The sequence below is a fragment of the Triticum urartu genome, chromosome 5A, assembly GCF_056163025.1.
Source record: "Triticum urartu cultivar PI428250 chromosome 5A, HENAU_Tu73, whole genome shotgun sequence".
In the NCBI taxonomy this organism is placed as follows: Eukaryota; Viridiplantae; Streptophyta; class Magnoliopsida; order Poales; family Poaceae; genus Triticum; species Triticum urartu.
In genome coordinates this window covers 170,626,801-170,698,889 of record NC_141877.1, presented here as the reverse complement: position 1 = coordinate 170,698,889, position 72,089 = coordinate 170,626,801, and the positions used below count along the sequence as shown (strand labels likewise).

General features: G+C 45.3%; 1 protein-coding gene across 5 annotated transcripts; it reads left to right on the top strand.

Moving 5' to 3' along the window:
- Positions 1-22,232: 22,232 nt before the first annotated feature.
- On the top strand, positions 22,233-27,895 carry LOC125508537 (uncharacterized). 5 transcript variants are annotated; one of them, XM_048673264.2, is made up of 6 exons: positions 22,234-22,689; positions 24,132-24,215; positions 24,927-25,114; positions 25,242-25,388; positions 25,803-27,037; positions 27,119-27,895. In XM_048673264.2, exons 5-6 carry the CDS (start codon positions 26,646-26,648, stop codon positions 27,456-27,458), a joined length of 732 nt encoding a protein of 243 aa, XP_048529221.1. In that variant the 5' UTR covers positions 22,234-22,689; positions 24,132-24,215; positions 24,927-25,114; positions 25,242-25,388; positions 25,803-26,645; the 3' UTR covers positions 27,459-27,895. The 5 variants fall into 5 exon arrangements, with proteins under 5 accessions (XP_048529222.1, XP_048529221.1, XP_048529220.1 ...); XM_048673265.2 differs by lacking the exon at positions 24,132-24,215 and having other exon boundaries at positions 22,233-22,689; XM_048673263.2 differs by lacking the exon at positions 24,927-25,114 and having other exon boundaries at positions 22,235-22,689.
- Positions 27,896-72,089: the final 44,194 nt, after the last annotated feature.

The following is a 72,089-nucleotide window of genomic DNA, read 5'->3' as shown; positions in this document are numbered from 1 at the left end:
CTCGACCAGTGCTTGCCTAAGGGTCGCCACCTCAGACGTGGCCCCTACAATAGCCATGATAATCCTGTCATTTTTCACAATTGCACCTTTTTATATATATTTAAACAAGGTATTTCTTACCTTCATTGTCCTCGAGCTGCTTCTTGGCATGCCCGAGCTCTTGCTCGGACTGCTCGAGGTTCTGCTTTAGCGTGTCCACCTTCGCAGTCAGTGCGGCGGACGCCAGCAGGGAAGCCTGCACACGCATATTGACTCCTTTTTGTTAGACTCCTGCGAATTTTATTTGATCCTCTATTCGGCTTTTCTTCCCGAACGCCAAACAGAGCATCAGGGGCTACTGTCTATGCGGTAATATTATTTACACATTCTTTACTTACCTCAAAGCCTGTTAAAAGGCTATTACAAGCTTTTGTCAGTCCGCTCTTGGCGGACTGAACCTTCTGGACCACTCTCGTCGATGGAGGCGCCTTGGAGCGCCTCCAACAGATTGTCCGGCACCTCGGGTTAGACGGAGGTCACCGGCACGGTGGGCTTGCTCCTCTTGGAAGGAGGTCCCCCGCCGGACTCTGGAACCTTTGAAGGTTCTGGAGCGGTGTCCGGCCTAGGGCCGGACTTGGAGCCCTGGGGGGTTTCATCCCCTTTACTCCTGGAGTCCGGGAGGTCGCCTCGCGGCGCCTCCAGGACCACCTCCTCCCGGATTGGAACCTGTTGGGACAACACTTCGGTGTCGTCCATAGGGCGGGGGGAGGAAGCCGTCGGAAGCGAGTTCACCTCCGACGAGTCCAGTGAGCCGCTCGACGACGCGTCGAGCCGGTCTTTGGGGGGGCTGCATAAACATATTCGACATAAGGGAAAGCTGTGCAATAAACGAATACTATGAATTACTCTGGTATCCGGATACTTACGATTTGGCCAGGGGCTTGTCCCTGGGCGCCCACTCCTCTCCGCCGTCGTCGGCGTTGGTGGAGTAGTCCGGAGGAAGGGTTTTCCCCTTCTTGGACCCTTCGGCCTCCCCAGTTGGGGCGGCCTTCCTTTTCTTCCCTTCCCCCGCTGGAGGGGGAGGGGTCTCTTCTTCCTCTTCCTCGTCTTCATGGGAGGAGTGCGTCTTGGATTCGTCGGATGGTGAATCCGACACCTCCAGGCGCCGGGCACTCTTTCGAGTCCGCGTGGCCTTCTTCTTAGCCCTCTTCTTCGGCACCACATGGGGTGCCGGAACCAGCAGCTTTGCCAAGTGAGCGTCCACTGGGCCTTCGGGCAAAGGAGCCGGACAGTTGATCTGTCCGGACGTCTCCTGCCAATCCTGTCAAAGGTAAGGGAGTTTAGATCCCGCATAGAGTCAAACTATGAAAAACCGATACACTGTAAAAGGAAAAAACAGCTTACCGCATGACCGTGACGTTGTGTACTGAATCCGCGATCCTCGGTAGCGGATGCAGGGGCCTCGGCGCCCTTGAAAAGCACCTTCCAGGCATCTTCGTACGTCGTGTCGAAGAGCCTGCTCAGAGTTTGGTGCCGCGCCGGGTCGAACTCCCACAGGTTGAAAGCCCGTTGTTGACACGGGAGGATCCGGCGGATGAGCATAACCTGGACTACGTTCACAAGTTTGAGCTTCTTGTCCACCAGGGTTTGGACGCATGTTTGGAGTCCGGTCAGCTCTCCTTTTTTACCCCACGACAGGCCGGTCTCCTTCCAGGAGGTGAGCCGCGTAGGGGGTCCGGACCGAAACTCGGGGGCTGCGACCCATTTGGGGTCGCGCGGCTCGGTGATGTAAAACCACCCCGATTGCCACCCTTTCAGGGTCTCCACAAAGGAGCCCTCAAGCCATAGGACGTTGGCCATCTTGGCCACCATGGCGCCTCCGCACTCCGCCTGGTTGCCGCGCACCACCTTCGGCTTGACGTTGAAAGTCTTGAGCCATAGGCCGAAATGGGGGTGGATGCGGAGGAAAGCCTCGCACACGACGATAAACGCTGAGATGTTGAGGACAAAATTCGGGGCCAGATCGTGGAAATCCAGGCCGTAGTAGAACATGAGCCCCCGGACAAATGGGTGGAGAGGGAAACCTAGTCCGCGGAGGAAATGGGGGAGGAACACTACCCTCTCATGGGGCCTAGGGGTGGGGATGAGCTGCCCCTTTTCGGGAAGCCAGTGCGCAATGTCGTTAGACAAGTATCCGGCCTTCCTTAGTCTTTTGATGTGCCCCTCCGTGATGGAGGAGACCATCCACTTGCCTCCCGCTCCGGACATGGCTGGAGAAGGTTGAGGTGGGGAGTGCGGACTTGGGCGCTGGAGCTCGAGTGCGCGAGAATGGATAAGCAAGGGAGGAAGAAGGCGTAGGTGAAAAGGTGGATCCTTATCCCCTTATATAGGTGGACGCAACTACGTGTCCCCACCAGCCTGGTAAAACTCGCTTATCTCCCAAGCGCCGTAATCAATGGCGCGGTTGGGTTACCCACGCCCGTATTGATGAGAATCCCGGAATAAGGGGACACGATCTCTGCTTTAACAAGACGTGCCAAGGAAACCGCCTCGCATGACGCGCTGAGGTGGGATAATGAAACGACTCGGATAAAGGCTTGGTCGTGGTGTGTCGCACTACGGAATACATCAGCAGATTAGATTTGTGTAAATATTATTCTCTCTATGGCAATATGTGGAAACTTATTTTGCATAGCCGGACACTATCTTTGTGTTCAAAATCTTCTATGAAGTACTTGGAGGAGGAACCGCCTTGCAATGCCGAAGACAATCTGCGCGCCGGAATCGTCGTCATTGAAGCCTGGTTTAGGGGCTACTGAGGGAGTCCTGGATTAGGGGGTGTCCGGATGGCCGGACTATACCTTCAGCCGGACTCCTGGACTATGAAGATACAAGATTGAAGACTCTGTCCCGTGTCCGGAAGGGACTTTCCTTGGCATGGAAGGCAAGCTTGGAGATGCGGATATGTAGATCTCCTACCATTGTAACCGACTCTATGTAACCCTAACCCTATCCGGTGTCTATATAAACCGGAGGGTTTTAGTCCGTAGGACAACATACACAACAACAATCATACCATAGGCTAGCTTCTAGGGTTTAGCCTCCTCGATCTCGTGGTAGATCTACTCTTGTACTACCCATATCATCAATATTAATCAAGTAGGACGTAGGGTTTTACCTCCATCGAGAGGGCCCGAACCTGGGTAAAACTTCGTGTCCCTTGTCTCCTGTTACCATCCGGCCTAGACGCACAGTTCGGGACCCCCTACCCGAGATCCGCCGGTTTTGACACCGACAATAGGCTTGTTGGACGGTGATGGTTTGGATGAGATCTATCATGTAATCGAGTTAGTTTTGTTAGGGTTTGATCCCTAGTATCCATTATGTTCTGAGATTGATGTTGCTATAACTTTGCTATGCTTAATGCTTGTCACCAGGGCCCGAGTGCCATGATTTCAGATCTGAACCTATTATGTTTTCATCAATATATGAGAGTTCTTGATCCTATCTTGCATGTCTATAGTCACCTATTATGTGTTATGATCCGTTAACCCCGAAGTGACAATAATCGGGATACTTACCGGCGATGACCATAGTTTGAGGAGTTCATGTATTCACTATGTGCTAATGCTTTGTTCCGGTACTCTATTAAAAGGAGGCCTTAATATCCCTTAGTTTCCATTAGGACCCCGCTGCCACGGGAGGGTAGGACAAAAGATGGCATGCAAGTTCTTATCCATAAGCACGTATGACTATATTCCGAATACATGCCTACATTACATTGATGAATTGGAGCTAGTTCTGTGTCACCCTAGGTTATGATTGTTACATGATGAACCGCATCCGGCATAATTCTCCATCACCGATCCATTGCCTACGAGCTTTCCATATATTGTTCTTCGCTTATTTACTTTTCCGTTGCTATTGCTATCATCATTACAAAATACCAAAACCATTACTTTTGCTACTATTATCTTTTGCTACCGTTGCCACTACTATCATATTACTTTGCTACTAAATACTTTGCTGCATATATTAAGTTTCCAGGTGTGGTTGAATTGACAACTCAGCTGCTAATACTTGAGAATATTCTTTGGCTCCCCTTGTGTTGAATCAATAAATTTGGGTTGAATACTCTACCCTCGAAAATTGTTGTGATCCCCTATGTGGGTCATCATGCATTGAACACAGAATCTGTCAAAAACAGAATAGTCTGTAGTAATCTGTACTCCAACCATACTTATACTACTCCACAAATTCTGAAAAAGTAGGAAAACCTAGGTAATTTTTCTATTAATCTACTGCAAAATGAATCATCATTTTATCACGCTTCTGTTAAAAATTAGAATTGTCTGCCTGAGGGCAAAATTTTCTTTTTTTCAGCAAGATCAAATCAACTATCACCGTAAGCCATCCCAAAGGTCTTACTTGGCACTTTATTGAAACAAAATCAATAAAACATGATTACTACAGTAGCCTAATCATGTGAACACACAAAAACAGTAGGTAAAAGTGTTAGGTTTTCTCCCAACAAGCAATTTTCTTTAATGCCTTTTAGCTAGGCATGATGATTTCAATGATGCTCACATAAAAGATAAGAATTGAAACATAACAAGAGCATCATGAAACACATGGCAAGCACATTTAATCCTAACCCACTTCCTGTGCATAGGGATTTTGTGAGCAAATAATCCATGGGTGCAAGAATCAACTAGCATAGGGAGGCAAAGCAAGTGCGACTTCAAGATTTTCAACACAAAGAGAGGAAACTTGATATTATTGCAATATGTAAAAGCATATGATCCTCTCTCATTATAATTTTCAGTAGAATCATGAATGAATTCCACAATATAACTATCACATAAAGCATTCTTTTCATGATGCACATGCATAAAAAAATTATTACTGTCCACATAAGAAAATTTCTTCTCATCCACAATAGTGGTGGGAGGAAACTCAACAAAATAACTATCATGAGATTGAAAACTAAAACCGTGATGAAAAGTTTCATGGTTATCATTATTCAATATAGCATACATATCATCACCATAATCATCATAGATAGCAACTTTGTTTTCATATTCAATTGAAACCTCTTCCAAAATAATGGATTCATCACTAAATAAAGTCATGACCTCTCCAAATCCACTTTTATCATTATAATAATCATAAATAGGAGGCATGCAATCATTATAACAAATTTGCACATCAAATCTTGGGGGACTAAAATATCATCTTCATCAAACATAGCATCCCCAAGCTTATGGCTTTGCATATCATTAGCATCATGGATATTCAAATAATTCACACTAATAACATTACAATCATGCTCATCATTTATGCCAAACATTTTGTTGAATTCTTCCTCTAACAATTGAGCAAAATTTTCCTTTCCATCATTTTCATGGAAGACATTATAAAGATGAATAATATGATGCAACCTCAATTCCATTTTTTCTAGTTTTCTTTTATAAACCAAACTACTGATAAACAAGAAACTAAAAAGATTCGATTGCAAGATATAAAGATATACATTCAAGCACTCACCTCCCCGGCAACGGCGCCAGAAAAGAGCTTGATGTCTACTATGCAACTTTATTCTTGTAGACTCGTGTTAGGCCTCCAAGCGCAGAGTTTTGTAGGACAATAGCAATATTCCCTCAAGTGGATGACCTATGGTTTATCAATCTGTGAGAGGCACAGGATGAAGATGGTCTCTCTCAAACAACCCTGTAACCATATACAAGAAATCTCTTGTGTCCCCAGCACACCTAATACAATGGCAAATTGTATCGGTGCACTAATTCGGCGAAGAGATAGTGATAAAAGTGTAATATGGATGGTAGAAATATATTTTTATAATCTAAGTAAATAAAAATGTCAAGGTAGAAAATAGTAAACGGGCACAAAAATGGTATTGCAGTGCTTGAAAATGAGGCCTAGGGTCCGTACTTTCGCTAGTGCAATCTCTCAACAGTGCTAATATAATTGGATCATATAACCATCCCTCAACGTGCAACGAAGAATCACTCCAAAGTTCCTATCTAGCGGAGAACATAAGACAGAATTGTTTGTCGGGTACGAAACCACCTCAAAGTTATTCTTTCCGATCAATCTATCCTAGAGTTCGTACTAAAATAACACGAAGCTATTATTTCCGATCGATCTAACCAAGAGTTCGTACTAAAATACCACCAAAGCAAATTCAGATTCATAATATTCAATCCAACACAAAGAACTTCAAAGAGTGCCCCAAGATTTCTACTGGAGAAACAAAGACAAGACTGTGCATCAACCCCTATGCATAGATTACCCCAATGTCACCTCAGGAATCCGCGAGTTGAGTGCCAAAACATATATCAAGTGAATCAATACGATACTCCATTGTCACCATGAGTATTCAATTGTAAGACATATATCAAGTGTTCTCAAATCCATAAAAGTATTCAATCCGATAACAACGAAATCTCAAAGGGAAAAAACTCAATTCATCACAACAAGATAGAGAGGGGAAAACACCATATGATCCGGCTATATTAGCAAAGCCCGCGATACATCAAGATCGTGACATCTCAAGAACACGAGAGAGAGAGAGAGAGAGAGAGAGAGATTAAACACATAGCTACTGGTACAAACCCTCAGCCCCGAGGGTGGACTACTCCCTCCTCATTGTGGTGGCCAATGGGATGATGAAGATGGCCACCGGAGATGATTCCCCCCTCCGGCAGGGTGCCGGAACGGGGTCTAGATTGGTTTCCGGTGGCTACAGAGCCTTGCGGTGGCGGAACTTCTGATCTAGGTTAACCCTGAGGGTTTTCGGAATATTTGGGAATTTATAGGGTAAAGAGGGGGAGCGGGAGGCCACCGAGATGGGCACAACCCACCTGGGCACGCCTGGGCCCCCAGGCGCGCCCTGGTGGGTTGTTCCCCCCTCGGGGCACCCACGAGCTGCTGCTCTAGCCCATCCTGGGTGTTCTGGTCCATAAAAATTCTCCAAAAAGTTCGCAATGTTTGGACTCCGTTCGATATTGATTTTTCTGCAATGTAAAAAACAAGCAAAATAGCAACTGGCACTGGGCACTGGGTCAATAGGTTAGTCCCAAAAAATGATATAAAGTTGCTATAAAATGATTGTGAAACATCCAAGAATGATAATAAAACAGCATGAATACTTCATAAATTATAGATACGTTGGAGACGTATCATTGCAATGCACGTACAATTATGTATTCGGAAAATATTTTTTTCCTCATCGCAGCACCCATCAGAGAAGCGACTCGAAAGCCATTTATAAATTTAGTAAGTTTATCACAGGCATATCATTTAGCATTACACACAACAGGTCATCAACCCACAACCACAACGAGGATACATTATAAATACTAAAGTTTTCATCACACAACAAATAACAAGCAATGAAATGAACTTCAACTCAACCAATCCTAGGTGTTGGAAACGCTTGCTTTGAACCAAAAGATATTCTCTGGGAAGGGCCAGCTATTGTCAATCTTGAGACCAACGCATGACTGATCATCCAGGCTGAAGTGGCCTATTTCATGCCCCATATTGTGATAGCCATGGTAGGGAACCATAGCAATGTCCGAGGTATAGATACAGTTGCTTCTCATAAATGGTAGTAATGTTGTGTCAACAGCAGCTGGATCGCCTGTCACCATCATTGGATAGTTTTATCCAAGGAAGAGTGAGTTTCCTCCAAGATTATCAATACTGAACAAGGGAGAAGGTGTTGGCGCTAGCACATTAGTATCCATCCCGAATACCCTGCAACTAATGTTGGAATAGGTCTGAAGAGTGCGACCATGCGATTCAACACCTGCTTCCTTAGTAACATCAGAGTGCCCTGTATATAGACAAGAAGAGGTGATCCATTGGAATAAGTTGCCAAGCGCCACTGAGTATATGGGTCCTCATGCTCGTGATCATCATCATTGACATCTCCCCCTTGGTTATAAAATTTTTGAAGTATGGGTGGTGGAATGTTCACAGGACCTTGGAACCACAAGAAGGTTAATTAGTAAAGGGAAACTAGCTAACCCGCATGCATGTGGATGAAACAATTATAATTACGGTGGAATACAAACGTACCGGAAGCACCAGGATTCCATGCAAAAACAGTGCCATGAGTGGTGGCAGCAAACACAAGACCCTCATATTGAATTGAATCACAGTACACATCCGTGTATAGAAAATGATTTTTAAGCAATATCCATCGAGTCGATATATGAAGGATGGCAACAAGCTTGTCGAAGATAGCGACAACACAAGCATTCCTATAACCCCAAGAGCGGTCGGGAACTAGACAAATTGCTATCTTCTGTAGACGACAGTCACCATGATCGTAGTTGAACGTACGTAGAATACATGTGTGCTCAACCTCTGGGCAGTCTAACATTTTTGGAAGTGGAACCCGGTGACGAGTGTACACATTCACAAGTTCCCACTCGCAGTTGTACCCAATATAAACAACCCAATCTCCATTTACGCCTGCCCAAGCCTTATCCTCAAGCGATAGCATCTTAAAATCACATGTATCATTATCAAGCTGCATCAACTTGCACAAGACGAGGCCTCCGTCGTCCGCGCGCCAGTGATCAGGGTCACGGCGAAGAAGATAGGGGGGATCAAACCGCTCCTGGACCCTTGGGGTGATGACGTCGCACCGATCAATGAGTTCCTCCACCATGTCATCTTTCAGATCGGGGCAAGAATAACGGGGTCGTTTCCGGCCTATTCCCTCCATGGAGAAGATGATCGAACAATGGCAGAAGGAAGGGTGAAAGCAAATGCAGGAGGGAGGAAGAGCGTGCGACAACAGTTCCAAATCGAGAGGGAAAGACAGAGAGGTGGTGGACGGTTGCCACGGTACACGAAGAGGCGCCCTGGCCTACATAGACGTCTGTTCGGAAATTTTACAAAAGGACTCGCTGTCTTCTCACTGACATGTTGGAACGGGACCACATGTCAACGAAACATGGTGTGTAATTTCTCGTGCAAAATGCGATCTGGTCGCGTTGGCCCGAGGTGCCGCATTAGTTATCGACCTTTATTTTTTTAATGGTGTTCCCTTCAGTTTTGAAGCATGACTAACTGGTAGTGTATGCAGAGAAAATATAAACTACTCTACCACTACTCCACCTCTAGTACTAGTATCAAAAAAGATATATAGGCTAGAGCTTCAGCGCTTTCTTGCTAAGGGCTGCCCACTTGCTTCTCACACTATCACCCTCTCTCCAGATCTAAAAAAGATGGCCTCTATCTCCCTCCTCACCGATGGTCTTAGATCCGCCGGGGAAGAAAAGGATGTGCAGCGTTGACGCACTCGTCGTCGGCGAGCGAGGTCACGCACTGACGACAAGGTCGTCCTCTCAGACCTAGCGCCTGCGCGGGATGGCCTCCATCTCCAAGCCCGCTACCGTAGTGTGTGTGGAGGACGACGACCATGAGTGAAGCCACTTCCTGCTGACCCTCAGGTTTGCTACCTCTTTTCGAACCATACCCTTGTTCTATTGCCCCATCTGCCACGTCGCTGCATGTGGATCTTTTTCCACTCCACCATCTTCCCAATTTGCTATCCTCTGGTCTGCTGGTCATGCAGACGAAAACCTTAATTTGCTCTATTAAAGGAAACCCTACTTCATGCAGACTAATCCATGTTTGGGTTGAATAAGGAAAGGAAGGGAGAAAGTACTGTCCAAGCGACTAGGCATCGAACCCGCATATAGGTTGAAAAGGGGGAAATCAGTAGCTAAGGAATGAGTCTCGTGTCTCTTGGTTGAAAAAGGGTGAAAAGGGGTAGAAAGGCATGACAACGCAATAGAGAATGACCAGGTCGATCGGTTTGTTGTCCTCACATAGGAAAAAGGTGGCTAAAGAGAAAAAATGGGACGTAATCCACATATGCTTCCTGGATATTTGTTGCTCTGGGCACCACTCTATGCATCCGTGGAGGTACATCGTACTGGTGCGCCCACTGTCTGAATGGGCATCCCATGCTCTTATTGCCACTTTTTTGTTGTTATTATAACGCCAGCAGTAAAGTCAAGCAATGCTACTACTAAAGTGATGCCACATTTAACTAATGCCATACTCAGTCTAATGCCATCGATAAACTTAAGCAATGCCATTTAATATCACTGGATTATTTCAGGGTTAGCTGTTGATTGTGGATGTATTAAAGATTTTTCAGCTAAGGCATTCTAATGTTGTTGCGCAGCCAGTATACCAACGATGAAACTTGTTACTACCTTTAGATTTTTGCACTGTTAATGCTTATAGATTACATACATGTCGATTACATACCTGACATCATGATGTGATGTTAATTCATTTCTTTTTGTACCGTGTCACTAAATTGTCAAGGCGGTGATGGCATTTTATGGTAGTTGAACTACACAAAATATGCTTAAAAGAAGAGGAAAGGTCAGGAATGGTTCACTTTTTCAGAAAAAACTATATATGCCTTCCTGACATCAGCCATTGTTGCCTTATTTATTCCTTCAAACAGGTGGTTAGAAATAGTCTTGCTACCTTTTCCCATTAAGAAATTGTAATTCTTATATTAGTTTATGCTTCACCTATTGCCACTTTTATAATAATCACACTTTCAATATCTATGCAAATAGGGATGCTCGATTTTAGTGGAACTGCACAAAAATTCCAAATGGTTCAACATTAGGAGCATGTTTTCTTCCAAACCTTTATATCCAATTGGTGGCACTATGAGCTGTTCACTACGAAGGTACATGGTTTGCTACTATCTTGCTACTCTTTTTGTACTATCATTAGATAGTAATATTAGTGGTTTGCATGTGAATTTATTGGCAGGGTGGACGTACATTGGAGGTGCAGGACATGATTCAATGATTGGATGCTCAATTTCGGTTGTATCGATTTCACCTCTTCCATCACTACGAACATGGATATCCTTGGTCTGATGAAGAATATGCGCTATATTTCTGCTCTGAACTAGCAAATCAATTCAGTACGAAATTGTCCAGAGCCAAACATGAGAGTATCAAATTGTCCCATGCAAAACATGATAGATGCTAAGTGGAAGAGGCATGTTTAAACCGAAAATACAAGGTGGGGTATATGTTTACTAGCTGGTTGATATTTGTGCAGACAGATGTCTGCCTGAACAAACAAAGTGACCGTAATTTTGGTGGAACTGCACAAAAGAATAGTATAGTCACTGCATGCAGTGCCATTTGAAAATAGACACAAAAGACTGGATAGTCACTTCATGGACTGCACAAAAGTAGTACTGTACTATTTATTGGCCAACACTAGGTGCTTCATTGCTTTGGTCTGATTATACAATGGGCATCATTCTAAGTTAAAGCTTGTATTTCGAAAATAGTCTCGCCGTGGGATCGAGAGAAGACCAAATCATATTGCAGTGGATGTTCCTCCGTCATGTGTGGTTCATTCTCATGGTTCCAGCTGTTGGTGAAACCACTTGCGTTTGCAAGAGGAATTGTAGACTTCACAAACAAATTTGTCTTTCACTCTGTATTGAATGTTGACCCAGAGAAGCGTCCATGTTAGTAGGAAGAACAGATGTTTTTCTAGATCTTTGCTTTTGGAGCTACATATTTGTATATGATCTATGAATCATTGAGATGCATTAACATGTTACTAGTTGGTTGTGAATTTGGTCTACTAATGGGCTACTAATATGAAAATATTACAATGTCAGGCATGTGATTCTCGTGTGAACATTTTGAACGGATCGGCTCTTACTACTATGCACAACATGATCATGATTTCTATGTTATTTGTGTTTACAAGTTACTAGCATGATCCTGATCGATCACTAGCTAGCCTACTAATACACTCCTGGTAGTTTTAGTTGCGACGCAAGATCCAAAGGTGGTAGTTTTCTGAACAAAAATGCCTATTTCTAAAGAAACTGACAAGCTGTTTTGAAGAAAATGCCATGCGAATCTGAAGAAACTGCCAGCAAAAACGTTCGCAAATGCCTTATCTCCCAGCGAACGTTCATCAGCTAATGCGATCCTACGCGTACACTATCCGACCTACTCGATCCTACACGAGTAAATAGCAGATCACGCACGTACTACCTCCTTTCTGGTTTGCAGGGCTCAATTCAAAAATCTCACCAACCAAGGTAGATGATGTGTGGTGGAATTATTTTTTACAAGGAGGGAGTACCTCATCTGGATAATTCGACTGCACTTGTTTGACCGTCATGCCGATGTGCGACCCAGCACGAACGGGACAGGATGGCACATCAATTTTTCTAGTTTTCCACGGTAAGCTTGCGCGCTAAGCCATGCCTGCTTATGCATTGAATTCTGATGACCATTGCATTTCCTACGACATGCTGCTTCACCTACCTTCTGCCTATAATTACTGGTTCCCGGCGTTCTCTGGTAGCACCGTCACCCAACTTGCCCTATCGGCTCCCCTCACACCCCCCCAACGGCCCAACGTCGCTCGCCACTTGCCCTCGCTCTCGCCACATCCATCATGCCCCCGACCGTCCGCAATAGGCGATGCCAGAGGTTCTCACCGCCGGAGCTAGTGTTCGGTTATTCACCGGAAGGAAGACGGAGGGAGGAGGCATTCTATCGGTCTTTAGATGGCAATGCGGAGGTTGAGGACTTGTTGGAGCGCGAATTCCTAGTGGAGGAGCAGCGTATCGCCGATTTGCGTCGCCAGCGGGGCATGGAGTAGCAGCGCACCGCCACTTTGAGTCGTGAGCAGAGCGCCCGCGACTGGGCCGACTACGTGGAGGCCGACACCCGGCAAATAGCCTTAGAGGCTGTCGGGCACACACGCGTGTGTGATGCCGAATTTTACTACCAACTCTTCAAGTGGGTTTCCTGTTTAGAAGCCGAAGCTTCGGTGGACCACGCCGACATGAAAAGGGCCAACGCGCGCGAGCCCTATCGCACCTCCGGTAAGTCCGAGGGGAGGAGGACGTCGGTGCTGGCATTTAGCGTGTATTGCAGATGGCGGCCGACATCGTCTAGTTAGCTAGGAGTAAGTCAGTACATGTACACTAGAGTATTAGCGGGAGTAGATAGTTAACTTGGCTATGATGGTTGTCAACGTGGAAATTCAGTACTCTATATCTGGTCAGACCTATTACTTTGCTCTGTATGTTGAAGTTTCCGTGTGAACGTATGGAATGGATTGTTATTTTTGAAATGGGTTGTATTTGTCCGCCACGGGTTTAGAGGCTAACTTCTGGGCCTGCTAGGTTGACGCGTACACAATCAAGAGATGATTATACGTGGAGAGGATGATAGCAGGGACCCACCAGGGTCATGGCAGTACGCAAGCAAGTGCCTCCTTATTTCAAGCCATAAAAATGGTTCCTCCTAATGGATTTCTAACATCTGGGTCCCATGCCATTGTCAACGTAGTCAATAAGCAAGAGAATTGCACAACGAGTGGCTGACACGAGGGACCCAGTAGCTTGCCCAGTTTTTTAGGGAAGTAGCTTGCCCATTTATCTTTGTTTTGGAGATGGAAGCAGGGTGTCAACTGGGATATGCGGGGCACTCTGGCTTGTCTAGCCAGCCTTTTTCTTTATGTTTACCACAAGACCAGCCCAGTAGTTGTTTTTCTTTCTGAAAATGGCTAGCCCAGTTTTTTTTCTTTTGTAGAATACCCAACCCAGGCCTACTTGCTTTGTCAGCCCTGCTGGGCTACAAATCTTTCAAGACGAGAAAATGGGCTATCAGTAATGAGAAATGAGCTATACATTTTTAAAACAAATCAAACCGGCAATTAGTTTCAAATTTCTTTTTTTTCATTTTGAGATTTTAAATTCCATTGATTTTTATGTGTGGACAATTATTTGGATTTTATATTGATATGAATTTAGTTTTCAAATTAGTTTGAATGTGACTCGAAATGTCAGGATTAAAAATAGTTGACCGCACCGAAATATGCAAAATTTCATATAATTTTTAACCGTGGCAACAATATGGGCTGTAATGCATACAAAAAGAAGATGGGCTCCAAAAAAATCCTTAAGAATTAGCGAATGAGCTGTAAATTATTAGAAATAATGGCAGATGGGTTGTATGCTGTTTTCCACACATTTGAGGGTGACTTGTGCGCCTACTAGATTGATGCATACGCTTTCCTAAAAAAAGGTTGACGCACACGCAACGCCGTGTCAACTTAGTCAACACACGAGAGCAGTGACTATTGGATGTCCATCCAACGGCCGTCGTGCTTCTTCAATCTCTGCTCTTCCTGCTCCAGCAGCTCAAACAAGCGCCGGAGGGACTGCCTGCTCCCTCCTCCCGTGGCCGGCTGTGCTACCGCGCAGGCCTCACCGCCCCACCGTACTCCCATCGTTGGCCTAGCCATCCCTCTACTCACCCACACCTGTTGTTATTCTCCGGTGATGGCAGATGAACTAGTAAACCCTAGTACTCCCCTCTGCATGGGAAACAACTGCCAAGTCTTCCCTGGCTCCATGTCGTTCCCTTCCTAGGCCTTGCCATCTTCCACCGCCCTGGTGCTCTCGACGCGGTGTGGTCAACATGGTGAACAAACGACATCCATCGGAAGTGGACTGTATGTGGAGAGGCTGACAGCTGGGTCCATGGCCGCACGCAAGGACATGCCTCCTTATTACGCTCAAAATAATGATTCCTCCACCTAACAACTGGGACCCATCAGAAGGGCCTCTGTATTTCATGGAAAAAACATTCCCCCCACTGTCATCTCGGACCCACCAGCTATATCTTCGCACGCAAGGAAGTGCCTCCTTATTACGCACAAAAAATGAATACTTCCCCTGCTAGCTAGGACCCACCATAGTGGGAGGCTGACTTGTGGGCCTACTAAGTTGACGGGGACGGAGGGCTTTGTCAACTTAGTCAATATGAACAAATCGAGCTCCAGTGACCGTAGGATGTCCATCTAATGGCCGTAGTCCTTCTTCAACCTCTAGTCTTCTTGCTCCAGCCGCCCAAACCAGCGCCGGTCGTGCCGCCTGCTCCTGCCTCCCATGGCCGGTTGTGCTGTCGCGGAGGCCTCACCGCCCCCTACTACTCTCACCGCTGGCCAGGCCCTGCGATGACGGCAGCCTCACACCATAGCCGAACTAGTGAACCCTCATACTCCACTCCGCATAGGCATCCACTGACGTGTCTTGCCCGGCTCCGCGTCGTCCACTTCGTAGGCCTCACCAACGTCCACCGCCTTGGTGCTCTCGGCGCGGTGTGGTCAATGTGGTCAAGGAACGACTTCCATCAGAACAGTACTATATGTGGAGAGGCTGGCAGCTGGGTCCACGGCCGCAGCAAGGAAGTGCCTCCTTATTACGCGGAAAATAATGATTCCTCCACCTGACAGCAGGGACCCACCGGACAGGCCACCATATTTTGTGAAAAAATGTTTCCCCCTGACTGCTGGGACCGATACATCTCCAACATATCTACTTTTCCTAACGCTTTTCCTCTTGTTTTGGACTCTAATTTGCATGATTTGAATGAAACTAACCCCGGACTGATGTTGTTTTCAGCAGAACTACCATGGTGTTGTTTTTGTGTAGAAATAAAAGTTCTCGGAATGGAACGAAACTTTGCGAGAAATTTTCATACAATAAAAGATAATTTCTTGAGCCAAGACCTACCGAAGGGGGGCACCTGGGTGGGCACAACCAGCAGGCCCCCCCCCACCTGGGGGCCCCGCAGACCCTGAAACCGACGCTATAAAATCCAATTTTTCCAGAAAAAATCGAGGAGAAAGAATTATCACGATCCACGAGACGGAGCCGCCGTCACCTCCCATTCTCCATCGGGAGGCCATATCTGGAGTCCATTTGGGGCTCCGAAGAAGGGGATCTTCATTCTTCGTCATCACCAACCCTTCTCCATCGCCAATTCCAAGATGCTCCCCACCGGGAGTGAGTAATTCCTTCGTAGGCTCGCTGGTCGGTCAGGAGTTGGATGAGATTCATAATGTAATCGAGTTAGTTTTGTCAGGGCTTGATCCCTAGTATCCACTATGTTCTAAGATTGATGTTGCTATGACTTTGCCATGCTTAATGCTTGTCACTTTGGGCCCGGGTGCCATGATTTCAGATCTGAACCGTTTATGTTATCACCATTGTATTCATGTTCTAGATCTGATCTTGCAAGTTATAGTCACCTACTACGTGTTATGATCCGGCAACCCCGGAGTGACAATAGCCGGGACCACTCCCGGTGATGACCGTAGTTTGAGGAGTTCATGTATTCATCGTGTGTTAATACTTTTTTCTGTATCTCTATTAAAAGGAGGCCTTAATATCACTTAATTTCCAATATGGACCATGCTGCCACGGGAGGGTAGGACAAAAGATGTCATGCAAGTTCTTTCCATAAGCACGTATGACTATTTACGGAATACATGCCTACATTATATTGATGAACTAGAGCTACATTATATTCAAGGAAAAAGGTATTAAAGCTGAGGATGTTAAAAATTTACCTCCTATTGAAGAAATACATGGGCTTAACACACCACCACCGCCTAAGGTGGTAGAGGTAAATTCTCTTATGAAATTCAATGATAATGATAATCCTCACAATATGCATCCTAGCCAATGCCTTTATGAGTTTGAAAATTATTGAAAACAAGATCACTTCAATGCAAATGTTATGAAACAATTGAAATACAATTCTGGTATGATTGCTTGCTTGAGTGACTTATTATTTAGAATATCAAATGATGTTAGAGGTGTTGGAAAACATGCTTCTATGGTTCAAACTCAGTTAGAACAAGTTGCTAAATCTCAAATAGAATTTCTTGATGAAATGAATAATAATATGCATGACTTTGTTGTTAGAGTTGCAACTAGAAGAGGTAAAATGACTCAGGAACCACTTTATCCTGAGGGACACCCAAAAAGAATTGAACAAGATTCACAAAGAGCTAACATTAGTGCACCTAGTTCTTCTAAAAAGGAAAAGAAAAGGAAAAATGATAGGACTTTGCATGCTCCTAGTGAACCTGAAATAGAAAAACCACCTAACAATGATAATGAAGTTTCTACCTCTGATGCTAAAATTCAGTCTGGTAATGAACACTCACCTAGTGATAATGAAAAAGATAATGTTGATGTTCATGAAGACACTCAACCAAATAATAAAGAACCAGACAATGATGTTGAGATAGAACCACCTGTTGATCTTGATAACCCACAACCTAAGAATAAAAGGTATGATAAAAGAGACTTCATTGCTAGAAAACAAGGTAAAGAAAGAGAACCGTGGGTTCAAAAACCTATGCCTTTTCCACCTAAGTCAAATAAAAAGAATGACGATGAAGAATTTGAACGCTTTGCTAAAATGTTGAGGCCAGTATTTTGCGTACTCGCTTGACTGATATCTTGAAAATGCCTCCTTATGCAAAGTATATGAAAGACATCATCACAAATAAGAGAAAAATACTGGAAGCTGAAATCTCCATTATGCTTGCTAATTATACTTTTAAAGATGGAGTACCTAAAAAACTTGGAGAACCGGAAAACTATACCTTGCTCTATCAAAAAGAATTATGTGAAAACTGCTTTGTGTGATTTAGGAGATGGTGTTAGTGTTATGCCTTTCTCTTTATATAAAATACTTGATTTGAATAACTCACACCTACTGAAATATCTTTGCAAATGGCTAACAAATCAACTGCCATACCGATCGGTATCTGTGAGGATGTGCCCGTTGTTGTTGCTAATGTTACTATTTTAACTGACTTTCTTATACTTGAGATGCCCGAGGACAACAACATGTCGATTATCCTTGGTAGACCCTTATTGAATACTATAGGGGCTGTTATTGATTGCAATAAAAGCAAGGTCACTTTTCATATCAATGGTAATGAGCATACAGTGCTCTTTCCGAAGAAACAATTCCAAGTGAATGGTACTAATGTTATTGAAAAATCTCCGACAATCACTATTGGAAGTTTTCAAATACCTCTACCTACTGTCAAAAAGAAATATGAAATGCTTATTATTTGGGACATGCATATCCCCATTCTGGTAACTATGAAAGTTCTTCGGTTTCATGCTAATCGAAAGTGGTTGTTAATAAGACTTGATCAACCTTATTAATGGATCATTTTTGAGCGGTATGAAGTTGATGAATTTAGTAAGCATTACCTTCTGTCCCTACTTTTTATTCTCTGTTTTTATTAGTTAAATAAAATAAATTGCATGTTTTGCTTGTTTTGTGATTTTCCCGTGCAATAAAAAATGACCCAAAAATAAAAGTTCTCAGAATGCCCTGAAAATTTGATACGATTTTTTCTGAATATTTTTGAATTTTTGGTGCAAATAACATCAGAGGAGGTGCACGAGGTGGGCACAACCCACCTGGGCGCGCCAGGACCCCCAGGCGCGCCCTGGTGGGTTGTGGTCCCCACGTAGGACCCCTCACTTATCTATTTATACCACATCATCACCTACCTCCAGAAAAAAAATCCATTGCTCTCTCTCCCGTGTTCTTGCTCTCAAACCTGCGGATTTCCATTTCTTTGCTCGAAGCTCCATTTCCGAAACTGTTTTGAGGGATTGTTGCTTGGTATGTGACTCCACCGTTTGTCCAATTAGTTTTTGTTTTAGTGGTTTATATTTTGAATAATTAGCTACTCTTGGTGCTGTTGTAGATGAGCTTGCATGTTGAATTCTTAGTGTTCTAAGTAGTTTGAATGCTTGCTATGGCCTCTATGTATCCCTATGAGTAGTTGATATCATTTTTGTGAAGTTTTGTTGAGAAAATTTTGTGGGCTAATAAATTTCAGAATTTTGTTCATAGGAAAACCATGAATATCTTTAGGAAGTTTGGCTCTAAGAAGAACTCCAAGGGTGTTATTGGGCAGTCATCTGATAGTGATCTTCATCCTTGGAGGTTGGCAGAAGTATGACCGTGTGAATGGCCGCACACCCCATTCCTGGAAGAGGCTGGAATCCTTCAGGAGTTCACACAATATGCTGCTAATGTTGGCCTCACTGACTTCATCACAGATGAGTGTGAACAGCACCAAATCCTCACAAACATCTTTGTTCAAAGTTTTACTTTCCTGCCTAGGAATAATCCTCCTGAAGTGAGTTTTGATTTATATGCTGAAAACCATTATATACCACTTACTGAATTTTGTAACATATGCATGATCCCTTCTGATGGGAGCTTAGCCGAGCCTAGGCCGGCAGAGTTTGAGACCTTTTATCGCACTTTGACAGTGGGAGATGAGAGAGGGGTGTCAGTTATCACTGCCGCTGGCTTGCATTTTCCTGCGGTTCATTACTTTGTTATTTTCATTGCAAAATGCTTGCTTGCTAGGGAGAAGGTGGGTGCGCTCAGCTCACCAGACCTTGCTGTTTTGCGTCGTGCATTAGAAGGTGACAACACATATAGCTTGGGAGCTATTGTGGCTCATCGCCTCCACCTTAATAAATCCAAGGGTAAAATTCATGGTGGGATTTATGCTACTCGTTTGGCGGCTCACTTCGAGGTTGAGATACGCCATATATGATTATCCTCTGACTAAGGTTTACCTAGACCATGCTGCCATGGACCACCACCATTTTACTGATGATAGATCTCTTGACATTCCTATTCCTTATAACCTAGTTTTTAGCATTAAAACTCGTGATATTATTCCACTGCCTTCTCCTGCTTTGTTTGATTCTGTTGCCAGGGGCGGATATAGGATCATGCATGTGGACATCATTGCCTACGCTCAGGCTGCTGCAGAGGCAGAGGAGGATTCTTAACAGTAGGATCAGTGGATGCCCGCTCCTCAGTACCCCTACTACCATCCAGACTTCTGATCGGCCAAAAGCCTAAGCTTCGGGGAGTACGTCTTTCCCACCAACATTACATTCATGCTCACTTATTCATCTTGTCAGTGTTCACAATTTTTCATTGTATCATCCATGTTTAAATTTTATTTTTCTTACTTTCTTCTTGTGTGTTTGAAAAAAACTTTAGAAAAACCAAAAAAAATAGTTGTAGCTAGTTTACTTTCCATGCATGATTAGTAGTAATATTAAAAAGAAAATCCAAAAAGATTTCCTTGTTCTTCTTTTGCTTGTTGGGAGTGTCGGTGTCAAAACCGGCGGATCTCGGGTAGGGGGTCTCGAACTGTGCGTCTAAGGTCGATGGTAACAGGAGACAAGGGACACGATGTTTACCCAGGTTCGGGCCCTCTCTATGGAGGTAATACCCTACTTCCTGCTTGATTGATCTTGATGAATATGAGTATTACAAGAGTTGATCTACCACGAGATCGAGATGGCTAAACCCTAAAAGCCTAGCCTGTATGACTACGGTAATGATTGTCCCCCCTCCGGACTAAGTCCTCCGGTTTATATAGACACCAGGAGGATCTAGGGTTACACAAGGTCGGTTACAAAGAAAGGAATCTACTTATTCGATCGCAAAGCTCCCCTTCCACGCCAAGGAGAGTCCCGTCCGGACACGGCTGCAGTCTTCGGTCTTCGTATCTTCACAGCCCATCAGTCCGGCCCATGGCTAACAGGCCGGATGCCCGAGGACCCCTTAGTTCAGGACTCCCTCAGTAGCCCCTGAACCTGGCTTCAATGACAAGGTATCCGACGCGTAGATCTGCCTTCGGCATTGCAAGGCGGGTTCCTCCTTTCGAACTCTAAGATGGTCTTCGGACGTAATGGTCGTGTCCGGACCTGTAACACACACCACACACAACCGAAGAGAATATAATAATCCACGAGTCCAATCCGCTGACAACTTTTTGCAACATGACATCACGTCCGCCCGGTCATAATTTCGAACCGTTTTTCGTCTGCCGCTCCATGTTTCGAGACGCAGTTGCCATTGGCACGTCTTGTCAAAGTAGAGATCGTGTCCCCTTATTGCGGGATTCTCATCAATACGGGTGTGGGTAACCCAATTGTGCCGTTCGCACAGCCCTTGGGAATAGCCGAGTTTCGGGGCGAGTGGGGAGGTGTTCGATATTCACTGCCTTTATAAGGGGATAAGGATTCCCCCTTCTTCTCCCACGCCTTCTCTCTTCCTCTGCACTTCCACTCTTGAGCTCTAGCGCCCAAGTTCTCATCTTTTTCCCACTCGAGCAAGCAGTCAACCTTGTCCGGATCCAGAGGTCAAGGCAGGTGGATGGCCTCCTCCGTCAAGGAGAAGGACATTACTGAGCTTCGGGCGGCCGGGTACTTGGCGAAGGAAATCGCACACCGTCTTCCAGCCCAGGGGCAAGTCGTCCCCACACCGAAGCCCAATGAGAGGGTGGTATTCATCCCCCATTTCCTCCACGGGCTAGGGTTTCCACTCCACCCTTTCGTCCGCGGGCTGATGTTCTATTACGGGCTAGACTTCCATGATCTATTCCCGAACTCCTTCCTCAACATCTCGGTGTTCATCATCGTGTGTGAGGCCTTCCTCCGCATCCATCCCCACTTTGGGCTGTGGCTCAAGGTCTTCAACATGAAGCCGGAGGTGGTGGATGGCCATCACACGGAGTGCGGAGGTGCCATGGTGAGCAAGCTGACCAATGTCTCCTGGCCAAAAGGCACTTTCATAGAGACTGTCAAGGAATGGCAGAAACAGTGGTTCTACATCACAGAACCCCGCGGCGCCACCTGGGCCACGGCTGCCGAATTCAACTCCGGTGCTCCCATGCAACTCACCTCCTGGGTTGAGAAGAACCCGAACTGGTGTTCGCCAGATGAGCTGATAGCACTGCAGACGCGCGTTCAAAGCATGGTGGACAAAGATATCAAGCTTGTCGATGTAATCCAGGTGATGCTAGTTCGCCGGATTCTCACGTGCCAAAGCCGAAGCCGCCCTCTATGGGAGTTCAATCCGAAGAAGCACCATACCCTGAAGAGGCTCTTCGAAACCACTCACGAAGACGCCTGGAAGTTTCTCTTCAAGGGCAACGAGACACCGCCGGCCACAGACTCGGACCGCGGGCATGACATTAACCATCACTACACCACGACACTACAAAGACGACATGCATCTGTTGGTATAAGTGAGAATCGCCGACACTTTTTTTGTCCCAAACTATACCGACACACAGTATATTAGTATTATTATAAGTTAGTGACACATTATTTGTCGCCAAAACTCATAAAAACACCATCAAAATTTAGGTCGGTAGATGGAGACAATGCTGTCTATTTGTGTGTCGCTGATTCATATGGACACAAAAAGTGTCGGCGTTTTCCTTCAGCCCATGTCCGAAAAATATGGCGCCCAGAGAGAGCCATGCGCACGCCATGCCAAACATCCGATTCGCACTAGACCAGAAAAAAGAAAAAAGCAGACCCATCGACCCCGACCTGTTCGATCCCCAATCTCACCTCTCTCTCTCTATCTCGCCACCCACACACCCTAACCCTAATCCGACCGCGCCGCCGCTCCCAACCTGCGCGCCTCCGCCACAAACCATCCGCCGGTCCCCTCGCGCCACCACATCTTGGACCCCGGCCTCCCTTCCCTTAGTCCGAAGTAGCAGCAGCGCCGTCTGCGATGGAGGAGCACCGTCCGCCGCCGAGGAACAGCAGCGCCGTCCGCCACCAAGGATCCGCCGCGCGCCGGGAACAGCAGCACCATACGCCGGAGGATCCGCCGCACCGACTGCTGTTGAGGAGCAGCCTGCCGTTCTTCTTCCTCCACCGGCGACCCCTGTCCCGGCCCCGCCTCCAGATCTCAACAAGTAAGATGCAGTTTTTTTCCTTACCTATCTTCTCGTATGTTGCTATATGGAGTCCATATTTTATTGTGAATGGTTTATAATCTGATGGTATGCCTTGCGTGATTATAGTCGGGTGGTTCCAGGTCTAGGTCATGGCATCAGTGGTGTGGCGTTGTTCTGTTTTCTCAATGAATAGCAGTCGCTTGTTGGATGGGAATTGCTATTGTAAGTCATCTCAGCGAGTAGTATTGACCCCCTAAAGAAAGGAGTATCGACACAATACACAAAATTATTAGGCTGTAGATAGTATGGGGTACATCAGTACATGGACATAAAAAAGTAAAGGATATACATGATAGTGTTTGCTTGTCTTTGTCAGGTTTTTTAATTTTCTTTTTGTGTGGCTTCACACACATGTGCTTTTCCGCCGTACTGTATCGCCGCAGAGACAATACTTGCAGGGATTGTGAAAAATAACTTGAAGCATGCCCATTAGTTAGTAGAGCATATATTTGCATTGCAGCGATGACTTTATTAGTGTGTGTGTTCACTTCTAGGTCACTGCATCATGTCAAAAAAAACTGGCACTGCTACAATTTCTCAAAGAAAAGGAAGTTCATGTGAAGAACCATGGCGACACATGTGAGGAAAATATATTTGAGTCAATATATATACACATATAAATGGATGGAAGGAATGTTCATAAAGATTGTCTATTTGTTCTTTTCTGTGAGGGAAAGACAGTTTATTAGTTGTTAGTTTGAAAAATTGTAAAGAAGATAGTCTGCAGTAAATGTGTATAAAAATATAGGTCAATGATATACTGTGATAATTCCTCCTTGTTTTTTGTCTGCAACAGTTGATTAAATTTTTTGAGGGGGGGTTCAAAAAAACACTTCTTGAGCTTCTTTTTGAATGGCTGAATAGATTAATTATGTTTTAATCCGAAGTCTTGCAAGTGTGCTTCACGTGTAAAATTTTCCTGCGATTAAAAATCCTGCCGACCTATTCTGAACCCAAATCTGTATTATCCACTCGTCAAGCCTATGAAGGCCCACTGGCTGGGATCTTATATGTTCAATTCTTAATTGTCGTTTCAAATCCTTGGACTAGTGGCTGGGATCGTATTAGTTATTTGGAGATACCTATTTGTACGGAAGTTCAGTTAGTAAGTTGAATATAGCCCTCTTGTTCTAGCCATGTGCAGTTGAATTGAATATTTTCGGTCCGCTGCTCATTCTTGATTTTTGCAAAAAAATCTAAAATCCTTGGTCAGTGGCATGTTAATTATACATTGCTCGCTAGTTCTATGCACATACAATACTTGGTTGGGACTGAAAACTGTAGCACTTGAGCAAGAAAGGCTGACTACCGATTCATTAGCATGTCAATAAAGTCAATCTGGTCTTCCTCTATGAACTTGTTAGGGCTCATTAATAGCATGGTTTTGCTCACTGAAATAGGAGAGGAGCTGCACAAGACAGAAAAAGCACACATGGACAAGTACACTTGACGCAAGATTGACGAAATAGAGGAAGAGAGCATAGGTAAAAACTGAGACCAAAGGCACTGAGACTTGAGTAATAATTCCAGTAAGCTCATAGTACTACTTCCACAACCACGAATGGTAAATTTTAAAAGTACAAATGAAAGCATAGAAATTAACACAAATTGCTAGTTTAGGTCTTCAATGATTTCCGAACAGATTGAAAGTCCAAGCCTTGATGAATTGATAGTTCACACATGTTTTGTGAAGTATTTTAAACGAAATTGCAATTGAAATCCAGGTGCAGCTACTGTAGATATATTTGTTGCAATTAGTACACATTTTTTCCCTATCCAAGGTCTTCTACTATTTCAATACCCATCATATGTGAAAATTTGTGGTGATAAAAGAAATACATCTACAGTCTGTAATTCGTTCCTGAAAGTGAAACTTAACAATATCAGTGAGTGCTGAAATGTACACTCTTGTTTGATCTAATTTCTCGATTCCCTTTCCTTGTACTTCTAAGAAAATAATTAAGTCTTGCATTAGGTAAAGAACACAAAGACAACATTAGTTGCATCTTTTATTGAGGAAGAAACTCATTAGATCTATCTAGGTTGAACAAGTTTATGTCTAAACTGTCATATTTATTCACAGATTTTGTCTGCTTGCTTCAAAACAGAAATGTGGCTTTTGCTTGCTGATAATTTCGGTTATGTTGTGGCTGCCTATTACTCAATATGATCTCATTTCATATCATCAATTTCAGGAACATTATCTCAGCTCTCGTTGATTTCAGAACAGATAGTTAGCATTGTACCTTCAAGGGACTATCCTTTTGCCTACTGAGCAAACAAAACAAATGTGTATATATATTTATTTAAGTGAAACAACATGCTCCCATTTTTGGTCAATCGGTGGATCTGACTAATACATAACTACATATATATGTGTGAGGTATTATTCATGGGTCATTTTTCGTAATTCGAGTAAGCTGAAACTGATGGTCTCAGATGGTTTGTGTATTAACTTTGATCAGAACCTGCATCTACAAATACTGAGTAGAGGGTTGCCTTTTGTGCAGGAATTTGCAGCAGGATCCCTTGACTGTGCTCTCCGCTTGTCCTCACTCCTTAGACCTTCCCTTTGCTTATCACCATACATTTTATTCAGAGTGGTGTCAAGATGCATCTCCTCTGCCAAGATGATGGGCAGAGGGCCTAAGCTCCAGGTGAGCTCCTCCACCAAGCATGTGTTGTATATTGTATGATGTTTGCAATCTAATGCTTTGCTCTGATATTTTAATTTCGTGTAACATGCATACTCTCATGAATCTGTACGCATGTGTTTGTAAGAACTTGTACGCATGAGTTTGTAAGAAGTTGAATGATGGTATGATGCTTTATTTTCTACAAAGTTGGGCTATATGCTCACTGCTGCTTCCTGATAATTGTGCATGTAACTGGCTTTCTTCACTTCATTTAAATGATTATTATGTTTTGGGCTTTGACTTATGCATATAACAACACTACCAAGCCAGTTTGTTGTACATCTTCTGTTTTTGGTTGTTTGGACTCAAGAGTAACTCAGAAGTTTGAAAAAATGTACTATGATAATATTGCTCAAACATATGGTGCTTTTGTAGGGTCAAATGGTGGGAAGTATCAAGTCGAAGATATTATGGCTTTTGTACATATTGTATTTTCTTTAAATGGAAGTTGATGTCGGTTTGGTGATCGAAGACTTGGGCTCTTCCATAGTGTTTTGTAGAGTGATCGAACTTAAGTCTCTTATGAACTAGGCCCATATTTTATAACATGCCACAACTTGTATGTTGACTTGAGTATTTTTTTTCAATGGTTGTAGCAAGGAAAACTAATGGGTCTTCTATATATGTTGAATAAATGCGTTGGTCAATGGCATTTTGTGATGAATAGAAGAGTGTAATTGTTGGTATATCTATTGCAAAGTGAACATGAATTGAATATTTTAAATTTATTTTCATGTTAATATATGTCGCATTTGCATTTGTGCTGAAATGTATAACCCTGGCAGCAAATGTGTTGGCAAAACTATTGGAGGTCGCAAAGACTGATGGCATAGCATACGAGAAATTGTCGGGGTAGCAACGGCCGTTGCACTATCTGTCGGTATAACACACTGTCAAACGATTTGTCGCTGAAGACATGTCTGTCGCTATAGCCCTCACCAACCCAGTCAAACTGTTCGTCGGCATAGATTTATCTGTCGCTAAAGACTTTTCCCGGCAGGAATATAGGCAACAACTCCTTTTTGTCGCCAAAAGTCTTTCCCGACACTAAATGTGTCGCCTTAGGTGACCTATGCCGACAGATTGTTTGACGCTGCTTTGAGTGTCGTGGTGTAGTGCACCTCGCCAACGAGGTATGTTATTTTTAACACATCCCCTACTTGCTTGTTTCAAGGATGATATCTGATTTTTTTATTATCATTGCTTCTTCACGAACGGATGGAGAGGGCGAAGCGGATCAAGTGTCCGGCTCCGCTGCCTGAAGAACCAGTCATCCCGCGTTTAGCGAAGATGCTGGTGTCGGCGCCCTATAAGGCGCCGGAGAAGAAGGCCAAGGGCAGGGCCAAGGTGGTCTGGAGTGGGCCCCGCCACAAGGGCGCTTTGGACGCGACTTCTGAAGACAAGACCAGCTCCTCCGTCGCTGAAGACGACGATGATGAGGAGCAGGAGAGCGATTCTCCCCCTGATGGGGGGAGGAAGAAGAGGGCGGCCTCCGCCATTCTGGAGGCGGAGGCGCCCAAGAAGGGGAAAGGCCAACTCGTGGGCAGCTCCGCATGGGACGTCGACAACAGTCCGGAGCGATGCCCCCGCACTAAGCCTCAGGCTGCATCGTAAGTGCTAAGTCTCATACATGCCCATAAATCTAGCCTCTCCTCTTTGTTGTATTGACATGATTAGTTATGCTATTGCAGTCCGGCCCACGACAGCTCCCAGCGATCCTCGTCACGAGGTTCGTTGGATTCAAGGGCAATGGCTAGCGAGTCACCACCGGCCGCTTACTCCCCCAAGGCTAAGGGCGACGCAGAGCTGCTGTCCCGAAGGACTTTCCCATCCCGGGGGAGGCTCAGGAGGCGCCAGAAGGCGAGGGCTCCGTCGCCGGACACTAGGGGGAGCCAATCCCTCCGGAGACTGGTGGTGAGGGCCGTATTCAGTTCGGCCCTAAGCCGGATTCGATTCCGGAGACTGATACAGCTTCGGAGTCCGGCGCGCAACCTCCTTCGAAAGAAGGGGGTATGCCTATTCCGCCGGTGACCCCTGTCCAACCAGGGGCACCGGATAATCTGCTGGAAGCGCTGCGAGGCGCTTCCATTGTGGATGAGCATCGTGTTCTTATGGGAACAGTAATTGAAAGGGTTCAGTCCGCCAAGAGCAGACTAACCAAAGCCTGCAGCAGCCTTTTGACAGGTTTTGAGGTAAGCGATGCCAAAAAAGAGAAAATCCAAATATAGACAGTAGCCCCTGAGACACTGTCCGGTGTTCGGAAAGAAAAAGCCGGACAGAGGATCAATCCTTTATTGCAGGAAACTAACTAAATTTGTCTGAAATGAATAAGAAGGTGTAACGCCCCGGATACAACTTTCCATATTCGTAACTCTGACTCTTGCCTTTTCCGGAGATGCGATATGAGATTTCCCTTCGTGGTTGGCTTTTTGTCTTTGTTTTGCTTTTTGTTCGTGTCATGCATTTCATATCATGTCATCATGTGCATCGCATTTGCATTCGTGTTCGTCTCAAGCATCTGAGCATTTTCCCCGTTGTCCGTTTTGCAATCCGACACTCCTATGTCCTCTCGTGTTTCCCTTTCGTCTCTTTTTGTGAGCGGGTGTTAAACATTCTCGGAATGGACCGAGATTTGCCAAGCGGCCTTGGTACACCACCGGTAGACCGCCTGTCATGTTTCGTGCCATTTGGAGTTCGTTTGATACTCCAACGGTTAATCAGGGAACCGTAAAGGCCTCGTGTGTGTTGCAGCCCAACACCCATCCAAAGCGGCACAATAACCCATCCAAACCCCATCCATCCTCTCGGCCGTTTGATCACGATCGCGTGGGCGAAAACCGCACTCCATTTGGACTCTCCTAGCTCCCTCTACCTATATATTAGTCTCCCCAGTCCAAATGTGAGGCAAACTCCAACCCTAACCCTAAACGCCTCGAAATCCGCACCTCCACAGTGCCACCGCCGCCTCCCACCATGCGGGCCCGCCAAGCCCATCTCCAGCCCGCCCGAGCCCATCTTGGCCCGAGTGCGCCGTCGCCCGCGCCTGCTCGCCGGGGCTTGCCGGACTTCGCCGGCCGCATCGCTGAAGCTCCCCGCCACCACGTCGTCGCCCCGTATCCGCACCGCCGCGCCGCCCTGCAACTGCTGCTCCACTGCACGCGCCTCGGCCGCCCACTTTGTCGGCACCACCACAGCTCCTCGCCGCCGGCCGCCCGCTCCACCCCCAGCGCCGCGACACCGCCGGCCTCCTCCTCTCCACCTCGCACCCCTGCCCGCACACGCCTTGCCGCGCCTCGTCAGCTCCGCCGTCGTCACGGCGCCGCCACGGGCACCCCGAGTCCAGATCCGCCTGGATCCAGCTGGAACCACCGCGCCCATGGCCGCCTCCGGCCTCGCCGGCCCTGCCGGAGCCCACCGCCGCCGCCATGAACGTGCTCGGGAGCGAGCAGAGGAGATGTTCCTCCCGTGCGCCTCGTGGGCCCCGCAGCCTCCCAAGGCCCAGTCCCAGCTGGCTCGTTCCGCCTCCTCGTCCTAACCAGGCCGAAGCCCATGGTGAGCCAACCCCCTCAAATCCGCTCTGTGCGCGTTTTAGTATCTTACGCTCGTGTCTGTGATTTCTGCTAAGTCCCCAGATCTGCTACATTCTGGTGCTACATTTGACATGTCATAACTTGTTGCATACTGCTCCGTTTCATGCATATGATATATCAAAATGTTCATCATGATGTGCTCTTCATTTTGTTCCATTGTGCCATGCTTGTTCGAGTCCATCTTGATGCCCAAATCATGGGTGCAAGAGTGCTATAAAATGTTAAGTGCTGATTTTTAGGAGAGTATGTGCATTTGTCATTTTTGCTACAATTGTTGTGTGCTGCATATGAACATGTGCTCTACATGTGTTTTGGGCTATGCCATGCCATCTTTACAGAGGTGTATGCCATGTATTTTTGTGATCAATGTGGTGACTAGCACATGCATGCAAAGTAGCTCTCGTAATTTTGCTGATTTCAGGAACTTAGAATTTCACTAAGTCATTTCCCTGCTGATATTTTCATGCCATGTATTCATGTTGCTACAATGATATCCATGCTTCTTTTGAGTATGTTCAGTAAGGATGATTTTGACATATGGTTATGCTCTATCAATCTATGCCCATGTTTGCATTTATGGAGTGCCCTAGCATGACTCAATCTTGCTCTACTTTTGCTATAAAATGTTCCTGGCAGATTGTTTACGTGTTAATCAATTTTCCAAGGTTGTTGTAGTTGATCCATGCATGCTATGAGTTTGTTCTTGCCATGGTTAGCTTCTTGAACATGTCTTCTTGCTGGCTATGCTTATCTTGTCATGCAATGCCTTGTGGTGAGTGAATCGAGCTCGCAAAGAAGCCTTCATAATTCTGTTTTTGCCATGTCCAGTTTTATGCTAAGTCTGAATCTGTTAACGAAACTTGCTATGTTTACATGGGTGCCATCATATCTTATGATCCTTTTTGGCTTATGGTCAGTAAGGGACTTTTGTTCCATACTTTGAGTAAATTCATGCCATGCCTTTTTTTGCTATTTTGTGTTCATGTAGCATGTTGTTAGCTTGCTCCAAACATTGCTTCCTGATGTTAATTCCTGACATGTTGGTATTTTCACTAACTCTGTGAAGCTGATATCTTTTGCACTTTTGCCATGCTTGTTTGAACCTGCTTTTGTGTGATTTAGCCGTAGCTCAGTGTTCACCTTCTGTCAAGCATCTTGAGTAGATCACTTCCATGTGCTTTGTTGTTATGTTGGAGTGCAGTAGCTTAGTTTCTTGTTGCATTCTAGATGGCATCGTGCTGTTAATCGCAGATTTGTGCCATTATTGTTTTGCTTGCCATTTGCAAACCGTGTATCCGATTCTGGTGATCTTTATATCATTATCGACCGAAATCAACTCACCTTTCCAGCGGTACACTTGGTTTGCCAAGTTGAGGCCTGGTTCAATCTTTTCCTTCTGGAGCACGCATATGCATTGCATATCACATCCCGCATATCATGTCATGTTTTGCATCATGTTGCTTGCGCATTGCACCGTGGTTGATTGTGTTTCCTTTGCTTGTGTTCTTGCCTTGGGTAGAGCCAGGAGATGAATACATGATCGAGTAACCCGTTGAGTACGCTTACGAGGATCAAGCTTACATCAACTCGAAGAACTTTGCAGGCAAGATGACCATACCCTCGAAATCACTTCTATCTTTGCTTGCTAGTTGCTCGCTCTTTTGCTATTCCGCGATACCTACCACTTGCTATATCATGCCTCCCATATTGTCATGTCAAACCTCTAACCCACCTTGTCCTAGCAAACCGTTGTTTGGCTATGTTACCGCTTTGCTCAGCCCCTCTTATAGTGTTGCTAGTTGCAGGTGAAGATGGAGTTTGTTCCTTGTTGGAACATGTTTATTGTTGGATATCATTAATATATCTTGTTTACTTTAATGCACCTATATACTTGGTAAAGGGTGGAAGGCTCGGCCTTATGCCTGGTGTTTTGTTCCACTCTTACCGCCCTAGTTTCCGTCATACCGATGTTATGTTCCTTGATTTTGCGTTCCTTACGCGGTTGGGTGTTATGGGAACCCCTTGACAGTTCGCTTTGAATAAAACTCCTCCAGCAAGGCTCAACCTTGGTTTTACCATTTGCCTACCTACTACCATATACATTCCCTTGGGTTCTGCAGACTCAAGGGTCATCTTATTTTAACCCCCCGGGCCAGTGCTCCTCTGAGTGTATGGTCCGAAATGGGCAACCTGTGGGGCCACCTCGGGGCAACTCGAGGGTTGGTTTTACTCATAGCTTGACCTATCCGGTGTGCCCTGAGAACGAGATACGTGCGACTCCTATCGGGATTTGTCGGCACATCGGGTGGCTTTGCTGGTCTTGTTTTACCATTGTCGAAATGTCTTGTAACCAGGATTCCGAGACTGATCGGTCTTCTCGCTAGAAGGAATATCCTTCGTTGACCGTGAGAGCTTGTGATGGGCTAATTTGGGACACCCCTGCAGGGTTATGAACTTCCGAAAGTCGTGCCCGTGGTTATGGGAAGATGGGAATTTGTTAATATCCGGTTGTAGAAAACCTGACACTTAACTTAATTTAAAATGAATCAACCGCGTGTGTAGCCGTGATGGTCTCTTTTCGGCGGAGTCCGGGAAGAGAACACGGTCTCGTGTTATGCTTGAACGTAAGTAGTTTCAGGATCACTTCTTGATCTTTATAGCTTCTCGACCGTGCTTTGCTTCTCTTCTCGCTCTCATTTGCGTAAGTTAGCCACCATATATGCTAGTGCTTGCTACAGCTCCACCTCACTACCCCTTTCCTACCCCTTAAGCTTAAATAGTCTTGATCACGAGGGTGTGATATTGCTGAGTCCCCGTGACTCACAAATTACTTCCAAAACCAGATGCAGGTGCCGACGATGCTGGTGCAGGGGACGCGACCAAACTCAAGTGGGAGTTCGACGAGGATTCGGGATGTTACTATGTTTCCTTTTCGGACGATCAGTAGAGGAGCCCAGTTGGGGCGATCGGGGATCTATGCATTTGGGGTTGTCTTTATTTTGGTTCCATAGTCGGACCTTGATTGTATTCTGGATGATTTAATGCTATATTTATGTATTGTGTGAAGTGGCGATTGTAAGCCAACTCTTTATCCCTTTCATATTCAGTACATCGGATGTGTAAAGATTACCCCTCTTGTGACATGCCTAATATGCGGTTATGCCTCTAAGTCGTGCTCCAACACGTGGGAGATATAGCCACATCGTGGGTGTTACAAGTTGGTTATCAGAGCCTTCCCCGACTTAGGAGCCCTCTGCTTGATCGAATCGCTGACGTTGTTGAGTCTAGAAAAATGTTTTGAGTCTTATAGGAATATATATATATATATATCAGAGATTAGGATTCTTTTTACTCCTCAGTCCCTTCGTCGCTCTGGTGTGGCCTCCTGACGTAGAGTTTTGACTCTCCGCTTCTCAAAATTCACGAAAAAAATTAGGATCACACGGGTATCTTGGAATCGTTCCGATGGTTTTGTGATGAGAATATTGTTCTTGGTGCCTCCTAACATTTAGGGGTTGTGGCAGTGTCCCGGGGAGTTGAGCTCCGAGGTGTTGTCGTCACAATTTTATCGTTGCAGTTCTGGAATACCTGAGTTCGCCGACATCGAAAATCTCCTTTATGCAGTTGTTGGTGAGATAACCTCGATGCCACCCAGTACTGGGGCGGGAGTTCGGGAGTATTGCCATAACTCGTATAACATATGCTTTTCGAAGGTTGAGGTAAACGATTTCCGAAGGTTTCTTGGTTATGTGTTGAAGGATGGATACAACTGGAAGGTTTCTTGCTAGTTTTGGGTGAGATATTATGCTTCCCCTGTATCCCCAACACCTGATTGCATAACTGGAAAGTTTCGGGAGTTTATAAGTGGGAATTCAAGTAGCTCCTAGAATATCTTTCCAACAGACACATGATACGATATGGGATCTATCATATGTTTGTTTTCGGCTTATTCTGCAAGCCAATACTTTGTTTTGTTTTTCAATTGTGGTATTCGAGTTGCTTCGAAGTCAAATGTGGATTCCATACCTTTCCTAAGCGGTGTTCTCATATTCCTATGTGAATACTAACCCTTCTTATTTATTGAGATTGTCATCTCAATTCTATTTCCAACCGGTGCGATTCTCTTCAAGTTGATCCTATCATTTTTCCCATTTGCAAGATCCAATCTCATCTTTCTCAACGGTGTTCGTTTCATCCGTCCCAAAGCTGTCTTTTGTTTTCCCGCCCTCCCACCCTTTTTCTTCAAGGACTCATATTTCTTAATCAAGTATCCATCGTATGGGTGTGAAGTCTCTCCACTCTTTTCCGTCAATGTTCTTATCTGGTGGTTCTCAGGAAGATTCTAACGGAGCTTCTAGTTCATCACTCTGCGTTCTCTTTCTTCTCCGGTGGATTCAATTCAAGCCTTGTTGATCATATTCCTTTCCTTGTTTAAAATGCCTTCTCATGTCGGTGCACCTCTTAATCATCCACTTATCGCTATTCAATTAATTCGAAGTGCTGAAGATATCTCGAAGATTCGTGTTTCCACTCCGCTTTCGTTCAAGCTCTTTCGAGGATGTTGCCATTTAATTCTACCGATGCAATCTCTCTTTCGGGCAACCATTTCAACGGTGTTTCTCTTGAGTGGGCCCTAACCCACGGGTCTTTTTCCAGCATCTTACTTGACTCTTCTTTTCTTTTCCCGGAGCTATCTCTCAATTTCTTCAAGATCTGTCAAATTATTTTCATCGTTGGTTCAACCTTTCTAATTTTCTTTCTGGAGTGCCTCATCAAATTCATGGTGGTGTTTCTCATCGTCATTCTCGGATTTTGAAGACCAAAGTTGAGTTCCTCTTAATCCTTACCCGTTTTTCCAAATACGTGTAGTTCAAGCTTGATGCCATCCTCTCATAATTGTGTTCGATTGTGAGAATTCTTTTCACCCTTCCGGAGCAATTCAAGAGTCTTTTCAGTTTGATTCTTTGGAGCCCATCATCTCAGAATTATTCATTTCAACTTTCAGCTCTCTTTCTCCAAATCATACCGGTGCATCATTCAAGTATGATCTAATCAACTCGTGATCTATTCGTTCTCATGCATCTAAATTCTCTCAAGTATCTTCGTTCTTTTTATAATTCTTCCTGGTGTTTCTTTATCTTTTCTTCGTTCATTTTCAATTCTTATGGTGGTTCATTCAAGATTTCTTTTCCTTCATTATCATATCAATTTATTCGTTGTTTCAATCCTACCGGTGGTTTGCTCAATATTCTCTCCCATGGTTATCATATCAATTCATTCATTCTTTCCAATCTTACCAGCGGATCGTTGAAGTCTTTTCTCAAGATTGTGCTATATCTTTCTTAATCTTTTTCAAGGAAAATAAGTAGTATGCCAAATCCGTTTGCTCGTCATCAATTTAATTGGTGAAGGATACGCATAACGTAATTCTTATTATTGTTTCATCCAAGTGATCTAATTTCTTCTTTTCGGAGTGGTTCATCATATCACATTCTCGGTTCTAGATGCTTTATCTTTTCTTCCGGAGTTCCAAGTTTCCACTTTATCTCGTCGAGAAGTTCCATCTAAATCATTGCAAGGATCACCTTGTGTTTTCAACTTCTCTTTCTTTTTATCATCCTTTTTATTACCGGAGTTCTTCGTGGAGGTTCTACATGGTGCTTCGTCAAGGATTCTTTTCATCTCTTCAATGTTTCCTATCAATCATTGTTTTCGGTGGCAGAATTTCACCTCAAATTTTGAGATGTTTTCCATAAGCCCACTACAAGCTTACTCTTTTCGTTGTTGGATTTCCAACAACTCCGTTTGTCGTGGAATTGTCACGGCAGATGTCCTTAGTGTGAGGACTTAGTCGTGAGGCCAACACATCTTTGTAGTAGCTTGAGAGGGGTTAAGCGGGACGAGAGACGCGAGGTGGATCATCACACAAGACAAGGATTTAGACAGCTTCGGGCCCCGGGAAACATCATCCGGAATAGCCCTACATGCTGTTTGTGGCTAGGTCTCATTATGCTCATCAGGGAGTCGCCGCATAAGCCGGCTCTCCTCTTTGTGTCTAGCCCTAGAGATTATTGCTTGTTTCTTGTCCCTCTTTTGGGGTGCCCTGCCCCTCCTTATATAAGTTGAAGGGGCGGGTTACATGTGGAGTCCTATTAGGATTAGGACTAACCTAATACAAGTAGAGTCCTAGTCTTGCTTCCTTTGTAGGAGAATATTCCTTATGCCTTCCCTCTTAAACCGGCCCACCTTTATATAAACCGACATACTGGGCCTTGGGCCTTGTCATCCGTCTGAAGGACCCGCCGGGTCACCAATGAGTCTTTAGGCTCGTGAGTCGTCACACCAGTGAGCCGCCAGACACGCGAGTCGCCAATCCTTTGGCGGTTACCAATGAAACATCAAGTCCGGTCGGGTCATATATCCGGCCGGGTTATACCGTGGGGTATATCCCCGACATTAGCCCCCAGTTTAATTTGGATTTATCCATGTTAAACTGATCTGTAATATAAACACAAGAGCAAATTTGATAGATTGTGATCCGGGTTAAATATTCTTGTAAGCCGGCACCTGATCATCCATAAGTCCTTGTCATTTCCTCCTTCTAGAAAATCCGGGTCAATAGGCCGGCTTCATAATCAACTTGCTTGTAGAAGGAATGTTGTAAATGAATGAATAATCCATTTTATACGCCTTCAATGCTCTGACTTGACAAAAATATTGGTTCTGAAATATTCAACTGATATTCAGCCGGCTTGTAGATCTTGCTGAGCTATGACTTCCACAATCGCCGGGTTTATAAAAACTGATAATTCTGGGTTATGATTGTTGCCAACGCCGGGTCATGATTGTTTACTCAAAACTGAGAATTTGAAGAATTTTCTCCCTTATATCCATATTACCTGTAGCCCCCAAGTCTTGAGCAGAACAAAGTGATGGCTTTAAGACTTGCTTCAATATAAATACTACCACTTTGAAGAAATCCATGTTGTTCATCTCAGTCACTAGTAAATGCTGAATACTCCATATATGTATCCCCCAAGTGCCGGGTTGTCATGCTTGCAGCAACCTAGGACTTGTAATTGCCCGATGCTCATAAAAATTTCAACCAGTGTAGCCCCCAAGGGCCGGGTCATTATGCAATAATGAGCAGGGACTTTGTAGATATGATCATGTAGATTTTGAGCAGCAACGTGTAGCCCCCAAGGGCCGGCTTAGTAACATAATACTGAGCTGGGCCTTTATATATACTTCATTGACAATAATATCATATGATGTAACCCCCATCATGGGGCTTGAACCCACGTCCACAAGGTTAAGAGCCTTGTGCTTTATCAACTGAGCAGTGGATCCTTCAATATAATGGACTGAGGCTTGTGTACCTTGAATTTTTGACAGGAGCAATTGGTAGCCCCCAAGGGCCGGCTCATTACAATGGAATGAGTCGGGTCTTCAATAATTTGATCAAAAAATGATTTTACATTAGCCCCCAAGTGCCACGGTGCATGCTGGCAGCGACACGGGACTTGCATATTTGATGTAATCTCAACTTGAATAATGTAGCCCCCAAGTGCCGGGTTGTAAGCCTGCAGCGACTCGGGACTATTCCTTCCATTGTAGAATAAATTATATCCATTGATAAAACAATATCCATTGCACTGAAGCGACTTTGAAAAACCTCAATCGTAATATTGGTTATTGATAACCATAATAAAAATCCAGCCATGTTGGCTATTAAAGATTTGAATAATATAACCCGGTTTGAAAAACCGGTTCCTGTGATATTGAATCGTACTGCCGGTTTAGGATACTTGTGCAGTAAGGGTGATAACCCAATCTTTAGAAGCCAAAAACTTCCAAATGTTTATGATTGTCATATATGGCGACTTATCATCCAAAGTCAAGCCGGGTTAATCGAAACCACATATATGCTTTAGATATGAACAAAAAGTCTCAAGACAAACCCAAAAGACTGTTTTCAAAAAACTTAAGCAAAATAGAAAGAAGAATTTGAGGCTTCTGATTCGAATACGATCAGTAAACCAGACCAAAGGGGTTAAGCTAGGATTCGAATACGATCATGTAGCCCCCAGTGGCTTTGGCATTGCACCGATCAAGAGGGTACCGACAGCTATGTTCTCTTTGGTTCGGATACGACCTATGTTTAAACAGGAAGCCCCCAAATGACCTTGAGAGGTTTTTAATGACCCTGATTCGAATACGATCCAAGTCGGACCCAAAAGGGGTTAAGCTATGATTCGAATACGATCAAGAAGCCCCCTAGTGAGTTTGGCATTGTGCCGATCAAGAGGGTACCAACAGCTATGTTCTCTTTGGTTCGAATACGACCTATGTTTGAACAGGAAGCCCCCAAATGACCTGTAACTGTGGCTATGAGCCAGATCAAAGGCTAATCATAGCTTAGCTCAATAAGCCGGAAGCCCCCAAGTGATATATTTCTGAACTGTGCTCGCCGGGTGCCTATGTTTGAGTTGTGCTGTGCAACAAACTCTCTTGGGTCCCTGTAATTTTTTCTGAAAACTCGAGCTTTGCGAGAGATAAATTCTTCTTGAACCGGGATTTTGAACCGGATATTGAGAGTTTCAAAGCTTTGTGGAAGACATGTTTACCTTAAGCCGGATTTTAAACCAGATATTTAAGAGCTTCAGCGCTTTGTGGGCGATAGATTTCCATTGAACCGCATTTTGAACTGGAATCCTTCTTTTTAAGCCAGAAATTTTCTGACGACTTTTAAATATTCGCCAATAAGGCAGTAGCCTTCGGGGCCGGGTTATTTTTCCCTCCAATGATCCGGAGTTCTTGAATCTGCTTTAAATTGGTAATCATTTACTGAGTCATGTCATCGTAGCCCCCGAGTCTCAAGGCGACTTGAGGAGTTGGCTTGAGATTCTTCATAATTACCTGTGATATAGACCAGTTTGAATCCTGCATGGGACAACTGATGCGTCAGGTCAGCAATTATCACCGCGGAGTTTATGATCACCATGGTGAAACTGAAATCAATCACGGCTGAGTTGGCCGCGGGTGCTGACAGATCTGTCGGCCACGGCGTTTTAAACCGGTGTGGACGGGAGAGTCGGCCGCGGCATTGTAAACCGGTGCGGTCGCGAGAGACGGCCACAACGTTGTAAGCCGGTGCGGACGCAAGAGACGGCCACGGCGTTGTAAGCCGGTGCGGGAGCCGTTGAGTAACGACGGTCACCTATGCCAAAAGATGTTGGCGTGCCTCCATCTCCGTGGTAGAATATCACTTTTTGTCATAAATAATTGCCCTGCATAAACAATATTGCAGACCAAGGCAAAGGTAAACTTGTTTTTTGACAAAAACAACTTGTACTAATAAATCAAACTTGGATGGATAACACCTGATTTGTTTGGATGACAGATGATCCGTTTATCGTGACGGAGGTGGCTCAGGCAGACCAACGACTCAATATAGTACCGGCGGCTCAGGCAGACCGGCGACTTAATATAATTCCGGCGGCTCAGGCAGACCGGTGACTTAATATAACCCCAGCGGCTCAAAGCGGCAAGGGCGGCTCAACGCGGCACCGGCGGGTTGACGTAGATTAAGCTGCACGGGTGGTGACTTGCGCACACCTGTTCCATCAGTAAGCGGGCGCAGACGCCGGTGCGTGATGGTGCTGGCATACGCTTCATAGGCACAACATGGCACCTCCTTTGCTGCACATAAAATATACAGACCAAAGTGATTGTTCTTTGATGAAAACCATATGTTTAATAAAATAAACTTAGATGGATATCACCTGATGTTTGTGAATGACAGATGATCTCACAGCAGAGGCGGCTCAACACGGCCCTGGAGGCTTCAATCCATCAGAGGTGGCTCAACGTGGCCCCGACGGCTCAACACAGCAGGGGCAGCTCAACGCGGCCCTAGTGGCTCGCGCTCGACGGCGGCTTAGAGTGGAGACGAAGCAGTCAAGGCAGATTTTCTTCTTCCGGGTCGTGGTCGAGGACGTGAGGCAAATCCATCCCCGCTCCTTCGGGGTCGGACAAGGCTCACAGGCAGGGCCAGCACCGGCCACTGGATGTGATGCAGCGACGATGTGCAAGGGCGGCTCGGTCAACGGAGGCAAAGCCACTCATCCAGGGCGGTTCAACGCATCCTGCGGCATCTCGTAGGCAACGACGACGGCTGGCAGTTCTGCAGGCAGCGGCGGACCAAAGCAGTAGTGGAGGCAATTGAAAGCCGGGGCGGCTCGGTAGCGAAAGCTCAATAGCGGCCGGTCGTGACCTGAGGCGTGGACGTGGCTGCAGCGGCTGAGGAGTCCGGGCCATCTCCACTTCTGGATGGTGTTGACTTGATCTATATTTGAATCAAAGTAGTACTCCAACGTATCCTTTGAGGCTTCACGTGGGATCAATCTCTGAGGTTGAGACACCAACTGTCACGGTGGGTTATTATAATTCCAAAAGGCTGAAACTAGCACTCAACCCCCGTGAGTAGTCCAAACCCTGTCGGTCCTTTGTGGTAGTAGTAGTCCGTATGGTTGATGGATACGACTCGAAAGTAGCACCAGCAGTAGCGACAAAACACCTCGGGATTTGGCGTGCTTAGTGAAAACGTGCTGCAACAGGAGACCATGGTTTCGGCGACTTGATCCTTGCATTGATGGATCACAGACACATTTTGAACTTGCAGCAGCGATAGTGCAGTCAGCACAAACTTATTTTTCTTGATTTTTAAATTTTCCAGACTATGAACTCGGTCTGATAAGCTATAGCTCGGCGTCGGTGAATCCGTATCATGGTCATTGACTTTCCAATCATAACTATGTTTGTTCCTGGTCTTGGCCCTTCTCAAGCATCGCATACCCAAAAAACTCCTAATATTTATGATGAACCCTTGCGTGATTTGATCCATTGTGAGCACCCGTTGATCTCCTACGCAATAATAATCGGACTTTGGCGGATCCGTAGCAGCAAATACCATCAATCATAAATCTGGACTGATGACTTTGGAGTTGATACAGCTCTTTCAAAACCGGCTCTTCTTCATCAAAAAATCACGAACTTCTCGATCCCTGGGAGAGATCCCTCCAAGAACTCAACACCACCATGCGCAAGCCCCATGGTGGGCACCAACTGTCATGGAATTGTCACGGCAGATGTCCTTAGTGTGAGGACTTAGTCGTGAGGCCAACACATCTTTGTAGTAGCTTGAGAGGGGTTACGCGGGACGAGAGACGCGAGGCGGATCATCACACAAGACAAGGATTTAGACAGCTTCGGGCCCCGGGAAACATCATCCGGAATAGCCCTACATGTTGTTTGTTGCTAGGTCTCGTTATGCTCATCAGGGAGTCGCCGCATAAGCCGGCTCTCCTCTTTGTGTCTAGCCCTAGAGATTATTGCTTGTTTCTTGTCCCTCTTTTGGGGTGCCCTGCCCCTCTTTATATAAGTTGAAGGGGTGGGTTACATGTGGAGTCCTATTAGGATTAGGACTAACCTATTACAAGTAGAGTCCTAGTCTTGCTTCCTTCGTAGGAGAATATTCCTTATGCCTTTCCTCTTAAACCGGCCCACCTTTACATGAACCGGCATACTGGGCCTTGGGCCTTGTCGCCCGTCTGAAGCACCCGCCGGGTCACCAATGAGTCTTCAGGCTTGTGAGTCGTCACACCAGTGAGCCGCCAGACACGTGAGTCGCCAATCCTTTGGCGGATACCAATGAAACATTAAGTCCGGCCGGGTCATATATCCGGCCGGGTTAGACCGTGGGGTATATCCCCGACACCGTTCGACCCTTCTCCTAAAGATGATTTTCCAAGATCTTTTGAGGTAGAAGATGTGGTCTTCTCCTCCGTTCTTTTGATTTCATTCTTACTATTGTTCCGGAGGCATTGTGATGTTTCTCTCTTCTCTCATCATCTCAAGTTGTGAGGATCGTGTTCTTTTCATGCTTATCCATTTAACCGGAGTGTTGTGTCCTCTGCTCAAGTTCTTTTCATCTTATCAAGTCTTGCATCTTGTTTCTACCGGACTGCTTGCATGTACTTCTTGTCCATTGCAACCCTTTTGCTTATGTCTTTCAACCTACAAAGTTCTCGTAATGTTCCTTGTTCCTCTTTTCTAACGGAGTGTTTGCAACTTTGTTCATCTTTGTTGTATTCTTTCTTTCAATTTGTTCAACCTCTCAAGGTTCTTTGGTTCTACTCGTTTGTCAAAGAAGCAACTTAGTTTTACCTCTTATCTTCCTCTTTGTTTTCCCTCCGGTGCCATCCTAGATCTCGGGACGAGATCCTTTCATAGTGGTGGAGTGTTGTAACGCCTCGGATACAACTTTCCATATTCGTAACTCCGACTCTTGCCTTTTCCGGAGATGCGATATGAGATTTCCCTTCATGGTTGGGTTTTTGTCTTTGTTTTGCTTTTTGTTCGTGGCATGCATTTCATATCATGTCATCATGTGCATCGCATTTGCATTCGTGTTCGTCTCAAGCATTCGAGCATTTTCCCCATTGTCCGTTTTGCAATCCGACACTCCTACGTCCTCCGGCGTTCCCCTTTTGTCTCTTTTTGTGAGCGAGTGTTAAATATTCTCGGAATGGACCGAGATTTGCCAAGCGGCCTTGGTACACCACCGGTAGACCGCCTGTCAAGTTTCGTGCCATTTGGAGTTCGTTTGATACTCCAACGGTTAACTGGGGAACCGTAAAGGTCTTGTGTGTGTTGCAGCCCAACACCCCTCCAAAGCGGCCCAATATCCCATCCAAACCCCCTCCATCCTCTTGGCCGTTCGATCACGATCGCGTGGGCGAAAACCGCACTCCATTTGGACTCTCCTAGCTCCCTCTACCTATATATTAGCCCCCCCCGTCCAAATCTGAGGCAAACTCCAACCCTAACCCTAAACGCCTCGAAATCCGCACCTCCACAGTGCCACCTTCGCCTCCCACCATGCGGGCCCGCCAAGCCCATCTCCAGCCCGCCCGAGCCCATCTGGGTCCGAGCGCGCCGTCTCCCGCGCCTGCTCGCCAGGGCTTGCCGGACTTCGCCGGCCGCATCGCCGGAGCTCCCCGCCACCACGTCGCCGCCCCGGATCCGCACCGCCGCGCCGCCCTGCAACAGTTGCTCCACCGCACGCGCCTCGGCCACCCGCTTTGCCGGCGCCACCGCAGCTCCTCGCTGTCGGCCGCCCGCTCCACCCCCAGCGCCGCGACCCCGCCGGCCTACTCCTCCCCACCTCACGCCCCTGCCCGCACACGCCTCGCCGCACCTCGTCAGCTGCACCGTCGTCACGGCGCCGCCACGGGCACCCCGGGGCCAGATCCGCCTGGATCCGGCTGGAACCACTGCGCCCATGGCCGCCTCCGGCCTCGCCGGCCCTGCCGGAGCCCACCGCCGCCGCCGTGAACGTGCTCAGGAGTGAGCAGAGGAGCTGTTCCTCCCGTGCGCCTCATGGGCCCCGCAGCCTCCCAAGGCCCAGTCCCAGCTGGCCCGTCACGCCTCCTCTTCCTAACCAGGCCGAAGCCCATGGTGAGCCAACCCCCTAAAATCCGCTCTGTGCGCGTTTTAGTATCTTACGCTCATGTCTGTGATTTCTGCTAAGTCCCCAGATCTGCTACATTCTGGTGCTACCTTTGACATGTCATAACTTGTTGCATACTGCTCCGTTTCATGCATATGATATATCAAAATGTTCATCATGATGTGATATTCATTTTGTTCCATTGTGCCATGCTTGTTCGAGTCCATCTTAATGCCCAAATCGTGGGTGCAAGAGTGCTATAAAATGTTAGGTGCTGATTTTTAGCAGAGTATGTGCATTTGTCATTTTTGCTACAATTGTTGTGTGTTGCATATGAACATGTGCTCTACATGTGTTTTGGGCTATGCCATGCCATCTTTACAGGGGTGTATGCCATGTATTTTTGTGATCAATGTGGTGACTAGAACATGCATGCAAAGTAGCTCTCGTAATATTGCTGATTTCAGGGACTTAGAATTTCACTAAGTCATTTCCCTGCTGATATTTTCATGCCATGTATTCATGTTGCTATAGTGATATCCATGCTTCTTTTGTGTATGTTCAGTAAGGATGATTTTGACATATGGTTATGCTCTATCGATCTATGCCCCTGTTTGCATTTATGGAGTGCCCTAGCATGACTCAATCTTGCTCAACTTCTGCTATAAAATGTTCCTGGCAGATTGTTTACGTGTTAATCAATTTTGCCAAGGTTGTTGTAGTTGATCCATGCATGCTATGAGTTTGTTCTTGCCATGGTTAGCTACTTGAACATGTCTTCTTGCTGGCTATGGTTATCCTGTCATGCAATGCCTTGTGGTGAGTGAATCGAGCTCGCAAAGAGGCCTTCGTAATTCTGTTTTTGCCATGTCCAATTTTCTGCTAAGTCTGAATCCGTTAACGAAACTTGCTATGTTTACATGGGTGCCATCATATCTTCTGATCCTTTTTGGCTTATGGTCAGTAAGGGACTTTTGTTCTATGCTTTGAGTAGATTCATGCCATGCCTTTGTTTTCTATGTTATGTTCCTGTAGCATGTTGTTAGCTTGCTCCAAACATTGCTTCCGGATGTTAATTCCTGACATGTTAGTATTTTCACCAAGTCTGTGAAGCTGATATCTTTTGCACTTTTGCCACGCTTGTTTGAACATGCTTTTGTGTGATTTAGCCGTAGCTCAGTGTTCATCCTTTGTCAAGCATATTGAGTATATCACTGCCATGTGCTTTGCTGTTATGTTGGAGTGCAGTAGCTTAGTTTCTTGTTGCATTCTAGATGGCATCATGTTGTTAATCGCAGATTTGTGCCATTATTGTTTTGCTTGGCATTTGCAAACCGTGCATCTGGTTCTGGTGATCTTTATATCATTTTCGACCTAAATCAACTCATCTTTCCAGCGGCACACTTGGTTTGCCAAGTTGAGGCCTGGTTCAATATTTTCCTTCTGGAGCACGCATATGCATTGCATATCACATCCCGCATATCATGCCATGTTTTGCATCATGTTTCTTGCGCATTGCACCGTGGTTGATTGTGTTTCCTTTGCTTGTGTTCTTGCCTTGGGTAGAGCCAGGAGACGACTACGTGATCGAGGAACCCGTTGAGTACGCTTACGAGGATCAAGCTTACGTCAACTCGGAGAACTTTGCAGGCAAGATGACCATACCCTCGAAATCACTTCTATCTTTGCTTGCTAGTTGCTCGCTCTTTTGCTATGCCGCGATACCTACCACTTCCTATATCATTCCTCCCATATTTCCATGTCAAACCTCTAACCCACCTTGTCCTAGCAAACCATTGTTTGGCTATGTTACCACTTTGCTCAGCCCCTCTTATAGTGTTGCTAGTTGCAGGTGAAGATGGAGTTTGTTCCTTGTTGGAACATGTTTATTGTTGGGATATCATTAGTATATCTTGTTTACTTTAATGCATCTATATACTTGGTAAAGGATGGATGGATCGGCCTTATGCCTTGTGTTTTGTTCCACTCTTGTCGCCCTAGTTTCCATCATACCGGTGTTATGCTCCTTGATTTTGCGTTCGTTACGCGGTTGGGTGTTATGGGAACCCCTTGACAGTTCGCTTTGAATAAAACTCCTCCAACAAGGCCCAACCTTGGTTTTACCATTTGCCTACCTACCACCATATACCTTCCCTTGGGTTCTGCAGACTCAAGGGTCATCTTATTTTAAACCCCCTCGGGCCAGTGCTCCTTTGAGTGTTGGTCTGAAATTGGCAGCCTGCGGGGCCACCTCGGGGCAACTCGAGGGTTGGTTTTACTCGTAGCTTGACCTATCCGGTGTGCCCTGAGAACGAGATACATGCGACTCCTATCGGGATTTGTCGGCTCATCGGGCGGCTTTGCTGGTCTTGTTTTACCATTGTCGAAATGTCTTGTCACCGGGATTCCGAGACTGATCGGGTCTTCCCGCTAGAAGGAATATCCTTCATTGACCGTGAGAGCTTGTGATGGGCTAAGTTGGGACACCCCTGCAGGGTTATGAACTTTCGAAAGCCGTGCCCACGGTTATGGGTAGATGGGAATTTGTTAATATCCAGTTGTAGAAAACCTGACACTTAACTTAATTTAAAATGAATCAACCGCGTGTGTAGCCGTGATGGTCTCTTTTTGGCGGAGTCCGGGAAGAGAACACGGTCTCGTGTTATGCTTGAACGTAAGTAGTTTCAGGATCACTTCTTGATCTTTATAGCTTCTCGACCGTGCTTTGCTTCTCTTCTCGCTCTCATTTGCGTAAGTTAGCCACCATATATGCTAGTGCTTGCTGCAGCTCCACCTCACTACCCCTTTCCTACCCCTTAAGCTTAAATAGTCTTGATCGCGAGGGTGTGAGATTGCTGAGTCCCCGTGACTCACAGATTACTTCCAAAACCAGATGCAGGTGCCGACGATGCCAGTGCAGGAGATGCGACCGAACTCAAGTGGGAGTTCAACGAGGATTCAGGATGTTACCATGTTTCCTTTCCGGACGATCAGTAGAGGAGCCCAGTTGGGGCGATCGGGGATCTATGCATTTGGGGTTGTCTTTATTTTGGTTCCGTAGTCGGACCTTGATTGTATTCTGGATGATGTAATGCTATATTTATGTATTGTGTGAAGTGGCGATTGTAAGCCAACTCTTTATCCCTTTCATATTCAGTACATGGGATGTGTAAAGATTACCCCTCTTGCGACATGCCTACTATGCGGTTATGCCTCTAAGTCGTGCTCCGACACGTGGGAGATATAGCCGCATCGTGGGTGTTACAGCAGGCGCGTTGTTGGCCACAGCCTCGCATACTGCCGAGGTCTCTGAACTAAAGCGGAGACTGGAGCAGGCCGAGGAAGAGCTCAGCCAGGTGAGGAGGTAGCTCCAAGAAAAACAAGGTATGTGATAACCCGTTATGTATTCGAAAGAATTAAAATGATATGCATTGACTGAAGTGTCATGATATGTATAGAAGCGACAACCGAGGTCGAGGCCCTGAGAAAGGCCCTGGCCGAAGCCAAGGGGAAGGCTGTCAAGGAGCAGGCCGCCCGTAAGAAGCTCAAGGCCCAGGTCAACGAGGTCCAACAAGAGCTCCAGGACGCGGTGAGGAAGTGCGAGACCTTGGAGCGCGATGGGTCGGCTTAAGAGACCGAACTCGCCAAGGCTCGTCAGAGTGTGGAGACGGCCTAGAGTGAGGCCCAGGGCACCCTCCGAGAGATCCAGGAGGCCAGGACGATCGCGGCGGGTAAGTCATTTAGTATGCAAAGCAAGTATGTGAAGAGGAAGTATCTTTTACTAACCTGGATTCAGAGTTATCCAGGGGCTTTTGTTGATCTGCCACGTAGTGTGTCCGATGCCGCGGAGTTCTTCCGAGCCGAGGAAACTATTCTGGTCGCAATATCTTGCGCCAAAACATCCAGTGCCCTTTAGCGATCAGCTAAAACAGCTGGTCGAGCTGCACAGGGTGGCCGAACTAGCCATGAAGGATTTAATAATTCGTCTGTGGCCAGCCGAAGCTATACCCAGCAGTTACTTCGGCCTCGTGAAGCGGCTGGTGGATGCCTATCCTAGGCTGGACGCCATCAAGCGGTCCGTCTACATCGAGGGCGCGCGTATGGCCTTTGCCCGCGCCAAGGTCTGGTGGGAGAATATGGACACCATCAAGCTTGTGACCGAGGGGCCACCCGAGGGCAAGGAGCACCGTATACCCGAGCGGTATTTTGGCGACGTCCTGGAGGGGTCTCGTATTGTAGCGACGCAATGTTCGTAGGACATTATCTTTGACTGAATGTATTCAAGTTCCTTCTACCTTGTATGATAAAACAAAGTGGGTTTGTAATATAATGCTTGTTATGTTTTAAATTTTACCTCATGTGCGGCCGTGTTGTATGAAATCTGAGGGTTGGCCAGTCGTCGGCTTCTGCCCCCACGTAGGTAGTACGGAGGTGTTCGGGATGGAATCTAAACAATCCTGATCCAACTATATGTTCCCTGAAGGAGTTGTTTAGTGCAATGAACTAGGCAATCAGACTATGTGGCTTTAACGTCCTCACTTAGCCATAGGAGTTTGACAATAAAAACATGGGTACAACCCCTAGTATCTGAACCATAGTGCTATAAGCGTCTGATCGGGAAGTACCGATCCTTCGCGTAATGCGGAAGAAATCTCCAACGATTTGCAAGCTCCGAAGAGCTGACCGGCTCTCGCCGCATCATGACAGTCAGTTTTCGTCTTTCTCTACTGTACTAAGATCCTCCTTTGGATAAACCAAGGCCCAATCACAGTAGTTCTCCCTTTACTACCTTAGTCAATATAGCGGAACGTAAGGTAGCAAGCACAGGAGCCGGGCAACCCAACTATTGACCAAAGACATGATTCGGAGCCAATGCATATAGTGCTAAATTCGGGGTGCCGAACTATACTATAAAAAGTGTTCGGACTTTTGTCGCTGTAGTGTGGGGTGCTATGAAGCCCCTGGCAAACATCAAATGTACCAAAGTGTATGGGTGCTACCTGATAGGGTTACCCACATGGGAGAAGGAGAGAAAAAGAAAGAAAAAAAAGAAAGAAAACAGAAAGGGTGCAAAGGTGATAAGCTATATCACCTGGGGCCCTAAAGCTCCAGCTGCGAACCGTTTTCATTGTAATTTGATTAATACGTCGAGGCACATTGATACAAGTAGTGCGATAAGCAACAGGCTATTTAACATGCCAAAAACCAAGGGAGAGCCGCATGTGGGTCCTAAAAAACAGGTAGAGTGATTGTTAACGAAACCACCTTGAAAATCCCCCATATGTGTACGTTTCTCGCCGTCTTGGTGTGTTTATCCTTCAAGAGGACTGGTGATCAGGCCATCAGATGGGGCCTACACGATTGAAACCTGAAAAGGGAACGAATAAAAGTGAAAGTATGTGTGTATCCGGTGTCGGTTGAGCCGTACTGTGGATCACAAACTAGCTATGCCTCCCTCGATGCCCATGGAATTTTGAGTGCGTAGTTATGTACGCGTGGTGCGAATGCCACTACTTGGCCAGGACTAAGATGGAGGCCGAATTGCTAGTCTAGCTCCTGACGAGCCGAGCTGTCCTGCTGCAGGGTAGTTCGGACCCTCTTGACGGTGTCCATGGGCTCGGCAGCCGAATTAAGGTTCTGCTTGAGAAGGCCGCTCTGTACTTCTGCTAATAAGGCAGCTATGTGCTCCTCTGTACGGAGGGAGCGTCCCATATTTCCATTGACTGTTATGACGCCACGTGGACTGGGCATCTTGAGATTGAGATAAGCATAGTGTGGCACTGCATTGAATCGGGCAAATGCGGCCCGTCCGAGAAGTGCGTGATAGCCGCTGCAAAAGGGGACTATGTCGAAGATTAACTCCTCGCTTCGCAAATTTTCCGGAGATCCGAAGACCACCTCGAGCGTGATTGAGCCCGTACAGCGGGCCTCTACACCTGGTATGACTCCTTTGAAGGTAGTCTTTGTGGGTTTGATCTGTGATGGATTAATGCCCATTTTGCACACTGTGTCCTTATATAGTAGATTGAGGCTGCTACCCCCGTCCATAAGGACGCGTGTCAGGTGAAATCCGTCAATGATAGGGTCGAGGACTAGCGCGGCTGAGCCACCATGAAAGATACTAGTCGGATGATCCCGACGATCAAAGGTGATCGGGAATGACGACCATGGGTTGAATTTTGGGGCGACTGGCTCTATCACGTAGACATCCCTTAGTGCATGCTTGCGCTCCCTTTTGGGGATGTGTGTAGCATATATCATGTTCACTATTTTGACTTGAGGGGGAAACCTCTTCTGTCCCCCTGTGATCGGTTGCCGGGACTCCTCACCGTCGTCCTCGCTTTGTGATCCCTTTTCCCTGTTCTCGGCGTTTAATTTGCCGGCCTGTTTGAAAACCCAACAATCTCTGTTGGTATGATTGGCTGGTTTGTCTGGGGTGCCATGTATCTAGCACGGGCGATCGAGTATGCGGTCCAGGATGGATGGTCCCTGATTGTTTCTTTTGTATGGTTCTTCCACTGGCTGGACTTGGAGCCGTTGAATCCGGCGTTGACTGTAGTGTCGTCGGTATTATCACCATTGCTTCGGTGTTTGTGTCTGTTACGTCAGATCTTGCCATTGCTGTTTTTGACCTCGGAAGGGCCTGCCTCACTGGCTATGTTTTTGCTATGAGCTAGCCAACTATCCTCACCCGCGCAAAAGCAGTTCATGAGTGTTGTAAGGGATGCCATAGATTTTGGTTTTTCTTGGCCGAGGTGGCGGGCGAGCCATTCATCGCGGATGCTATGTTTAAAGGCCGCTAGGGCTTCGGCATCCGGACAATCGACGATCTGGTTCTTTTTGGTTAGGAACCTAGTCCAAAATTTCCTGGCTGACTCTCCGGGTTGTTGAACTATGTGGCTTAAGTCATCGGCGTCTGGTGGCCGGACATATGTACCTTGCAAGTTGTCGAGGAAGGCTTCTTCCAAGTCCTCCCAGCTGCTGATAGAATTTTCGGGCAGGCTATTTAACCAGTGCTGAGCTAGTCCTTTAAGCTTAAGTGGGAGGTATTTGGTAGCATGGAGGTCATCTCTGTGGGCCATGTGGATGTGGAGGATAAAGTCCTCGATCCATACCGTGGGATCAGTTGTCCTGTCGTATGATTCAATATTCATGGGTTTGAACCCTTCAAGGAATTCGTGATCCATTACTTCATCAGTGAAGCAAAGAGGGTGTGCGGCGCCTCTATACCTGGCCGCATCGCGACGTAGCTCCGATGGAGTCCGTCTGCAGTTGTCGGCTTGGGCATGACTAGGTTTGTCACGTCCGAATAGGTAGCCATCATCATGTGTCAAGGAACGTCGTCTTGATCTGTAAATCGATCGGGTATATCCTGCTCTACTATCCAGGGTCTGCCGAAGGTCGTATGTATGACCCCAAACTGTTTTGTCTCTATTTTTACGTGGCGGTGATGCAGGCTGCTGTTCGACCTGAGTTGCCGCTCTATCCCGACCACGTGGTGGTCGGTCCGCCGCACTATCCCGACCGCGTAGTGGTCGACCGGCCGCATTACGCGAGGGAGATATGGGCTCCGGTGCCTCTTCATCGAACTGAGGTAGCAACCTTCGCTTCAGGTAACTCTTTCCTGGGCATCTGAGGCCGTATTCTTCGGCTGCCAGAACATCAGTCCACCTGTCGATGAGCAGATCTTAGTCAGCTTGAAGCTGATGCTGCTTCTTTTTCAGGCTCCTTGCGATGGCTATTAGCTGGCGCCTGAAGTGCTCCTGCTCAAGAGGTTCCTCAAGCGCGATGAAATATTCGTTGTCGAGGCTTTCCTCATCCTTGAAGAGCGGACGATAACTACCGTCCTCCGAGTCGTTGGGCCTGGCCTATTCGTCGGGGCTAGCTTGCCTGTTTTCTTGCTCCTCCTGTTCGGATGTTACATCAGCAAGGTCTTCATTGTTTTCGGCGTCGTCTGGAGTATTATTTTCTCTGGTGCCAGCATTGCTATCTTTTGAACGACGTGACTTAGAGCGGCGCCGAAGACGCCGGCATTTTTGCTGTGTCTTAGGAGGTTTATTCTCGACTGGATTTTCTTTGTCATCGTCGTTGGTTGTTTTGGGTGTGTCCACCATGTACACATCATACGAAGAAGTGGCCGTCCAGTGTCCAGTAGACGGCTGGTTTTAGCCATGCTTCTCATCTGCATCGTCGTCCATATCGTCGATGTCTTCGGAGCCGTAACTGAACATGTCGGTTAAGTCTTCGACAGTGGCTATGAAGTGGGTGGCGGGTGGGAAGCAAAATTCCCCGTCCTTGGCTTCTAGTTCGAACCGGATATAGTTCGGCTGTGAATCCCCCGCTAAGGATAGATTTTTTTTAATGAGTTCAGCACATCGCCCAAATGTGAGTGTCGCAAGATGTCCGTGGCACTGAATTCAGCGATCGATGACCGATCATGCTCGACATGCGCGGACGCACATAGTTCGGAACTTATAACCGGAAATGAGCCCGAGGTTCCGGTGACACATGCATTACCAGAGGTTAGGTCTATGTGCGGCTCCAACAGCGTGGAGTCTGCAGCTTCCGTGGCGGAGTTAAGCTTCCTGTCCTCGGATGGCGCGACCTGCTCCGGATCTAAGGCCAGAGCGATTACAAGTGCAATTTCCTAGGTACGGCCTGATCATAGATCGAAGTCATGTTCATCGAGGTGATGGGGAGCGATTGCCATGGTATCGAATCCGTCGAAGATCAAGTCTCCGCGGATATCCGTGACATAGTTCAAGATCCCGAATCTGAGCTGACGGCCAGGGCGTAGCTTTCGATCTACTCCAGATGGCCAAGCGAGTTGGCCCGCAGTGCAAAGCCGCCGAACACGAAGATCTGTCCGGGGAGGAAGACCTCCCCTTGGACAGCATCGTTCTAGATGATTGAAGGAGCCATCAAACCTTTTGTGGACGACATGGTGGAACTCTCAATGAAAGCACCAATGTCGGTGTAAAAACCGGCGGATCTCGGGTAGGGGGTCCCGAACTGTGCGTCTAAGGTCGATGGTAACAGGAGATAGGGGACACGATGTTTACCCAGGTTCGGGCCCTCTCTATGGAGGTAATAGCCTACTTCCTGCTTGATTGATCTTGATGAATATGAGTATTACAAGAGTTGATCTACCACAAGATCGAGATGGCTAAACCCTAAAAGCCTAGCATGTATGACTATGGTAATGATTGTCCCCCTCCGGACTAAGTCCTCCGGTTTATATAGACACCGGGAGGATCTAGGGTTACACAAGGTCAGCTACAAAGAAAGGAATCTACTTATTCGATCGCCAAGCTCGCCTTCCATGCCAAGGAGAGTCCTATCCGGACACAGGTGCAGTCTTCGGTCTTCGTATCTTCACAGCCCATCAGTCCGGCCCATGGCTAAGAGGCCGGAAGCCCGAGGACCCCTTAGTCCAGGACTCCCTCAGGGAGTTCTCCCATGTAAATAGTTTTTCTCGTTTTTGCTTTTCCTTTTATTTGCTTGTTCAAGAAAACCAAAAACTCCAAAAATATTGTAGTGTGTTTCTATGAATTTATTTACTTTTTATTCGAGTTGCACCAAGGAGAAGACAACGATAAAAATGTTGAGTGGCTCTCATATGAATAATTGTTGAACTCATAAAGCGCCCATTTTACCTTGTCTTCTCCTATTGAATAAAATGTTTTGCAGATTCCAGCTTAGTCCATGGCACTCTTGCACTATTATTATTTTCACATTGTTCGGTCGTGCAAGTGAAAGGCAATAATGACAATATTCGATGAACTGGTCGTGGCAGATAGAAACTGATATGAACTCGACTTGTTCTGTTTGTGTAAATATGTTTAACCTAGTATCCATGATTTAGCCCATTATGATTAAACATGTTTGCAGTGACAATTAGAGATTATAGTTTCTCATATCATGCATAAGTAGCTGGGAGTGAATAATAATTTATCTTAGATATCAACATTGTGTTGAAATGATTGTGATGTGGTATGATGATATGGTATCCTCCTCTAAATGTTTGAGTGGCTTGACTTGGCACATGTTCATGCATGTAGTTGAATCAAAACCAACATAGCCTCTATGATATTTATGTTCATGGTGATCATATCCTACTCATGCTAGTGTCCAATGTTACTTATGCATAATGCATGATCATGATCGTTGTTGCTCTCTAGCTAGCCGCTTCTCAATCTAATTGCTAGCCTTCGCCTGTACTAAGTGCGAATTCTTCTTGTACATCAAAAACCTTGAACCCAAAAGTTATTCCAGATGAGTCCACCATACCTACCTATATGCGGTATTACCCTGCCGTGCTAAGTAAACTTGCATGTGCCACCTCTAAAAAACTTCTAAAATATATATCGTTTTTTTGTGCCTGGATCGTTCATCGAACGACAGGAGGTGGTCGGTATCGTCCATGCTAAGCGGGTTATTCTCAGGTCGAGTGTTTATTCACTCGCCATCGCACGAGAAAAGGGCGGTAATAGGGATTCCCAGTCATGAACTCAAAAATGCAAATAATAAACAAAACTCCCTCGGGACTATTGTTGGTTTGGACGGCACCCGTTGTTTCGGACAAGCCGTGGAATGTGATAGTTGGTGGAGGGGGAGTAAACCTTTACTTTTATCGCTTGGGAACCGCCACTAGCGTGCTTAGCATGGGAGATATTGATAACTAATAGTCGTGAAGTAAATGAGAAGGGTGCATGTCTCAAAATATCATTTATCTCTGTTTTAAAAACTTGAGCTATGGCACCTCTCCAAATCACTGCTTCCCTCTGCGAAGGGACTATCTATTTAGTTTTATGTTGTGTCATCACCTTCTAAAACAAGCGCTAGAACCTGAGAGCACAGCTGTCATGACTTATGCATTGTGTGTAGCTAATGTTGGGTGCATCATGACTGGATCTTTTCTACCATGAATTACAATGTTTAGTCGCTGCTTGGACTTTGGAGGTGCTCTGCATTTATGTTTTGCGGTCTTAGAAAGGGCTAGCGAGATACCACTATTGTCATATTATATCATGGTTGTTTTGACAATGTGTTGCCGTTTGAGATGTCTTATTATTGCTCACTAGCTGATTATGTCATTGATATGAGTTAATATAATCTTTAAGAGTTATTGTCGGCATGGTTAGTAATAATGTTGGCTGAGAACCTGGGTGTTGTTTAAGCTTATTTATGCAAACAAGAGTAAAAGAGTTCATAAAAGTTTTTCTTTTTCACTTTCAGTTTATCAACTGAATTGCTTGAGGACAAGCAAAGGTTTAAGCTTGGGGGAGTTGATACGTCCCCAACGTATCTACTTTTCCTAACGCTTTTTCTCTTGTTTTGGACTCTAATTTGCATGATTTGAATGAAACTAACCCCGGGCTGAAGTTGTTTTCAGCAAAACTACCATGGTGTTGTTTTTGTGCAGAAATAAAAGTTATCGGAATGGAACGAAACTTTGTGATGAATTTTTATATAATAAAAGAGAATTTCTAGAGCCAAGACCTACCGAAGGGGGGCACCTGGGTGGGCACAACCCACCAGGGCGTGCCCCCCTCACCAGGCGCACCCAGGTGGGTTGTCCCCACCTGGTGGCCCCGCAGACCCTGAAACCGACGCTATACAATTCTATTTTATAGAAAAATATTAGGGGGAAAGAATTATTGCGATCCACAAGACGGAGCCGTCGTCACCTCCTGTTCTTCACCGGGAGGCCAAATCTGGAGTCCGTCTGGGGCTCCGGAGAGGGGGATCTTCGTTCTTCGTCATCACCAACCCTTTTCCATCGCTAATTCCATGATGCTCCCCACCAAGAGTGAGTAATTCCTTCGTGGGCTCGCTGGTCGGTGAGAAGTTGGATGAGATTCATCATGTAATCAAGTTAGTTTTGTTAGGGCTTGATCCCTAGTATCCACTATGTTCTAAGATTGATGTTGCTAGGACTTTGCGATGCTTAATGCTTGTCACTTTGGGCCCGGGTGCCATGATTTCAGATCTGAACTGTTTATGTTATCAACATTATATCCATGTTCTAGATCCGATCTTGCAAGTTATAGTCACCTACTACGTGTTATGATCCGGCAACCCCAGAGTGACAATAGCTGGGACCACTCCCGGTGATGACCGTAGTTTGAGGAGTTTATGTATTCATTGTGTGCTAATGCTTTGTTCCGGTTCTCTATCAAAAGGAGGCCTTAATATCCCTTAGTTTCCAATGTGGACCCCGCTGCCACGGGAGGTTAGGACAAAAGATGTCATGCAAGTTCTTTCCATAAGCACGTATGGCTATTTACGGAATACATGCCTACATTATATTGATGAACTGGAGCTAGTGTCGTATCGCCCTCGGTTATAATTGTCTCATGATGAATATCATCCAACAAGTCACCGATCCAATGCCTACGAATTTATCCTATATTGTTCTTGCTAAGTTACTACTGCTATCGTTACTATTGCACTTGTTACAAAACTACTACTATCACTGTTACTGTTACCATTGCTACTGCTACTATTATCAAAACTATCATATTACTTTGCTACTGATCACGTTGTTGTAGATAATTAATCTCTAGGTGTGGATGAATTGACAACTCAGTTGCTAATACCTTCAAATAATCTTTGGCTCCCCTTGTGTCGAATCTATAAATTTGGGTTGAATACTCTACCCTCGAAAACGGTTGTGATCCCCTATGCTTGTGGGTTATCAGGGAACCACCAGCTACATCTTCGCACGCAAGGAAGTGCCTCCTTATCCTCCCTGATAGTCGGGACCCACCTGGTCGAAGCATACGTAGCATTGTCATTCTGGTCACGAACGTGTACGTACATACGATCGTTCTGTCTGCAGGCTGCAGCGTTGAACCATGACCGAGTAAGGAAGGGCATGTGTCGTAGTATAGGCGCGCATGTGTCATAGTAGAGGTGCGCACGTAGCATGTGACGCAGTCCTGTTAATATCATGTACATGTACATATAGCCAGGGTGCAGGAAAGTAAAGACGGCCACGTACGTACATACGGGCAGGGTCTCGAATGCCTACTCGCGCATACATACGGCCATGGCTCGTGTACATGGCTAGGTCGGAATGGAGAAACTGTGTCGTCGTGTTCATCGGGAGGTAACGGAATGCATCATGTTCATCGGGAGCCAACTGGCTTGGACGGAACAGCCGATCGAAACGAGGCATGGCATACCATAGAACGGAGGAAACAACCTCGTGTTCGATTGACCACAGTCGAATCGGGATCATGTTCATCTGAAGTAGTCTGGCGTAACGCAAAATGGAGGAAACAGACTTCTGCAGGACCTCCTATGGTCGAAACGGGGTCCTGTTGATCGGGAGGGGTGTGGCATACCGCAAAACGGAGGAAACGGACTTGTGTTGGAGCGCTATGGTCGAAACGGGGGTCCTGTTCATCGGGAAGGGTGTGGCATACCGCAAAACGGGACTCCACGGGCTACTGTTCATCTCCACTGTTGACCTTCTCTAGCCTCCACGAGCTACTGTTCATCCATCGTCGACCTCCTCCAGCCTCCACCTGTGACTGTTCATCCACGGGCTCCTGTCCATCCAGCCTCCACTGCTCCTCCACCAGCTACTGTTCAACCAGCCCTCTCCACGGGGTCCTGTTCAACCACCCCACCACGGGCTACTATTCATCCAGCCCCCCACCCGCTACTGTTCAACCAGCCCTCCACGAGGTCCTGTTCATCCCGCCCTCCATGGGGTCCTGTTCATCCACCCCCAACCGGCTCGATCGGGGTCCTCTTCATCCAGCGGCAATGGCCTTTACTACCACGGGTTCCTGTTCATCCAACCCCCCACCAGGAACTCTTCATCCACCCCCCCCAACAACACTCACTGTTCATCACGAGGCAGAAGGTTTGATCGGCTTCAGTTAGCAGCAGTAGCTAAGGAATCGCTCTATCGGGTTCAGTTAATAGCCAGGGATCGATCGCTCGGGTTCAGTAACGCGTAGCCTGCAGTGCAATCACTCGGATTCAGTTAGAGCGCAACACCTCGCACACACACGTGTACGTGTATGAGAGAAACGCACAAACCTCCGTGCATCACTTGGCCCCGACCACCCACCGTAACTAGGAACTCCTCGATATTTTCCTCGCCCTCGCTTCTACCATGGTTTTTTCCGTCATTGACGGCCCAAAGAATGTCATGCAGCCGCGTCTCCGGCCCGCCCAGGACGAAAAGCCTGTTTTCTGTCATGATTTTTTGTCATAGAAGTAGGAGCCCACCACATCTATGATGATACCAGGTTTCACAATTATCATCATAGAAGTGTCATAAGCATGACAGAAAAAAAATCGTTCGGCCCAAAATGTCACGGATGTGTCTTTTTTTGTAGTGATCTACTATGACACGTGCATCTCCTTACTCGGCCACGATTCATCGCCGCAGAGAGAGCGATTGAACAGTATGTACGTACACGTTCACGACCAGGCAGACAACCCTACGTACGGTTTGACCCGGTGGGTCCTAGCTGTCAGGGAGGATAAGGAGGCACTTCCTTGCGTGTAAAGATATAGCTTGTGGGTCCCAGCTATCAGGGGAAAGAATCATTTCTTTTGATCGTAAAATTGACGCACTTCCTTGCGTGCGAAGATGTAGCTGGTGGGTCCCAGCTGTTAGGGGGGAAACGTTTTTTCCGCAAAATACGGTGGCTCTTCCGGTGGGTCCTTGTTGCCAGGTGGAGGAATCATTATTTTGCGTGTAATAAGGAGGCACTTCCTTGCTGCGGCCGTGGACCCAGCTATCAGCCTATCCACGTACAGTCCTCTTTCGATGGAAGTCGTTCCCTGACCATGTTAACCATGCCATGCCGAGAGCACCAAGGCGGTGGACGACGGCGAGGCCTGGGAAGGAAATGACCCAGAGCCGTGGAATAATCGATAGTTATTTCCCACATGGACAGGAGTATGAGGGTTTACTAGTTCGACTGTAGTGTGAGGCTGCCATCGCCGGAGAATAACAGGAGGTCTGGGTGAGTACAGGGATGGCCAGCCAAGCGATGGGAGTAAGGTGGGGCGGTGAGGCCTGCGCGGCAGCACAGCCGACCATGAGACGCAAGAGCAGGCAGCACGGCCAATGATGGTTTGGGTTGCTGGAGCAAGAAGACCAGAGGTTGAAGAAACATGACGGCCATTGGATGGACATCGTATGGTCATTGCAACTAGAATCGTTTATATTGACTAAGTTGACAAATCCTGCATCCTCGCCAACTTAGTAGGCCCACAATTCAGCCTCCAAATATGGAGGGTCTCAGCTGGAAGGGGGAGTATTCATTTTTGTGCGTAATAAGGCAACACTTCCTTGCGTGCGAAGATATAGATGGTGGGTCCGAACTGTCGGCGGGAGGAACTTTTTCCCGCGAAATACAGAGGCACTCCCAGTGGGTCCCTGTTGTCAGGTGGAGGAATCATTATTTTGCGTGTAATAAGGAGGCACTTCCTTGCGTACGGCTGTGGACCCAGCTATCATCCTCTCCACGTACAGTCCTCTTCCAATGGATGTCGTTCATTGACCACGTTGACCATGCCGCACCGAGAGCACCAGGGCGGTGGACGACGGCGAGGCCTTGAATATTTACTTGGGGTGCCTTGGGCATCCCCAATCTTGAACTCTTGCATATCCTTATTCTCCTCATATCAATACCTCCTCAATCTTCGAACACTTCATCCACACAAAGCTTAAACGAACTTTATTGTATAATTATAATCAAACATTACCCACTATATGCTATCAAAATTCTATGTCTCCCGAGTCAACGGGGCTCAACAAAATTTCAAACATAAGCAAATAACGAAACTATAACAGCAATGTGTGAAAAACAGGACAGTATGTAAAGATGTAGATGATACATACACTTAAATAACTACAAAAATTCTGAAAAAATAGGACAAAATAAACAATTTGCATAGAAGTATTGTGTCAAAGTTTCAGAAGTTTTGCATGTTCCAGTAAAACATGTAAATTCACGCACTACAGTAAAAGTTTCTGTTTTTTGCACTGCACATACCAAACAAGCAATTTAAACATCCTAAAGGTAAATCCCGGCACATTATTTTTATAATACAATGGATTTGTACAAGGGGTAATTATTTTTTTTGAAAAGTTTCCGTAATTCAAGATTCACAAAGTTTTCATAGGCATGAACAAGTTCAAGGATATCCCCCACTTCAACGGTGCTCGTCTTTCTCACTTTCATTTTTCTTTTTGAAAAAGTTTTTAGGTTCCCCTCTATATTTTTTGTTTTAAAACTTTTTTAAAAGCACACAACAAAAACAAATGACTCTCTAAAACTCTCCCTGGCAGCGCTTTAAGCTAGGCATACAGTGCTCAAGAAATTGACCCACCCGGATCCCAAGGTATATCGAAGCCAATTTTAATTAATAATGATTTGTAATTTAGTAGTGAGAACAAAGTAACATATATCACATAATGACAAAGCCTAACTCTTTTTCTATGCATCGGCATGTCATATAAGAATAATTCATGCACATATAATAAGGGTCAATACATAGCATAAATAGTTTCTTGCAATTTTATTGTGTTTGAAACATAGAGAGGTGGAGATGTAGTTCCTCTCTCATAATAATTGCAATTAGGAGCAGCAAACAAATGCATATTATATTCATCAAAATCATCATGTGTAATGTTAAAACGCAACCCATCAATATAATCCTTAGTAAGCGCAAACTTCTCCAATATAGTGTAATTGGGAGAATTCAAAAAGATAACAGGACTATCATGTATGGGTGCAATAGCAACAAATTCATTCTTAACATAAGGAACTACAGCAAGTTCATCTCCATAAGCATAATTCAATTTGGCATCTTGGCCACGAGCATAACAAGCATCAAGTTCATCAAAAATGGATATTTCAAATGAATCCAAAGGATCATAGCATCCATCCTTCGGTAAGCATGAAGGGAAATTAAACAATGTATGGGATAAAGAGTTACTCTCATTAGAAGGTGGGCATGAGTGATCAATCCACTCTTCCTCCTTTTGTTCTTCGCTCTCCTCTTCATCTTTTTCATCTAATGAGCTCACAGTTTCAGCAATTTCTTCTTCTATAGATTCTTGCAAAATATTAGTCTCTTCCTGGACAGCAAAGACTTTCTCAATAAATTCATCAATATTGGCATTGTATTTATAATTCTTATAGCAATATTTAAGTACAGAAATTTTTTCAGATCTGTAAAGAGCATCATCATAATCTTCATACTCTTCAAATACACATTTAATTTCACAAGCACCCTTAAAAGCAACAAAATCTTCTATTTGTTCCACATCATAATAATCATATGCACCCTTAGCATAAGAAGCCAAGGTTTTATTATCATTAAATTCACATGAAAAGGGGAAGATGTGGGGCCTTCATCCTAGAGCATACCATTGCAAACAATCAATTTGATCCCATAAGAGTTTCCCTTTTTGAGTCGAGCAATAATCCCTAAAGTATTCACATTGATCTAGCGTGCCTCCCATTATCAAGTTGAATGGGGTTTTCTCATGATTACCAAAGTAGTGTTTAATATTTTCCACATAACGAACATTGAGGGTTTTAGGAGGTTCCACATCTCCATGAGTAGCAAGTACAACTAACTTTTTTGGGTATTTCGTGTTCTGTATCCATCACTAAAGATATAAAACAACTTAGAACACAAAATAAAATCTACTTAGTGATAAAGCAAACAAGCACACACGAGAATAATCACCCCACACTATTGCTCCCCGGCAACGGCGTGATTGATAACCCACAAGTATAGGGGATCAATTGTAGCTTTCCGATAAATAAGAGTGTCGAACCCAATGAGGAGCTAAAGGTAGAATTTATATTCTCCTCAAGTTCTATTGACCACCGACACAACTCTACACACACTTAATGTTCGCTTTACCTAGAACAAGAATAAAACTAGAAGTACTTTGTAGGTGTAAAGAGATAGGTTTGCAAGATAATAAAGAACATGAAAATAAAAGTTAGGTGTTGTTCTAATTAAAGTAAAATTAAATTAGTATAGTGAGTGTGGAAAAGCGGTGCTAGGATTTGTGGAATTGTCCCTAAGCAATTGGCTAAGTTACTAGATTAATAGCAAGTTTTTATGTGGGAGAGGCCACGACTAGCATGTCATCCCTTACTTGGAATTCTATGCACTTATTATTGGAACTATTAGCAAGCATCCACAACTACTAAAGCTCATTAAGGTAAACCCCAACCATAGCATTAAGATATATTGGTCCCCCTCCAACCCGTATGAATCAATTTCTAAGATAGGAAGAAGTTTCTGTCACTCTTGCCCTCCAATGCATAGTTCTATCAACATACAACTAACCCCATGGCATAATCCACACGCGCGCTCATATGATGGCTCCAAAGGACAACAAAATAACCACAAGAAAATTAAACCAATCATAGCAATTCACCGATCACCCATAGGACAACAAAAATCTACTCAAACATCATAGGATGGCAACACATCATTGGAAAATAATATGAAGCATAAAGCACCATGTTCAAGTAGGGGGTACAACGGATTACGGGAGAGTGGACCACTGAATATAGATGAGGGAAGGTGATGGAGGTGTTGATGAAGATGACAGAGTTGTTGGAGTAGATCGTCGTCACACGATGATTGCCCTGACAGCATTCCGGTGCTACCGGAAGAGAGCCCTCCTCCTTATTCTTCTTACTTGCCCCCTATTTGGGAGGAGGATTCCCCCTTTGGTCCTTGGTCTCCATGGCCCCCAGAGGGCAGGAGCCCCTTCGATATTGGATCTCTCTCTCTCTCTCTCTCTTTCTCTCTCTCTCTCTCTTTGTTCTCTTCTGTTTCGCGTTCCTATTTCTTGGCCCTTCACCGTTTCTTAAATTCTCGGAGATCCGTAACTCCGATTGAGCTGAAAATTTGAGGGAATTTTCTTCCAGCTATTATATTTCTTGCAGCGAAAGAAGGGCACCAACCACCTTACAGGAGACCCACAAGCCTGCCAGGCATACCCTGGGTAGGGGGCACACCCTCCGGGCTTGTGGCCCCCTCGGGCATCGTCTCGCGTTGATTCTTTTTCCCAAAAATCACATATATTCCAAAATAATTCTCCGTAAATTTTTGTCATGGTTGGACTTTGTTTGGTGTGGAAATTTCGTGAAACAAAAAATATGCAACAAACAGGAACTGGCACTGGGCACTGGATCAATATGTTAGTCCCAAAAATAATATAAAATGTTGCCAAAAGTGTATGAAAGTTGTAGAATATTGGCATGAAACAATCAAAAATTATGGATACGACGGAGACGTATCAGTGGCATGATACATTTCACAATGAAAGTCCTTATCGGTGAAGTTACATCATCTCTAATCCAACTCCAGGCAGCAAGGAAAAAGGCCACATTTAAACCATCAAGCCCTGGTAAAGCATTCCTTCTCATATCTAAGTCTTCCAAATTTCCTGTTTATCTGGTGTACTATTCATGTAGTCATGATCAGGTGTAGGAGAATGTGAGCATAGAAAAGGCCTGCCATTTTTTTTGCAGGGAGAAAAGGCCTACCGTTATTTGTATTGTTGGAAGTAAAGATATCCTTAAAATAGTTCACAAAAGTTTGGGCAATTTTATCGGGGTTGAAATGAGTGATATTGTCATTGTCCCTATAGAAACTATTTGATTCTTTCTTCTACGCTTAAGCACAGCATGATGAAAGTAGCTAGTATTTTTGTCCCTTTAGTGTCCCAATGTTTTTTGGCTCTTTGACTATAATATTCAATGAGTTTGAGCATGTTTTCCCCATTCATGTTTACAAGAGAAGCCTCAAGTGCGTCACTCTGTACCTGTAAAGGCCACATTTGAATATTATTGATTTGTTCTTCAAGAGAATTGAGCTCTCGTGTGATTAATTTTTTGTTTCCACACCATTTCTTGAGTGATCATGCAAGAAGATTAGCTCTGACATAGAAAGGCCTATGAGCAGTACTAATCCAATCAGACTTAGCAAAAGACTAAAAATCCTTTTCCATAAGCCACCAATTTTCAAATTTAAAATTTTGCTTAGCTTTACAATATTGACCTTCAGTAGAGACTAAAATAGGAGCATGGTCACTCAAAATGATAGATAATATGTAAACATTTGTAGTAGGATCTAAAGCACACCATTCAGCATTTACTAAACATCGGTCAAGGCGCTCATAGATAGGGCAAGAAAAGTAGCGCCGATTGGTCCAAGTATAAGCTGGTCCACTGTAACCAAGATCAAAGAGACATCAATTTTTGATAAGAGCATGAAAAGCGCGCATGTGACTAACATTCACAGAGGGAGAACTCTTATCCATATTAAGGTCCCCTATGCATACTATAGGCTTTCTGACGTTATCATACACAAAAGAAGCCCCTTGTTCCCATATTTGGTTAGTCTGATGATGATAGGGATGGCCATACATATAAGCTAAAGCAAACTCCTCTGTAGTAGCTATATTAACAACATAAGCTAGGATAAGACGAAAAATTAGAAATATGAACAAATAATTGGAGATTATTAGGCCACGTCAGCCAAAGGCCACCTGATTTCCCTCGTGATGGTACCACTTGTAACATCCCTAGCCTTGCTATGCACTTGGACTAGCTTGGTTGTTGCATCATGTCTAGATTTCTTTTAAACTTGAAACGGGGATTGTTCAAACCCTAGCACTAAATCAATCCATCCAGGCTTGAATAAAATCTTTTTCAATAAACCCAAAATGTCCCTAAGAAAAGTTCATGATTTCTGGTTAAGCTGAAAACCTCTGCCAAAAATGATGAATATATATTTCTAGGTCATTTTTGGATTAACATAAAAGTATTTGAATTGGAACCGTTTAAATGCTATATATATATATTAAATGTTCCAAATATTCTGAAGTTATTTGTGGAGATCTGAAATAATTCAGTTAATCTCCAAAATAATTTTTAGAATTATCTAAAATGATTTACTTCCTAAACTAAATCAGAACAAAGAAAACAAAATAGAAAAAGAAGAACAGGAAAAGGAAAAGGCTCACCTAGGCCTTACCTCGCGTGGTTAGCTGGACGACCTAGCCCACTGGCCGGAGCGGTTGTCTTCAACCTCTTCCAGTAGGCAGAGTCGTGTCAACGCCTGCGCGCCCAACGTCTCCACCTCCTTCCTGCCTGCCTCACGCCTCCAAGACTCTCTCCCAGCGCCATGGAGACGGCGACGAAACCCCCCTCTCTCTGGAACTCCTCCCCCTTGTCCGCTCTCTCTCTCCCGTGACCACCTGAGCTTAGCCCGTCGCTGCCGCTTGCTACCAACGCGCCCACCGAGCTCACGTGACCTCCTCACCGTATCCCTAGGATCCATTGTGGCTCTGCCCGTCGACAAGAAGAACAAAACAAGCCCGGGAGCCCCCCAGCCTCGCCATTGCCGTCATCCTCGTCCTTGGGAGCCAACCACCACCGTCGTCGATTCACCGGCCACAGGACATCCCTGAGCAAGCCGAGCCCCTCTTAGTGATCAGTGTGAGCTTCGCCGTCGTTTCCCCTTGACCCCGCGGCCTAGCTCCTTCCTACAGCTGATAGGGAAAAATCATTGTTTTTACGATCCCTATGTAGAAAGCCCTTTTTTTCTAGTATTTACTAGAAAATTTGATCCTCTCTTTTTTTTCTATAGTGGAGATAGTCGCACGTAATGACAGATCACGGCCATATTATTAAAAGCTTGCGGTAAGAAGGGGTTTCGTTCTAGTGCCCAGAAATAATATTCCAAAGCCTTTGTATGCTCTCCATTGCTTGTGTGTATAAGGCCTACGTTATAGAGTATATAACTTCGATCATAGGGATCGATTTCTATTCGCATAGCTTCATAAGCGCTCACTGTAGCCGCCGTTTTCCATGACACCCGAAGCACGCCGCCGCACAAGATCGTCGCCGATGAGGCTTTGGTGGCCAATCGGTCCCGTTCATATGCCTGTTGGCTTTGCGAGAGACTGCAGAACACGTAGGTGCTACCCGTTGATCTTTCCGTGCATGGTGTCGTCGTTTTCATCGGCGCCCGAACTCCGGCCGCCGCCTAGCTCGCTGCTGCCATCACCACAGACCACTACATCCCCCTCTGCTTGCTCCATCAGATGCGCTGCACCACCAACTCACTGTAGCCGCAAACCACGCGCGAAGCGGTGCTCTGTAGCGCCATCCCGAGCAACTCCGGCGAGTCCTCGCCGTTCCTGTGGTCACCGGCGTCAACTATTGACGTGGCGCTGGTTTAATTAGCGCTAATGACCCTACTAAACACCCCTAGAGCCACTGCCATGTAGGCCCCTGTGTCTGTTCAGGTTAATTTAATTTATGTTTAGATTAGTTCATAACGCAGTGGCACCGACACGTCAGCATTGACAATGCCGACATGGACGTTGACCAGACCCACCTGTCAATGACACTAACCAGCCCTGTGTCACTGACGTGTGGACCCCAGATGTCAGGTTTGACCTGGACCGGCCCTATTGACCTGCTGACGTCATAGTTACGAAATGCTGATGCGGTAAAGAATTTTCTGAATTAAAACCTATTTAGAAAATTCCAGAAATTGTTATGAACTTTAAAAAAATCACAGAAATTGATCTACAACTCCAAATGAAAAAAGTTATATATGAAAAATGATCAGAAAAATCCAATCTATCCATCTATACTAGTTTCATGCCTCATAAAGAAACTTAACCTTGCTATTTAGATCAAAACATGATAATGCATTATGAGTTCATAATTTGAATTTGAAACTTGAACCTTTTGTTCAAAATAAGTCAAACCCTTCTCGTCCTAGTTGCATTAGCTCAAACCACAACATATTGCCATGTCATGATCATGAATCATATTGTTGCATTGCATTGATTGTGTTCCTTCTCTGTTGCCGGTATTTGTCCACTCTCAGTAGATGTGGTTTTGACGATGAGATCGATGACAGATGAAGAACTATACTATCTTCAGAAGTGCCAGGCAAGCAAAACCCCCTTGTTCATTCTAATACAATCCCACTCCCTCGCTTCTTATCTCTTTTACTGCATTAGGACAACAACAATTCAACTATTACATGCTGCGGTAGCTGAATCCCTTTCCTCTGCATGACCGGGCATTGCCACAGTAAATAGATGAAACCCACTAGCATGAGTAGGAGTTGTTTGAGCCCTGATGTGCCTACTCATTCATGCTTGTTGTCATGCCTGCTACTGCTTAGAGTTGAGTCAGGTTTGATTCATCGGGGATGAATTGGAATGTGGTGAACATGTCTTACTGATGAGAGCTAAGTGTGTGAACATGATTTGGTAAAGTTAGCGGTGAGAGGCCATGTAGGAGTACATGATGGGTTGTCTCATTGAAACCGTCCTTAGGAACTAAGTTATGTGTTTGTGATCCATGAACAGCTACTGCCACACGTTGGGCCCTGAAATATGACCCCGCTCGACTTATTAACCCCCCTGTCCTCTGTCCAGGAGTTGCAAGTAGTTTTTGGTGTTTGTAGTATGCTGGAGGTTGTGCACAGTGATGACCCAAGGGGTGGGATGTGATGCGGTAGGCACGCGGCACGGTGTACCGGAACGTCCGTTTCGTGCCTCAGGAACCTTGCAAACATCTTTCGGGGCCGTAGTGGAAACCTTGGCCAGACTCCCTGTGGAAGGAACCTGAATAGGCGATAAACCTGGACTAGGGACTCGTGTGGTTAGTCAGGTCGTGGTCTACACCCATGTCGGCTTTCGCTTGAAGTCTGTCGAGCACATGTCCCGTGCAAACGCTAAGTGGTGGAAACATGTGTGAAGAAGTACACCCCTGCAGGGTTACAAATGATCTATTCGAATAGTTGTGTCCATGGTAAAGGACTTCTGGGTTGCCTATACAGTTCATAGACAAGTTAAAGTGGATACTCTAAAATGCGCAAGATAAGCGTGAATGCTATGGATGGCATTCTCGTAGGGAGACCGGAGCGGATCCATAGTGGTGTATTGATATGGTGAATACATGGACTCGTGTGTGCCACCTTAAAAGAGTTACTTGCAGTCGTAGTTCAGGATAGCCACCGAGTCAAAGCTGGCTTACGACAGTTAAACTCCACCACCCCTTTGTTGATACTGATGCATATGTAGCTAGTTCTCATGTAAGTCTTGCCGGGTACATTTGTACTGAAGGAAATATGCCCTAGAGGCAATAATAAAGTTATTATTTATTTCCTTATATCATGATAAACTTCTATTATTCATGCTAGAATTGTATTAACCGAAAACTTAGTACATGTGTGAATACATAGACAAATAGAGTGTCACTAGTATGCCACTACTTGACTAGCTCGTTGAATCAAAGATGGTTAAGTTTCCTAGCCATGGACATGAGTTGTCATTTGATTAACGGGATCACATCATTAGAGAATGATGTGATTGACTTGGCCCATTCCGTTAGCTTAGCACGATGATCGTTTAGTTTGTTGCTACTGCTTTCTTCATGACTTATACATGTTCCTCTAACTATGAGATTATGCAACTCCCGAATACCAGAGGAACACTTTGTGTGCTACCAAACGTCACAACATAATTGGGTGATTATAAAGGTACTCTATAGGTGTCTTCGATGGTACTTTTTGAGTTGGCATAGATCGAGATTAGGATTTGTTACTCCGATTGTCGGAGAGGTATCTCTGGACCCTCTCGGAAATGCAAATCACTATAAGACTTGCAAGCAATGTGAATAATGAGTTAGTTGTAGGATGATGCATTACAGAACGAGTAAAGAGACTTGCTGGTAACGAGATTGAACTAGGTATTGAGATACCGACGATCGAATCTCGGGCAAGTAACATACCGATGACAAAGGGAACAACGTATACCGTTATGCGGCTTGACCGATAAAGATCTTCGTAGAATACGTAGGAGCCAATATGAGCATCCAGGTTTCGCTATTGGTTATTGATCGGAGATGAGTCTCGGTCATGTCTACATAGTTCTCGAACCCGTACGGTCCGCACTAGCGTTCGGTGACGATCGGTATTATGAGTTTATGTGTTTTGATGTACCGAAGGTTTTTCGGAGTCCCAGGTGAGATCAGGGACATGACGAGGAGTCTTGAAATGTTCGAGATGAAAATATCGATATATTGGAAGGCTATATTCGGACATCGGAAAGGTTCTGAGTGGTTCGGGTATTTATTGGAGTACCGGAGAGTTACGGGATTCGCCGGGTGGTATATGGGCCTTTTTGGGCTTTAGGGGAAAGAGAGAGGGGAGGTTGCGCCACCCCCTCCTTCCTTCTCTTCTCTTTTCCCTTTCCTTCTCTCCTACTCCTACTACATGGAAGGGGGGAATCCTACTCCCGGTGGCAGTAGGACTCCCCAGGGCACGCCATAGTAGAGGGCCGGCCCTCCCCCTCCTCCACTCCTTTATATACGGGGGAGGGGAGCACCCCATGGACACACAAGTTGATCATTGATCTTTTAGCCATGTGCGGTGCCCCCCTCCACCATAATCCACCTCGGTTATATCGTAGCGGTGCTTAGGCGAAGCCCTGTTCCGATAGCATCATCATCACCATCATCACGCCGTCGTGCTGACGAAACTCTCCCTCGAAGCTCTACTGGATCGTGAGTTTGCGGGACATCACCGAGCTGAACGTGTGCTGATCGCAGAGGTGCCGTACCTTCGGTGCTAGATCGGTCGACCGTCAAGACGTACGACTACATCAACCGCGTTGTCATAACGCTTCCGCTTACGGTCTACGAGGGTACGTAGAGATACTCTCCCTTCTTGTTGCTATGCATCACCATGATGTTGCGTGTGCGTAGGAAATTTTTTGAAATTACTGCGTTCCCCAACAGTGGCATCTGAGCCAGGTTTATGCGTAGATGTTATATGCACGAGTAGAACACAAAGGAGTTGTGGGCGTGGGTATATACATATTGCTTACCTTCACTAGTTGATTCTTGATTCAGCGGCATTGTTGGATGAAGCGTCCCAGACCAACATTACGCGTACGCTTACGAGAGACTGGTTCTATCAACGTGCTTCGCACACAGGTGGCTAGTGGGTGTCTGTTTCTCCAGCTTTAGTTGAATCGGATTCAATGAACAGGGTTCTTTCTGAAGATCAAAAAGCAATCACTATACCACGTTGTGGTTTTTGATGCGTAGGTAAGAGCGGTTCTTGCTCAGCCTGTAGCAGCCACGTAAAACTTGCAACAACAAAGTAGAGGACGTCTAACTTGTTTTTGCAGGGCATGTTGTGATGTGATATGGTCAAGACATGATGAGATATAAATTTTTGTATGAGATGATCATGTTTTGTTAAAGTTATCGGCAACTGTCAGGAACCTTATGGTTGTCTCTTTATTGCATAAGATGCAAGCGCCAAATAATTGCTTTACTTTATCGCTATGCGATAGTAATAGTTGCAAGAGCAATAATTGGCGAGACAACCATGTGATGACATGTTGATAGAGATCAAGATAATGGAGATCATGATGTCATGCCAATGACGATAGAGATCATGACGGTACTTTGGAGATGGAGATCAAAGGTGCAAGATGATCATGGACATATCATGTCACATATTTTGATTGCATGTGATGTTTATCCTTTATGCATCTTATTTTGCTTAGTTCGACGGTAGCCTTATAAGATGATCTCTCACTGAATTTCAAGGTACAAGTGTTCTCCCTGAGTATGCACCGTTGCGGCAGTTCTTCGTGCTGAGACACCACGTGATGATCGGGTGTGATAAGCTCTACGTTCACATACAACGGGTGCAAGCCAGTTTTGCACACGCGGAATACCCGGGTTAAACTTGATGAGCCTAGCATATGCAGATATGGCCTCGGAACACTGGAGACCAAAAGGTCGAGCGTGAATCATATAATAGATATGATCAACATAGTGATGTTCACCATTGAAAACTACTCCATCTCACGTGATGATCGGACATGGTTTAGTTGATTTCGATCACGTGATCACTTAGATGATTAGAGGGATGTCTATCTAAGTGGGAGTTCTCAAGTAAGATGATTAATTGAACTTTAATTTATCATGTACTTAGTCCTGATAGTATTTTCATATCTACGTTGTAGATCAAATGCTTGTGTATAGCTTCCTCGTTTTATTTATGATATGTTCCTAGAGAAAACTATGTTGAAAGTTGATAGTAGCAATGGTGCGGATTGGATCCGTGATTTGAGGATTATCCTCGTTGCTGCATAGAAGAATTATGTCCTTGATGCACCGCAAGGTGACATAACTATTGCAGGAGCAACTCCAGACGTTATGAACGTTTGACAAAGCTCGGTATGATGACTACTTAATAGTTTAGTGCACCATGCTTTAAGGCTTGGAACCGGGACTTCAAAAATGTTTTTGAACGCCACAAAGCATATAAGATGTTCTAAGAGTTGAAATTGGTATTTCATACTCATGCCTGTGTCGAGAGGTAGGAGACCTCTGACGGTACTCGGCCTACAAGATGGAGGAGAATAGCTCAACCAGTGAGCATGTGCTCATATTGTCTGGGTACTACAATTGCTTGAATCAAGTGGGAGTTAATCTTCTAGATAAGATAGTAATTGACAAAGTTCTCTAGTCACTATCACCAAGTTACTAGAACTTAGTGATGAACTATAATATGCAAGGGATGACGAAAGTAATTCCCAAGCTTTTCGCGATGCTGAAATCGGCGAAGGTAGAAATCAAGAAATAGCATCAAGTGTTGATGGTTAACAAGACCACTAGTTTCAAGAAAAGGGCAAAGGGAAAGAAAGAGGAACTTCAAAGAAGAATAGCAAGCAAGTTGCTGCTCCCATGAAGAAGCCCAAAGCTAGACCTAAGCCTGGAACTGAGTGCTTCTACTGCAAAGGAAATGGTAACTGGAAGTGAAACTGCCCTAGATACTTGGCGGATAAGAAGGATGGCAAAGTGAACAAAAGTATATTTGATATACATGTTACTGATGTGTACTTTACTAGTGTTTATAGCAACACCTTAGTATTTGATACTGGTTCAATTGCTAAGAGTAGTAACTCAAAACAGGAGTTGCAAAATAAACAAAGACTAGTTAAGGGCGAGGTGATGATGTGAGTTGGAAGTGATTCCAAGGTTGATAAGATCACCATCGCACACTCCCTTTACCTTCGGGATTAGTGTTGAACCTAAAATAAATGTTATTTGGTGTTTGCGTAGAGCATAATATGATTGGATCATGTTTATTGCAATACGGTTATTCATTTAAGTCAAGGATAATTGTTATCCTGTTTACATGAATAAAACCTTCTAAGGTCATACACCCAAGGTGAATGGTTTATTGAATCTCGATCGTAGTGATACACATATTCATAATATTGAAGCCAAAAGATGCAAAGTTAATAATTTATTATTTCTGACCTTCACAGATGATTTGAGCAGATATGGGTATATCTACTTGACGAAACATAAGTCTGAAACATTTGAAAAGTTCAAAGAATTTTAGAGTGAAGTGGAAAATCATCGTAACAAGAAAATAAAGTTTCTATGATCTGATCGTGGCAGAGAATATTTGAGTTATGAGTTTGGTCTTCATTTGAAACGATGTGGAATAGTTTCGCAACTCACGCCACCTGGAACACCACAGCGTAATGGTGTGTCCGAACATCGTAATCGCACTTTACTAGATATGGTGCGATCTATGATGTCTCTTACTGATTTACCGCTATCGTTTTGGGGTTATGCATTAGAGACAGCTGCATTCACGTTAAATAGGGCACCATCTAAATCCGTTGAGATGACACCGTATGAACTATGGTTTGGCAAGAAACCAAAGCTGTCATTTCTTAAAGTTTGGGGTTAGCGATGCTTATGTGAAAAAGTTTCATCCTGATAAGTTCAAACCCAAATCGAATAAATGTGTCTTCATAGGATACCCAAAGAAGACAGTTGGGTACACCTTCTATCACAGATCCGAAGGCAAGACATTATTGCTAAGAATGGATCCTTTCTAGAGAAGGGGTTTCTCTCAAAAGAAGTGAGTGGGAGGAAAGTAGAACTTGATGAGGTAACTGTACCTGCTCCCTTATTGGAAAATAGTTCATCACAGAAATCTGTTCCTGTGACTCCTACACCAATTAGTGAGGAAGCTAATGATGATGATCATGTAACTTCAGATCAAGTTACTACCGAACCTCCTAGGTCAACCAGAGTGAGATCCTCACCAGAGTGGTACGGTAATCCTGTTCTGGAGGTCATGTTACTTGACCATGACAAACCTACGAACTATGAGCAAGCGATGATGAGCCCAGATTCCGCAAAATGGCTTGAAGCCATGAAATCTGAGATGGGATCCATGTATGAGAACAAAGTATGGACTTTGGTTGATTTGCCCGATTATCGGCACTCCATAGAGAATAAATGGATCTTCAAGAAGAAGACTGATGCTGACGGTAATGTTACTGTCTACAAAGCTCGACTTGTTGCGAAAGGTTTTTCGACAAGTTCAAGGAGTTGACTATGATGATACCTTCTCACCCGTAGCGATGCTTAAGTCCATCTGAATCATGTTAGCAATTGCCGCATT

Bases quoted from the DNA above. Each gene is read 5' to 3' on its own strand.
- LOC125508537 (XM_048673265.2), top strand. From the start codon at position 26,646: ATGGAGAGGGCGAAGCGGATCAAGTGTCCGGCTCCGCTGCCTGAAGAA. The intron at 27,038-27,118 runs GTAAGTGCTAAG...ATGCTATTGCAG, and splicing joins ACTAAGCCTCAGGCTGCATC to TCCGGCCCACGACAGCTCCC.